The sequence below is a fragment of the Mugil cephalus genome, chromosome 15 (assembly GCF_022458985.1).
Source record: "Mugil cephalus isolate CIBA_MC_2020 chromosome 15, CIBA_Mcephalus_1.1, whole genome shotgun sequence".
Taxonomy (NCBI): Eukaryota; Metazoa; Chordata; class Actinopteri; order Mugiliformes; family Mugilidae; genus Mugil; species Mugil cephalus.
The window spans coordinates 24,402,279-24,469,313 of record NC_061784.1 but is presented as its reverse complement, the minus strand read 5'-3'; the positions used below and the strand labels follow the sequence as shown (position 1 = coordinate 24,469,313).

The window sequence follows — 67,035 nt, the reverse complement described above, 5'->3', positions numbered from 1 at the left end:
AGGAATTGTCTGATTTTACAAGAATTGCACTGGTCATCTAAAGCACTAACATTTCTAATTTAGTCTAATTTAGGGATAGGTACTAACAAAAAGGACCAGACACTGTTAAAGTATTGGGGAGGTCGTAGGCTTGGGAGAAGAGGTATGTTTTCAGACGGACTTGAATGTGGGGAGTGAGGGTGAGTCGCGTACAGGTTGGGGAAGAGAGCTCCAGAGTCGGGGTGCTGTTCGGGAAAAGGCTCTGTCACCGAAGGATTTGAGCTTGGATGTTGGTGCTGTCAGTGAGAGAGTGGAAGACGATCAGAGGGCACGGGTGGGGTGGTGGGCATAAGAAGGTCAGACAGGTAAGGGGGGGTATCTTGAAATTGATGCACTGTTTAATGGGGAGCCAGTGGAGAGAGTGGAGAGAGTGGAGAAAGTGATGTGTTGGCGGGTATGGGTAAGGAGGCGGGCAGCAGAGTTTCGGACCAGTTGGAGTCTGTGGAGGGAACGCGAAGTGATGCCAGTGAGGAGGGAGTTACAGTAGTCGAAGCGAGAGGAGATGAAGGCGTGGATGAGGGATTCGCCAACGGGGGAGAGAGGCAGTTTTTGATTTTGGTGATGTGGCGGAGGTGGAAGTAGGAGGTCTTGATGATGGAGTGGATATGAGGATCAAAGGAAAGGGTGGGGTCCAGGATAACACAGAGATTGCGTACCGGGGCAGGGAGTGACGATTGAGGTGTCGATGGTGAGTGAGATGGGTCCAGTATTGTTGAGAGTGGATTTGGTGCCTATGAGGAGGAGCTCAGTTTTATCACTGTTGAGCTTGAGGAAGTTGTGGTTCAGCCATGATTTTATTGTAGAGATGCAGGTTTCGATGTGGGTGAAGGGAGGGTTTTGGGTGGATTTGGTGCTGATGTAGATCTGAGTGTCATCGGCGTAACAGTGGAAGTCCAGGTTGAGTTTGTGGATGATGTGACCAAGGGGAAAGAGGTAGCAGATGAAGAGGAGGGTTCCGAGGACTGAGCCTTGAGGGACCCCCTGCTTGACTGGAGAGAGGGAGGAGGTGTGGCCAGAGAGGGAGACGAACTGTTGTCTGTTGGTGAGGTAGGAGGTGAGCCAGTCAGTCCTTTACATATTTATCCCACACATGCCGTAAATATTCTTTGTTACTTTTTTTTTTTTTTTTTTCTCCCAGGATGATGAGGACATAGTTGCTCACCCTTCTGTGAGTCTGATTGTTTGGTGCTCATTGCCTTTCTTGTTCAGGGTCGTCAGGTTTAAGACATGATGTTCATTTATCAGCTAAATCTCCATAAAGGAAGTAAAGGAGCTTCATTGTATGTTATTATTTAGGGCTGACCGAAGTCAGAGGTTAATATGTCTTGGTTTTTGACACTGACTATTTTGATGAATCTGTAACTGCTTGTTTAATTGTGGAGTCCCTCAGGGCTCTGTTATAGGTCCCCCATTCATGTTTCTTTTTATTTCGATGACACTGACTTGTTACTTTGCATCACTTTTTCTTACATTGATTCCTTTATTATTTTCTTGCTTTTTGTACTGACATAGACTTCAGTTGAAGCTTTTCGTTACTTTGTTAGTTTAAGTTAATTGTTTAAAAGTCAAGTGATGAAGCAAGGAGGTCTTTGAGTATTCAGGCCGACATCACAAACACAGGAGCTGAACGAAACATCTGCAAAATGAAAATGACGTTTACTATATTACCATATTTCCTCAAAAACAAAGAAAACCTGTTGTTTGAAGCACTCACCTCAAATCAGATGTGCAGGAAGAGGCAAGAGCTTACAACAGACAGGAAGAGACATGTTTCATTGTTTGCCATACTGTAGAAGCTTTATATAAATGTAATGCTTTAATATCCTGAAGATTATTTACGTTAAGAATTATTTTCAACAACATTCATAGACCCTCAGTTAGAACAGAGACATGGATTCAAGGATTAGAAACATGTGCCTGTAGAACTATTTTCATAGTCACACCCCTAAAACTATAAATGAAACACACCGCATGTTGCTGTACTCCACTGTCTTCTACACCAAATTTATGTGTAAATAAATCTTTATTTTGAGTCTTTTTAAAGTTGGACAATTTTGTCAATAGTATTAATGCATTGGTTTTATATAGTGCCTTATCACTGGCTTTTAAAGAGCTTTACAATTACAATTAATTGCATTATTCGTTTGCTCACACAGTCACACCCCGGTACCCTACCTCAGTGGTCACAGCTGCCCTATGGGGTGAACAAACGTAGCTGCCAATCTGTGTCTACGGCCTCTCCCACCGACATCACTCACTCACACACACTGGGAGCAAGGTGGTTAAGTGTCTTGCCCAAGGGTTCAAGGACTAGGGATAGGGAAGAATTGAACCAGCAACTTTTCGGTTATTGGACGACCAGTCTAACTCCTGAGCTACTACTGTTCCAAAGTCAACACAACAAGCTTAAAGAGGAATCAGTGGAGACATCTGGTGCTCTTAGAATTGTAACTGTGTTTTAAATTATACCTTGTTAAGCTAAATAAATCAATACTGAAACCTGAAAAAACCTTCAACTAACAAAAAACTTAACTGAAAACTCTGGAGACAACCCAAGTGCTTCAGGATTGAACACAGCACAACAGCATTTAGAGCATATTTCATATTAATCAGGACGATAAATATCAAACAATTTAGTCCAACCTACTTTTCAAAATTAGTGTCAACTCTTACGGTTTTATACACTAATATTATCAGGTCAGAACAGTGGCATGACTGGCTTTGATCGGAATAATTTGGACAAGGACTTGCAGATTTCTGCAGACTGAACTCCGTAGATTATGGGGTTCATGCTGCCAGGGATGATGTGGAACAGAATAGCAGAAAATTTCCTGTAGTCTGAGTACTGAGGGAAACGATGCAGAGTGATGACAATAAATCCAGTGATCAACATTATCAAATACACAACTAGATGAGTACTGCAGGTCTTCAAGGCTTTACTGTTCAGAGACTTGCTTTTGCTGGTCACACACACTACTGTGATCTTAGTGTAGGTGATAACCATGCTGCCGATAGAAGCTGTGAACAGAACCACAGTGAACGTGAGGCCGTAGATGTTGTTGATGACCACACTCTCACAGGAGAGTTTGAACAGAGAGGCGTTGTCACAGTAAGGATTAGTGATCAGAGTCCTGCATCGGTTCAGTCGGATGGTCAGACCGAGCAGAATCCCGACCAGAAGGAAGGCCACTCCCCAGGCAGACACCGTCAGCTTCATCACCATCTTGTTGCTCATTATGGCTCCGTAGCGCAGAGGATTGCAGATGGCCACATATCTGTCAAAAGCCATGATCATGAGGACGGTGTGGGAAGCAGTGCCGAACATGTGTGTGCTGAAAGCTTGGACCACACACTCATAATAACTGATGAAACGCTCAGACGGAGGCTGCAGGATGTCTACCAGCAGACGGGGAACCATGATAGAATTCCCAATAAGGTCATTAACAGGCAGGTTGCAGAAGAGAAGGTACATGGGCTGATGAAGGCTTTTGTCAATGAAAACCAGGACTACTATGCCAACATTCATAAACATTATAAAAATGTATGAGAAAAATAAGAAGAGAAAGACAGGGTACACAGAGTATTTGGAGAATTGTAATCCTTCCAGCTGCAGCATGACACTGTTGTATGTGTAGTTTTCCATTAGTCTGAAATGACAGAGATCAGAGAAACACCCAGTGACAGGAGTGAATGAAAAACCCCACAAACATCATGCATTTACTGCATAATGTAGTTTCACCACAGAATACAGCAACAGAACTGAAACCTTAATTAAGTAGCAACTGTCACACATCTTAGATAAAGACTGACCTGCTTCAGGCTTCTTCTTCATCAGTCTTCTCTGTCTCTTGTCCTGGCACTAAACCTTCATCTTCCTTGATTGCAGTTATATATACATATATATATAGTAGCATGAGGTCTTTCCTGAAGGGAATCAGGGTTCCTGGTGGATTCAGATATCTGTGGTGCAACATTACGTAATCAACTGTGATGGTTAATGGTTCAGTTCAGGGAGGTTTTGGAAGAGGACAATGTTTGACCTCATGGAGGATCTGGTAGGGGAACTGTAGACCAGGACTGTAGATCAAGAATCAAGAGTTTTTATGAGAATATAACTAAATGTGTGTGTCAGTGTGTGTACTCATATTTACTACATAATGGGGCTCTGTCGCAGTGAGCACACCAACAACGTGGGGCCCAACTACAGTGTGTGGTCAAAATCAACTCAGTGTTATGTGGTGCAAACAGGAGAACTTATTGCTATGAACAAAAGAGAAGTTAACATTTAATTTATTAAACTTTTGGGTTAATCTTCTTCATTTATAATATAATGTTTTATCTTTAGTCTGTTTAGTCTTCAGTCTCTTATGAGTCTAGTGCAATAGTTTTCCTGTGGGGATAAGTTTGTAATTTTATTGCTGGTGGCTATCTGTTAGCAGAGGTGGATACGGTTGTTCAGACTAACTATGTAGTGGACTCCACATGTATGTATGGACATACAGTAATTTACCATAATCTGTGTTTTGGTATATGTGTAACACAAATGACATTAATTTACATCAATATTCTGCTCTATGTGGGAGGAAGTAACCCCGGCTGAGATTAGTATCACAGAATGAAGATTTTTTTTTCTTTCCATGTTGTTCCATGCTGTCTATTGTTTTAGCTCTTACATAGACATGCAGATTAATGTTGTATGAAGTATGAATGGTGACTCTCTGCTGCAGAGGAGTCACCGGCACGTTGGTCCTCTCAATGGGACATTTGAAGACCAAAAACAAAACAAAAAAAAAACCTTCAAATAGCACATTATCACCAGGCATATGTTAGTTAAGGCTTCTATTAGCACTTGGGCTAATGTGTCGCCCAGGCTGAGACAAATCAAGACAAACTAAGACAAATACAAGCTGGCAATGCTGGCTTGTATATATTCCCTCTTTCTGGAGTCTGTTTTCTCATGCAAAATGAAATGCCATTAACATAGATTAAAAATGAATGATATTTTATTGTAATCAATCAAAATTAATCTTGCTTTTTGGTTTGGCCCAAGTCCTGCCCACTAACATGGAGGGGGTGGAGCTTATGACCTATACTGCAGCCTCCAGCCACCAGGGGGAGCTCTACTTACTTTGGCTTGACTTTAGAGGAACTTTCATGGCATCAAACAAACATTAATCTGATACAAAATAAAAGAAACATTTTATTAAATATATGATAAAATATGTTTCTCGATGTCATTTCTATATTACTGATGTGTTATGATATAAAATTGTAAACTTGAGTCCATATATTCATAAAAATACAACAAAACTGATTTTGAGTGCCTATGATGAACTTACTAATCAATAAAAAGTCCATATTACTCAAAATCAAAGCTTGGTAAAGCACTCAGTATTTAAATTCTGAGTATATTTTGTATTAAATAAAGATCAAAAGTAAATAGATGAAATATATGAGGCCTTTGAAATAAGAAATTCAAACTTTGACAAAGTAGTTGTGCACTTGTCTGTATCCAGCTAAAACGTTTAGAATCACAGCAGGTCTCATTTTAACCTACTAATTTTTTCCATATTACTGCTTCCTCTTAATGTTGATGTGCAACTGTAAACTAGATTCCATTAATTGTTTGAAAATAAGATGCAAATGAGGCTGAAAGAAAACTTTCCTGTACTTGAAATCATCATTTTGAATATTTAATATCAAATAATAATAATAATAATAATAATAATAATATTACTCTAACATTCTGAATATATAAACTCTGGATATTTAATTTAAAAAAATGGACGATTGTCCTGATAGCCAGCAATACTCTACTGTACTATACTATATTCTATACTATGTTATTAGGACCTCTAAACTAATTTTGAGTTCACACTACTAATTTTAATAAATTTATTTCAGAATTAATGTTTAGGAAGATGAATGTAAAAGAACTACTAAAAATAATCACAATGGCATTTCTTCTTCTGGTCATGATATTTTATTTGATATTTTTTTCAAATGAGATCTGAGCAGAGTTCTCACTAGTTTGCTAAAGGGTTGACAGACAGAACAGTTTAGTCAATAACAATAGTTATGAGTTTACACTAAGTACTTTCATTGCTCTTATGATTATGTTTTAATAAGTTAAAAATGTTCTGTTTGTGTTGATCTACAACTTTTAGAATCGCAATAATTGTCATCTTAAACATTAACTTACTACAACTTGACTTTACTACTGTATTATAAGGTTAAAACAATAGAAATTATTTGAAACTGTAGAAGTTTAAGAACCTGTCCAGTAATTATTTTAAGCAGTACTTAAGCTCATATTACTCACAAGATTTTACGTGACTCATTATTATTCATTAATCTGAGCATTCAGATTTAGCAAGATGAATACAAAACTGTCAGGCCGAGACTCAAAGCAGGACTCAGAATGCAGAGATAAGAAATGACAAAAGGCTTTATTTGGATTCTTCAGAGATCCCTCACAGAGGGACAAACAAATGGCTACAAAAAAAACCTAGACGTTAATCTGACTACTGAAAACGAAAAATCTCTCCAGAAGGAGGAAAACTCAAATCAAAGAAACAAATCAAAAAAACACAAAACACTCCGAATGGAGGAAAACCTCAGGACTAAGGATCTAAACTAAGAAAAGACCTAATCAAACAAAAACTCTCTCTTCGAGAGGATTCACAGGCTTACTTGAAAACTTCTCTGGATGAAGACATGAAACAAGGCACGAGAACAGGTTGAGGACGATAACACCCTGGCACGAGACAAGGGGAACACAGACTACTTGAACACATGGAGGGAAATAGGGGACAGGTGGACACAATCAGGAATCAGGGAAGACAATCAGACTGGTGACACATGAGGAAGGGCAAGTGACCTGAAACGAGAGGAGAATTACTTTTCAAAATAAAACAGGAAATGACAGGACAAAACAACCCCAAGACAAGACACCCTCACCACGGCGTGACAAAAACAACTACTGAATGTGTCAAGTCAAAAATAATCACAAAGACAGTTCTGCTTGTGTATCATGATAAATGTAATTACAAACTTTATTTTTCAAATGAGATATTAGAACAATGCTGGCTAACTTTAACTTGGAAAAAGATGGTCAGTCTGATTAACAATAGTTGGTAACTTAGTTTATAGTAAGTAGAATCACAAATAACAAATAAACAGTTGTAATAGTAGTAATACGTGTCTACCTAATCTGATCAGACTAACAATGACTCATTGAATTACATTTCTTCGTTATGTGGTTTAATATGTTAAGAGAAGAAAAGGATACGATGCTTATTACTGTGTACCTGTAGCAGTGGACCAGAAACACTTCAGTGAGTCCAACCGTCTATCACACCGTGGTGAGGGTGTCTTGTCTTGGTTTTGTTTTGTCCTGTCATTTCCTGTTTTATTTTGAAAAGTAATTCTCCTCTTGTTTCGTTTCCACCTGTCCCCTATTTCCCTCCATGTGTCATGTTGCCTAGTGCGCCAGTTATTCCTCTCGAAGAGTGAATTTTTGTTTGTTAATTCTTTCCTTAGTTTAGATCCTTAGTCCTGCGGTTTTCCTCCATTCGGAGTGTTTTTGTGTTTCTCGATTTGTTTCTTTGATTTGAGTTTTTCCTCCTCCTGGAGAGTTTTTTTTTCTCAGTAGTTAGAGTTAACGTCTAGGTTTTTTGTAGCCATTTGTTTGTCTCTCTGTCTGAGACCTCCGGAGAATCCAATAAAAGCCTTTTGTCATTCGATATCTCTGCATTCTGAGTCCTGCTTCGAGTCACGGCTTGACACCGTCAAACACAAAAAATGTTTACTAAGTACAATAATTTTGAAAGACAAAAATGCCAGCATGTTATGCCTTTATTTCCATGTCATCTTACTTCAGTTATAATTTTTGCAGTGTTTTTACAGAACATTCTGATAAACAACATTTCGGTATTTTTTCCTTAGACTGACATACATTGACACAAACTTGTGTTCCAATGAATTCAAATGTAATTGCATTGACACCACAGATCAGAGAAATGCATAAAGAACATTCAGGTCACCTCTGGACGCTGACAGTTCTTAAAAAGAGGTAACAAAGTTACAAATGTTGATATCTTGTTGCTATCTGGAAAGTGTCCGAAAGCCAGCAATGTCCTTACTAATGCGCTTCTCTCTGATGTCTAGAAATAAACATGCAGCTTTATTTGTAAAACTGGTTCTTTGCCACAAAATAGTTCTGTTACAAGGGGCTTAACTCATCGTTTTAGGTTTATTAACTTTGTTTGCTTTATATTGAAATGAATAGTTGTACTTTATCCAGAGACTAAAATCTTCTGAGCAGTACTGGGGCAACACCGGCAAGAAAAAACCTGAAGCGCAACTCAGCTCATATGGGCACAAACATCTGATTGAGACTGGCCAGGCAGAGACAGAAAAAGAGACAGAGGTCTCTCTGATTATGGGGAAATTTTCTTGGACACACTAAACTTTGACAAGTACTTTCTTATCTCTTTGGACTGAACTCCATAAATTATGGGGTTGAGGCTGCAGGGGACAATGTGAAAGAAAATGGTGCAGAATTTTCTGTAGATTGCATACTGTGGATAACGATGCAGAGCAATAATTGACAGTCCACTAAATATCATTATCAGATATGCGACCAGATGAGTGCTACAGGTCTTCAAGGCTTTACTGTTCAGAGACTTGCTTTTACTGGTCAGACACACAACTGTGATCTTAGTGTAGGTGATAACCAGGGTGCCGATAGAAGCTGTGAGCAGAACCACAGTGAACGTGATGCCGTAGATGTTGTTGATGACCACACTCTCACAGGAGAGTTTGAACAGAGAGGGGTTGTCACAGTAAGGATTAGTGATCAGAGTCCTGCATGTGTTCAATCGAATGGTCAGACCAAGCAGAACCCCAACCAGAACGACGGCCACTCCCCAGGCAGACACCGTCAGCTTCACCACCATCTTGTTGGTCATTATGGCTCCATAGCGCAGAGGATTGCAGATGGCCACATATCTGTCAAAAGCCATGATCATGAGAACAGTGTGGGAAACAGTGCCAAACAACTGTGTGGCGAAAGCTTGGATTGCACACTCATAATAACTGATGAAACGCTCAGATGGAGGCTGCAGGAGGTCTACAAGCAGACGTGGAACCATGACTGAATTCCCCAGGATGTCATTAAATGGCAGGTTGCAGAAAAGCAGATACATGGGCTGATGAAGGATCTTGTCATAGAAAATCAGGACCACAATTCCGGCGTTAGTGACTATGATAAAAATGTAGGAAAAAAATAAGAGGAGAAAAACTGGGTACACATATTCTTTGGAGAGTTGTAAACCCTCCAGCTGCAGCCAGACACTGTTGTACGTGTAGTTTTCCATCAACCTGCAATGAAAGAGATCAGAGAAACACTCAATGACAGGAGTGACTAACCAAAAAACACATTAACATGCATTTACCACATAATGTAGTTTCACAACAGAATACAGCAACAAAACTAAACTGAAACCTTAATTAAATGGCAGCTGTCATACATCTTAGATAAAGACTGACCTGCTTCAGGCTTCTCGTTCATCTGTCTTCTCTGTATCTTGTCCTAGTAGTTAACCTCTATCAAATAGGACGTCTACCTTCGTTGCAGTTATAGTTAGCACCGGGTCATTCCTGGAGGGAATCATGATTCCTGGTTGACTAATATATGGTATCTGTGGTGCATCATTACGTAATCAGTTGTGATAGCTAATGGTTGAGTTCAGGGAGGAGGACTGTGTTTGACCTCATGGATGATCTGGTAAACTGTATGGAAACTCAGAAAGTGAAAGCAGAATCAAGGAGGGGAACTGTAGATGAAGAATCAAGAGTCTTTATTGTCATCATGAGAACATGATATAATGTATGTGTCTATGTGAGAGAGAAGGTGAGTGTGTGAGACTTCTGTAGGTGGATGTGAGTGTTTCACTATAGGGCGGCGATTGTTTTAACAGCTCTGGGGAACAGCTCTGTAGAAGTTTGTGAGTAGCTGAGAGGAGAGTCCAGTCGGCCTCAACTTCCTGAAAAAGAAGAGCCGTTGCTGGGCCTTCTTCACCAGGTTTGAGGTGTTCTCAGTCCAGGAGAGGTCAGAGTAAATGCAGATGCCCAGGTGCTTTATGCTGTTCACACGCTCCACCGCATCCTCGTGTATCTAGAGGCGAGCGTGTGCAGTCTTTCTGGATCTCCATTATTTACCTCCTTGGTCTTGCTGATGTTTAGGAGAAGGTTAATCCTGGAGGTTACTCCTACCATGATGTGGCCCGAGCATGGCTTTCTCCCCTTCACAGTGGGGCGCTGTGTCCCCCTGTGGCATTGATTTATGGGCGGGGATCACAGCTCTATATATAGGAGCCAGGGTACACCTGGCGCTTTCTCTCTTCCAGTTCCGCTCATCCGTGGTGGTGGCTGTGGTCTGGGGGGGGCGTGGTGAGGCTGTGTGGCATGCGGGGATCAGAGTGTCTTCAGCGTGTTGCCAGAATGATCAGATATGTGATCTGATATACCAAAATGGGGAGCTGCTGCAGCCTTGTAAGTTGATGGAATGTTAGTTAATCTGGTCCAGTATGTTGTAGTCTCTAGTTGGAAAGTTTATGAACTTATGGAATTTAAGGAGACCAGCTTATACATGGTTGACAGACTGGAAGGCTAGGTGCTTGCCAATGCAAGTTGGGTGCAGAGACTTTGCGGGACAGTCTCTCTGCAAAGCTTACATGCACTCGACATCACAGGTGAGAAGAGGAGGAGGGCCATTTATAACGGCACAGGACTGGACTAGGGACCATTGCACCTCCCCTTTTTGACAAAGCACAGGGGAAGGAACAGAGGCAGCTAGTCCAGAAAGAGGTGAGGACAACTGTAAATACCCCTTTCACATATGAAATACCGGGCTGTCACAGGATTTTGGTGCGCTTTCATGTCACCAGCAGTCTCAGGTTTGACCTCACGCTGTAAGAGCTGTGTGCCTTTTTTTTTGCCCTCTCTTACACTGAATCTCCTCTTTTACTTGGATGCAGAGCAGCTTGGGGATGTCACAGGGCTAATTCACCTATGCTCTTCTATTAACAATCGTGTCACAACACATTTGATTTGTTTTGACAAAAATCTCTGATGGGAGTAGATCAAAATTTTTCTCTGTTTTTGAGGTACTCGACACCTTGGAACTTCTACAATGACAGAGTCTGACAGACAGTCCAGTGACAAAATTTCGAATGTGACAGGCAGATACATCAACATCATCATGTAAATTAGCGGCTCGTCACGGCATTCCCGTTCACATCGAAGCTGAGCCGAGCCAGTAAAGCCCTGGGTTGATTGCTGGGTGACAGCAGATCACAAGGGCTGATCTGGCGGGCAGAGCCACAGTACATGATGTACCTAGTTCAAGCTCCCTCTGCCAAAAGAAAGGGACACTTGAGAATATCTTGAGTTGCTGCTCAAAAGCTCTGGAGGAAGGCCGCTACTGTTGACGGCATGGTCAGGTGCTCAAGACCATTGCAGAGAGCATCTGTAGTGCAATCACTTGCTGCTGCTGCAGGTCCAAACCCATGAAGCAAGCCACCTACTTCTTCAGAGCTGGGAGAAGCCAAGGACAACACCTAAAGCTACATCAGACCTTCTTCACACTGCACATGGCTGTCAGCCGGTTTAGGGTTTAAGGTCCAGCAGCATGTTGCTGAGACCACTTGGAGGAGGAAATATGATAGCCATGTCAGCAACTGCCACAGGAAGGGCTAGAAGCTAAGGTGCTTGCCAGTGGAGGTTGGGTACAGAGGCTTTGTGTGTCAGTCTCTGCAAAGCTTACACTTCAGCCGGCATCACAGGTCAGAGGAGGAGGAGGGCCATTTATAACAGCAAAGAAGTGACAGAGAAAGCTTCTAGGTGGCTCAGGATAAAGAGGGCAGATCTGTGGTCGAGTGCTACTAGGGCACAAACTGAGACCTGATCAATCTCAGACTCAAAACACCCAAGGATCTTGGGTAACATCACAGATGATGTGCACTAGCTTTGCATCAGAAGATGTATCACAACAACTGGTACACTGCAATTCAGGAGGAATAAAGTCCATGATTTGGGGTGCATAAAGTCTGGGTTTTTTCCACAATTCCCACAGTTCAGCCCTTCTGTGCTGGATTAAGTTTTCGAGTCTCTGAAATTAACAAAACCACAAATACGGACATAAAAAGCCTTAAGGCCTGTAAAGCCACTATGTGCCCCCTCACTGCCGTCTTCGAATAAAAGTTGTTGTTAGGACTAGGAAAGAACCCTTTTAGTTTATTGGCGATAGGGTGAAGAGCTTGGACATCTTTGTTGTCAAAGGCCCCAGTTGAATTGATTTATGCATCAGATTAGGATATCTCCTGGATGCCTCTCTTTGGAGTTTTACCAGCCATCTGCAGCATGGATGAGACACAGAATTCACTTACTTGTACAATTACATAGTTCATCTGGCTTTAGAGAGCCTTTGGATTCCTTATGGGGACCTAAACTGTGTTTGTAGACAGATGAACATCTGGAATACCTTGCCTAGCCTGTTGGCATCATTACATGACCACAGATAAGTGGATTATGGATGGAAAATATTTTTATTGGCCTTAAAGATAGTGTGAAGAGGTCAGACTAAACCTGCTGCTGCTTCCCAGTTTGGGATGAATAAGGTATCTCTCTATGTATATATGGTTGTTGAGGTGGTTCATCTTTTTACCTCCCTTTGGTGGTTTTCCTTTCTCTTAAATGCCCTGGCGATGCCTTGGGATTCTTCATGAGGAACTAGAATTTATTGCCAGGGAGACAATCATTAATTTCTGATAAGGGGAGAGAAAGCCAAAGACGTTTATTGTATTGCAGAGTAAAAGAAAAGCGTAAAATTACTGAGAAGTGACCAGTAGTGGTTCATAACTGACGATAAACCAGGGCTAGAAAGTTAAATGTAAGATCTGAATGCTACTATTATTGCTAGCTTAACCAAAAATGATTTGACAAACTCATAAGACTCAGCTGAAATGTATTTTACACATTTCATACGTCTGCAAAGAATTTATTCTCTGTTAAAACATGTTTATTAAAATAGCTGTAAGCATTTTATTTGCTGGTATTCGCTTGCAAGCATTCGCATTAGCCTTGTACAAGTCAGTCTTGCAGTGAAAAAGGTTAATGAGATATTTTTACATGTGTGGAGGGGTTTATGGTGAGATAGAAGGTACAATTACAAGTCGGTCCAAGTTACCAAAAATGTTTGAAGGCTGAACAACCTATGAATTGTTTACAGTTTTTCTCGGTCACTTTGGTACGTTTCTCAGATCAGAATTGAAATTCTCAAAACTACCTGTTCGATCTTTACATAATTGTGTCACTTGTGCACATCAAAAAAGCAGTTTCTCATTTCTTTGAACAAGTTGCAAATGCTTTGGTACATCCATGCAAATGATTATGTACAATTATCTTCTGTTACATTACACTAGTACATTATTAATTGCTTATGTTAATGAGAAATGTACCAAAGCGACTGAGAAAAACTCAGAAATTTCTCCCTAGGGCACCGGGAGGTGAGGTTCATCTAAAAAGATAAAATAAATCAGGGAAAGCTCCAAAACTATCAGCTCTATATGAATGATCCGGTTCTGTATGGATAGGTAAAAACAGATGTGGAACACTTTGGGTTCTTTGGTTCTCCAAATGTCCAAATGGAGAGTGGTCCTGGTTCTGTCTTTAATAGAACCTTTGCAGAGCATGTGAGTTTGTGGTATTTCTAGAAACTCTTTGTCCAGTTCTAGTCAAGGATTTGATATAAATGAGTTCAGAATGACATCATTGCTATCATACTGTGTTCTACTAGCTACTTTCTGCTATCAATTTCTACATAAAATGTCTAGAAGACATTTTAGTTTACCACTAATTAATCAAATGTTAGTAACAGACACAATGTTACTGACATTGGGAACCACTGTTCTCCACTAGCATCTGTATGGCTGTTCTTTACGTGCATTATCACTAAGAAAATGAATCACCAAGACATGACACATGTCCTCAGTCCTCAGTACTTACTAATACACTAATTTCTGGATTACATTACATATCTTAGTTACATTTGTAGACATAAACATGTATGTTTTTTCTGCTTTCTAGCCAGTTGGGTTGAGGCAGAAAAAAAAATAGAGGGTGGGGACAGAAGAAACAGGGAAACAAGCAGATACAATAATACATGCATCTGAGTAAAGAATAAGGAAAGCAACATTAGCAGAACAAAGAGATCATCCAGGTTATTATCTTTCTTGAAATGGTGAAATTTTCTTGGACACACTAAACTTTGACAAGTACTTTCTTATCTCTTTGGACTGAACCCCATAAATTATGGGGTTGAGGCTGCAGGGGACAATGTGAAAGAAAATGCTGCAAAATTTTCTGTACTCTGCATACTGAGGAAAACGATGCAGAGCAATGAGCGACATTCCACTAAATATCATTATCAGATACACGACCAGATGAGTGCTGCAGGTCTTCAAGGCTTTACTGTTCAGAGACTTGTTCTTACTGGTCAGACACACTACTGTGATCTTAGTGTAGGTGATAACAATGGTACCGATAGAAGATACAAGCAGAAGTATGGTGAATGTAATGCCGTAGATGTTGTTGATGACCACACTCTCACAGGAGAGTTTGAACAGAGAGGCGTTGTCACAGTAAGGATTAGTGATCAGAGTCCTGCATGTGTTCAGTCGGATGGTCAGACCAATCAGAATCCCGACAAAAACAGCGGCCACTCCCCAGGCAGACACCGTCAGCTTCACCACCATCCTGTTGGTCATTATGACACCATAGCGCAGAGGATTGCAGATGGCCACGTATCTGTCAAAAGCCATGATCATGAGGATGGTGTGTGACGTGGTGCCGAACATGTGTGTGCTGAAAGCTTGGATTGCACACTCATAATAACTGATGAGACGCTCAGATGGAGGATACAGGATATCTACCAGCAGACGGGGAACTGTAGCTGTATTTCCAAGGATGTCATTAAATGGCAGGTTGCAGAAAAGCAGATACATGGGCTGATGAAGATTCTTGTCAATGAAAACTAGAACTACAATGCCGGCATTAGCAACCATGATAAAAATATAGGAAAAAAAGAAAAAGAAAAAGGCAGGGTACACAGAGTCTTTGGAGAGTTGTAATCCTTCCATCTGCAGTATGATGCTGTTGTATGTGTAGTTTTCCATCAGCCTGCAATGGCAAAGATCAGAGAAACACTACTTATCAAAAACACATAAACATCACGCATTTACCAGATAATTTAGTTTCAGAACAGAATACAGCAACAAAACTGAAACCTTAATTAAACAGTAACTGTCATAAAGACTGACCTGCTGGTGGTTAACCTCTGCCAAAGAGAATGTCTTCCTCGGCTGTAGTTACATCTATATATATACTATTTCTGCAGGGAGTCATGGTTGACTCTGTGGTGTATCATTACGTAATCTTTTGTGATGGTTCATGGTTGTTACGCTACTATAATGGATGGAAGAAATGTTTTAATAAAGTTATGTTAGTAAAGTTAAGTTAAAAGTTAAGTTAATAACAAGTTAATAATAAGAAAACGATAAAAACGAAACGTTGGCTTTACACTACACTTATTTTACTGTCAATCACAGCTGTCAGTCATCATGATGTCACTTTCACTTTTTTACCAATCTTTTCTTTCAATAATTGAAATTAAGATTCTCTGAGAAATTGGCACGAGGACATCACGTTATGTGAACTACTTGAGGGCATGACGGAAAGCATCTTTAATAAAATTAATCAAAATTAACGTGTTAACAAGGATTAATTCATCATCGTGATTAATGTGATAAATAATCTGAACCTAGTGAAGCATCTGCAGCAGAATGACTGTGAACATGTCTCAGTTTGTCCAAGTAGCGTTAGCGTTAGCACCAGCTGATCCGGTAGTGACAGGCAGCAGAACCAACCCATAAAGATGGAAGACGCTAAACAGCACGTTGGTCGTCTCCATGGGACATTTGAGGACAAAGAAACCAAGAGGGACCAGTGGAGACACATAAAGTATTATCACACTCTGCAGGAAGGAGTTTTCTTTCCAGCTTCAAACAGCATATTAACCAAGCCAAGCATACGTTAGTCTGGGATTCTGCGAGCACTTGGGCTAACGCGGCTAACAGCTGGAGACAAACCAAGACAAACCAAGACAAAGACAAGCTGCCAATCCTGGCTGCTAATATGTGTCCACTCCTGCAACCACTGTTCACTGGGAGAGAATATTGTCAGTTGCAGATTAATCCAAATTAATCCACAGTAACCCTCCAATAATCTGATCAAAAAATTTCAATCATTGCACAACACTGATAAAATATTTATGACATGTACATTAGTGTCTTGGTTTGGCCCAAATCCCACCCACTAACATGGAGGGGGTGGAGCTCATGACCTATACTGCAGCCTCCACCCACCAGGGGGAGCTCTACTTGCATTGGCTTCCCGTTTGAGTAGCTGTTTATTTTTTTTTTTACAGTCAACTTGCCTAACTTTGAAAGACACACTGAATTCCCAAACAAGTACGTATTCATTATTCTAGAGATTTTTTTTATATGTGATGAACTATTATTAATTCTCATTAATTTTTTTCAAATGAGATCTGAGCAAAGTGCTCACACTCTTTAATGTGCTAAAAGCTTGACAGACTGAAGAGTTTAGTCAATAAAAATACTTAGGAGTTTAAACTAAGTACTTTCATTGCGCTATACTGTAATTCATTTAAAGGCATAAGTAAGACTGACAATAAAGCAATGAATTATACATTGTGATTATCTGTTTAAATATGTCCAATATGTTCTTGTCTTGTCACCAACCTTTAGAATCGCAATAATTCTCATCTTAGTCATACTACAGCATTTCCACATCACTACTATATTGACAGAAATTATGTAGAAGCTGTAGAATTATAAGAACCAGTGAAGTAATTATTTTAAGCAGTACTTCTATTCATACAACTTAAAAGTTAAACTACTCATTATTATTCATTAATCTGAGCATTCAGATTTAGCAATATGAATACAAAACATCTACTGAATGTGTCAAGTGAAGAATAATCACAAAGACAGTTCTACTTGTGCATCATGATAAATGTAATTACAAAATTTATTTTTCAAATAAGATATTAGAACAATGCTGGCTAACTTTAACTTGGAAAAAGATGGTCAGTCTGATTAACAATAGTCGGTAATACTTAGTTCATAGTAAGTAGAGTCACAAATAACAAATAAACAGTTGTAATAGTAGTAATACGTGTCTACCTAATCTGATCATACTAACAATGACTCATTGAATTACATTTCTTCATTATCTGGTTTAATATGTTAAGAGAAGAAAAGGATACAATGCTTGAAATAAGAATTTTTACCTTTGACAGAGTAGTTGTTGCACTTTTCAGTTTATCTAAAACCTTTAGAGTGGTGGCACTTCTAAGTTTTTGTCTTCTATTTTTTATTTTTTTTTGTAATATTTTATTGATCCCGCATGTGGAAATTATTTCTTGCATTTGACCCATCCATTATTACTGTGTACCTGGAGCAGTGGACCAATGATATGTTCTCTAACTATTATTAAGGATTAAGTCAATAACAATGTATAATAGCTTATCAAGATAATTTAGAAACACTTAAGTGAGTCCAACCTTCAAACACAAAAAATAGTTTAGTAAGTACAATAATTTTGAAAGACAAAAATGCCAGCATGTTATGTTTTTATTTCCATGTCATCTTAGTGCATTTACAGTTGTTGCAGTGTTTTTTACAGAACATTCTGTTAAACAACATTTAGGTATTTTTTCCTTAGACTGACATACATTGACACGAACTTGTGTTCCAATGAATTCAATTGTAATTGCATTGAGACCACAGTTTAGAAAAATGCAGAAAGACAGTTCAAGTTGACGGTATTCTGGCTTTTTGGTTACCTTCGACCTCTCATCATCTAGCATTAGAATTGTTTCCAAGAATTCACTTAATTAAATTAAATTCACTGTATAAAACCTGCTCAACACGTCCAAATCAGTTATGGCACCTTATGAGCTGGTGAGATATCTTAACTTTTGGGTCACCTCTGGATGCTGACAGTTCTTAAAAAGAGGTAATAAAGTTTTTTATATTTTATAAACAAAACAAAATAGTTCCGTAGCTAACTCATTTTTTTTTTCAATTTCTTAACCTTGTTTAGTGCAGCTCAGCTCATATGGGCACAAACATCTGATTGAGGCTAGCTAGGTATAGACAGAAAAAGAGACAGAGGTATTTCAGATTATGGTGAAATTTTCTTGGACACACTAAATTTTGACAAGTACTTTCTTATCTCTTTGGACTGAACTCCATAAATTATGGGGTTCAGGCTGCAGGGAACAATGTGAAACAAAATGCTGCAGAATTTCCTGTAGATTGCATACTGTGGATAACGATGCAGAGCAATAATTGACATTCCACTAAATATCATAATAAGAAATAAGACCAGATGAGTGCTGCAGGTCTTCAAGGCTTTACTGTTCAGAGACTTGCTTTGGCTGGTTAGACACACTACTGTGATCTTAGTGTAGGTGATAACAATGGTACCGATAGAACCTGAGAACAAAACCACAGTGAATGTGAGGCCATAGATGTTGTTGATGACCACACTCTCACAGGAGAGTTTGAACAGAGAGGCGTTGTCACAGAATGGATTCGTGATCAGAGTCCTGCATCGGTTCAGTCGGATGGTCAGACCGAGCAGAATCCCGACCAGAATGAGGGCCACTCCCCAGGCAGACACCGTCAGCTTCACCACCATCTTGTTGGTCATTATGGCTCCATAGCGCAGAGGATTGCAGATGGCCACGTATCTGTCAAAAGCCATGATCATGAGGACAGTGTGGGACGTGGTGCCGAACATGTGTGTGGTGAAAGCTTGGACCACACACTCATAATAACTGATGAGACGCTTAGACGGAGGCTGCAGGATGTCTACCAGCAGACGGGGAACCATGATAGAATTCCCCAGGATGTCATTAAATGGCAGGTTGCAGAAAAGCAGATACATGGGCTGATGAAGATTCTTGTCAATGAAAATCAGAACTATAATGCCGGCATTAGCAACCATGATAAAAATGTAGGAAAAAAGTAGGAGGAGAAAGACCGGGTACACAGACTCTTCGGAGGTTTGTAATCCTTCCAGCTGCAGCATGATGCTGTTGTATGTGTAGTTTTCCATCAACGTGCAATGACAGAGATCAGAGAAACACTCAATGACAGGAGTGAATAACCAAAAAACACATAAACATCACGCATTTACCAGATAATGTAGTTTCACAACAGAATACAGCAACAAAACTGAAACCTTAATGAACTAGCAACTGTCACACATCTTAGATAAAGACTGAGCCGCTTCAGGCTTCTAGTTCATTTGTCTCCTCTGTCTCTTGTGCTGGTACTAAACCTTCATCACGAAGGATGTCTTCCTTGATTGCAGTTATATATGTATTTATAGTAGCTCCTGGTCTTTCCTTAAGGGAATCATGGTTCCTGGTTGACTCAGATATTGTATCTGTGGTGCAACATTATGTAATTAGTTGTGATGGTTAATGGTTTTCAGGCAACAATATAATGTAAGAAAAATGATAGGGTGGTGAAATAATAATAATAAAGTGTTAAAATTATTGTATCATGAGGAGTTTACACATCCCAGCCATCCCACATCTCTTCTGGTGTACCACAAGGTTCTGTCCTCAGTCCAGCTGTCTTTTTTATCTACCTCCTCCCACTTAGTCAAATATTCTGTAAATATAATATTAACATTTGTTGCTATGTCACCCAGCTCTACCTTTCCTCCAACAACCTCACCCCACCATATCTGAAAGAACTTTTCAGGATTCTTAGATCATCACTTTCCGTCAGTCTCATCATTTCTCCTGCCTGCATGGCCACCATGGGGTCCAGAGCCTTCAGCCTTTCCTTCTCCCACCTCTGGAATTCCTTTCCACCCAACATCCCTAACATTGACACACTGAACATTTTTAAATCCCATCTTAAAACCCATCTGTTCCGACAAACCTACTCAACCCAATCAATTTCTTCATTGCCTGGTTTAATATGTTAAGAGAAGAAAAGGATACAATGCTTGAAATAAGAATTTTTACCTTTGTCAGAGTAGTTGTTGCACTTTTCAGTTTATCTAAAACCTTTAGAGTGGTGGCAGTTCTAAGTTTTTGTCTTCTATTTTTTTTTTTTTTTTTGTAATGTTTTATTGATCCCACATATGGAAATTATTTCTTGCATTTGACCCATCCATTATTACTGTGTACCTGGAGCAGTGGACCAGTGATATGTTCTCTAACTATTATTAAGCATTAAGTCAATAACAATGTATAATAGCTTATCTAGATAATTTAGAAACACTTAAGTGAGTCCAACCTTCAAACACAAAAAATAGTTTAGTAAGTACAATAATTTTGAAAGACAAAAATGCCAGCGTGTTATGTTTTTATTTCCATGTCATCTTAGTGCATTTACAGTTGTTGCAGTGTTTTTACAGAACATTCTGTTAAACAACATTTAGGTATTTTTTCCTTAGACTGACATACATTGACACGAACTTGTGTTCCAATGAATTCAATTGTAATTGCATTGAGACCACAGTTTAGAAAAATGCAGAAAGACAGTTCAAGTTGACGGTATTCTGGCTTTTTGGTTACCTTCGACCTCTCATCATCTAGCATTAGAATTGTTTCCAAGAATTCACTTAATTAAATTAAATTCACTGTATAAACTGCTCAACACGTCCAAATCAGTTATGGCACCTTATGAGCTGGTGAGATATCTTAACTTTTGGGTCACCTCTGGATGCTGACAGTTCTTAAAAAGAGGTAATAAAGTTTTTTATATTTTATAAACAAAACAAAATAGTTCCGTAGTTAACTCATTTTTTTTTTTTTTTTTTCATTTCTTAACCTTGTTTACTTTTAATAGTTCTACCTTATCCAGAGACTTAAATCCTCAGAGCAGTGCTGGGGCAATGCCGGCAAAACAAAACAAACCTGAAGTGCAACTCAGCTCATATGGGCACAAACATCTGATTGAGGCTGGCTAGGTAGAGACAGAAAAAGAGACAGAGGTCTCTCTGATTATGGTGAAATTGTCTTGGACACACTAAACTTTGACAAGTACTTTCTTATCTCTTTGGACTGAACTCCATAAATTATGGGGTTCAGGCTGCAGGGGACAATGTGAAACAAAATGGTGCAGTATTTTCTGTAGTCAGAATACTGAGGAAAACGATGCAGAGCAATGAGCGACATTCCACTAAATATCATTATCAGATACAAGACCAGATGAGTGCTGCAGGTCTTCAAGGCTTTACTGTTCAGAGACTTGCTTTTGCTGGTTAGACACACTACTGTGATCTTAGTGTAGGTGATAACAATGGTACCGATAGAACCTGAGAACAAAACCACAGTGAATGTGAGGCCGTAGATGTTGTTGATGACCACACTCTCACAGGAGAGTTTGAACAGAGAGGCGTTGTCACAGTAAGGATTAGTGATCAGAGTCCTGCATCGGTTCAGTCGGATGGTCAGACCGAGCAGAATCCCGACCAGAATGAGGGCCACTCCCCAGGCAGACACCGTCAGCTTCATCACCATCTTATTGGTCATTATGGCTCCGTAGCGCAGAGGATTGCAGATGGCCACGTATCGATCAAAAGCCATGATCATGAGGACAGTGTGGGACGTGGTGCCGAACATGTGTGTGGTGAAAGCTTGGACCACACACTCATAATAACTGATGAGACGCTCAGACGGAGGCTGCAGGATATCTACCAGCAGACGGGGAACCATGATAGAATTCCCCAGGATGTCATTAAATGGCAGGTTGCAGAAAAGCAGATACATGGGCTGATGAAGATTCTTGTCAATGAAAATCAGAACTATAATGCCGGCATTAGCAACCATGATAAAAATGTAGGAAAAAAGTAGGAGGAGGAAGACCGGGTACACAGACTCTTCGGAGGTTTGTAATCCTTCCAGTTGCAGCATGATGCTGTTGTATGTGTAGTTTTCCATCAACGTGCAGTAACAGAGATCAGAGAAACACTCAATGACAGGAGTGAATAACCAAAAAACACATAAACATCACGCATTTACCAGATAATGTAGTTTCACAACAGAATACAGCAACAAAACTGAAACCTTAATGAACTAGCAACTGTCACACATCTTAGATAAAGACTGAGCCGCTTCAGGCTTCTAGTTCATTTGTCTCCTCTGTCTCTTGTGCTGGTACTAAACCTTCATCACGAAGGATGTCTTCCTTGATTGCAGTTATATATGTATTTATAGTAGCTCCTGGTCTTTCCTTAAGGGAATCATGGTTCCTGGTTGACTCAGATATTGTATCTGTGGTGCAACATTATGTAATTAGTTGTGATGGTTAATGGTTTTCAGGTAACGATATAATGTAAGAAAAATGATAGGGTGGTGAAATAATAATAATAATAAAGTGTTAAAATTATTGTATTATGAGGAGTTTACACATCCCAGCCATCCCACATCTCTTCAGTCAAATTTAGTCTTTAGTCAAATATTCTGTGAATATGATATTAACATTTGTTGCTATGTCACCCAGCTCTACCTTTCCTCCAACAACCTCGCCCCACCATATCTGAAAGAACTTTTCAGGATCCTTAGATCATCACTATCCGTCAGCCTCACCATTTCTCCTGCCTGCATGGCCACCATGGGGTCCAGAGCCTTCAGCCTTTCCTTCCCCCACCTCTGGAATTCCCTTCCACCCAACATCCCTAACATTGACACACTGAACATTTTTAAATCCCATTTTGAAACCCATCTGTTCCGACAAACCTACTCAACCCAATCAATTTCTTCATTGCCTGGTTTAATATGTTAAGAGAAGAAAAGGATACCATGCTTGAAATAAGAATTTTTACCTTTGACAGAGTAGTTGTTGCACTTTTCAGTTTATCTAAAACCTTTAGAGTGGTGGCAGTTCTAAGTATTTGTCTTCTATTTTTTTTTTTGTGATATTTTATTGATCCCACATGTGGAAATTATTTCTTGCATTTGACCCATCCATTATTACTGTGTACCTGGAGCAGTGGACCAGTGATATGTTCTCTAACTATTATTAAGCATTAAGTCAATAACAATGTATAATAGCTTGTCTAGATAATTTAGAAACACTTAAGTGAGTCCAACCTTCAAACACAAAAAATAGTTTAGTAAGTACAATAATTTTGAAAGACAAAAATGCCAGCATGTTATGTTTTTATTTCCATGTCATCTTAGTTCAGTTAATTGCAGTTGTAATTGCATTGAGACCACAGTTAAAAGAAATGCAGAAAGACAGTTCACAAGTTGATGGTATACTGGCTTTTTGGTTAGCTTCGACCTCTCCTGGTCTAGCATTAGAATTGTCCAAATCACGTCCAAATCATTTATAACACTTTATGAGCCTGCTGCTTCTATTTTAGTCTTCACAAAAATCTATTTGGGAGATTGTCCTAAGGCCGCAGTGCACTTGCAAATGCACTTCTCTCTGATCTAACATCCATCTTTATTTGTTAAACTGGTTCTTTTCCACAAAATAGTTCTGTAACAAGGGGTTTAACTCATTGTCTAAGGTTTATTAACCGTGCTTACCTTATATTCAAACAAAAAGTTGTACTTTATGCAGAGATGGAGCAGTACTGGGGCAACACTGCCAAGAAATGTGGGCACAAACATGTGATTAAGACTGGCCAGGTAGAGACAGAAAAAGAGACAGAGGTCTTTTAGATTATGGTGAAATTTTCTTGGATGCACTAAATTTTGACAAGTACTTTCTTATCTCTTTGGATTGAACCCCATAAATTATGGGGTTCAGGCTGCAGGGAACAGTGTGAAACAAAATGCTGCAGAATTTCCTGTAGTCTGAGTACTGAGGATAACGATGCAGAGCAATGAGCGACATTCCACTAAATATCATAATAAGAAATAAAACCAGATGAGTGCTACAGGTCTTCAAGGCTTTACTGTTCAGAGACTTGTTCTTACTGGTCAGACACACTACTGTGATCTTAGTGTAGGTGATAACCATGCTGCCGATAGAACCTGAGAACAAAACCACAGTGAACGTGAGGCCGTAGATGTTGTTGATGACCACACTCTCACAGGAGAGTTTGAACAGAGAGGCGTTGTCACAGTAAGGATTAGTAATCAGAGTCCTGCATCAGTTCAGTCGGATGGTCAGGCCGAGCAGAATCGTGACAAGAATGAGGGCCACTCCCCAGGCAGACACCGTCAGCTTCACCACCATATTGTTGGTCATTATGGCTCCATAGCGCAGAGGATTGCAGATGGCCACATATCTGTCAAAAGCCATGATCATGAGGACAGTATGGGAGACAGTGCCGAACATGTGTGTCACAAAAGCTTGAGCCACACACTCATAATAACTGATGAGACGCTCAGATGGAGGCAGCACGAGGTCCACCAGCAGACGGGGAACTGTGACCGAATTTCCAATAATGTCATTCACTGGCAAACTGCAGAAAAGCAGATACATGGGCTGATGAAGATTCTTGTCGATGATTATCAGAACTATAATGCCGGCATTAGCTACCATGATAAAAATAAAGGAGAAAAAGAAGAAGACAAAGACAAGGTACACAGAGTCATCTGAGAATTGTAATCCTTCCAGCTGCAGCATGACACTGTTGTATGTGTAGTTTTCCATCAATCCGCAATAACAGAGATCAGAGAAGCACTCAGTAACAGGAGTGACTAGTCAAAAACACATCAGATAATGTAGTTTCACAGCAGAATACAGCAACAAAACTAACAGTAACTGTAATACACCTTAGATAAAGATTGAGATGCTGGTAGTTAACCTCTGCCAAAGAGAACGTCCTCTGCAGCTGCAGTTATAGTAGTCCCAGGTCTTTTCTGGTGGGACTTATGGTTGACTCTGATACCTTTGGTACATTACGTAATCTGTTGCAATGGCTGTTCATTAATACACAGGATAAGATGTTACAATCCCTTGTGCCATGATCCGAGTCAAAACACATTTAGAAGCCTAGTCCAACTGAAAAACCGACCAACAAGCTCAACTACCAACTAGCAACCAAGAAGAAGACAACAGCTAACTAGCCTAGCCAACAGCAGCAGGTAAGAAGTGATGGGACATACAACAAGACTTCCCCCCACCCTGCCAAGATTGGAAGTAAAACACCAGAAGACACCAGCTAACTAGACCTAGCCAACAGCAGTAGGCAGTATGCGGCACATCATTGGGGTTTTCAAGTGGGCACCTCCCTTCCCTCAAGACTCAACTCAAGAAGGCTCAACAGTGAGCTTCAGCGTCCTGGAGTCACCTGCCTCAATGCAGCCACCATGCAACCATGTGACTTTTAACCAAGAGATTAGTTTAGCCCTACTACAACTACTAACTACTAAAACTACTCAGCTAGCCTTATCTTTAGCATGCTCCCCAGCTAGTGTGTTTCCTTCTCAGTCACAGCCACTCACTTTCTCACTCCGCTGTCAGGGACATGTTCTGAACTGTGACCCTCTGTTCTTTTCTGTGAATGCCCAGCTCACACAGGACGGCAATGGTGGATTTTGCAACAAATCCACGGCAGCCGACCTCCATTTGTTGGCCGCACGTGGGTACACCAGCCTCGCTGATCAGCTTTTGATGCCATCTCTGCATACCTAGATCCATACCCAACTCTGTTTCCAGGACGAAGCCCACAACTACTACCTTCTTCTGACCACAAGTCTGTGAGTACTCACTATTTGAGCTGGGACAGTCAGCTGAAAGTTTAATTCGGACCTCAAATCCCAAGCTCTGCCCACCCTTAGCTGCCCTGCGCTATGCCTGATCCTCGCTGGTCTGGCCTTTTCCCCCTCCCGAGCAAACACAGTATGCCATATTTTCCTTTCTATCAGATGAGGAATTTGCATCAACCCGTTTTTCCTCATTAGCAGCTGTTAAGCATTTGAGAACCTGGTTGTGACCCCAGGTATATCTCCCTTGGGAGAGTCCAATCTTGCAACCTGTAAGAATGTGTACATACACAAGAACTAATGGTTAGTAGCTCGACAGATCAATGATATTTATTGCCATTTGCAAAGTAGTAGCTTGCATGACTAAATTGACCATAGCTGGAGGAACCAATTATACACACTGGATAAAATCTTCAAGGCATTTAAACATAATTCAAGCCTTGAACCAGGACATGGTTCACATTGGTGTTAGGGGGATGCATGCTCAGTTTCTGGGTTAGCAGCTTGAAGGGTTCTGCAAACTTATGTAACATGATCTAATGCGAAGTACACCCAGCCACTGACTGCCTCTCTGCCCTGGTTTCCTTTGCTGCACCAGCCTTCTGAATTCTAGATAGGATAGGAAAGCATCATTTGCTGTGTAGGGGAACATTTTATTTCTTCCCTGACCCACCAGGAGAGGTCACTTCGCCGGACAGTCCATAATGGGCAGGACTGTTGTAATTTCCTTTGCAGATTTCTGAGACTATAAAACAAAGCCATAAAACAAGTTTTCAGGCACACACCTGTGACAACGAATGAGGATTTAAAACTTTTCTCCCATTTACATATAATCCACTAACGGGCACCACAGACTAGAACGACCAGACTTCTCGGCACCTGGACCACCTGTGGCAGGTAAAGATCGTAAATAAATTAAGAACTGCAAGATCTCTCTCTGACTAGAACTACAAACTATGAAATGTACACTTGTAACCAAAATTACAATGTTTAATCTACACTCATCTTGTGAATAGTGTCAATTTTCTGCTTTGCTCATTTATCCAGCTCCTACAAAGACGAAATTAGCCCTTCAGTATTTTAATCATGGGTCTCTACCATGGAGCCATACTCTCATCCAGAGGCTGGCTAAGGAAATGCCTTTGGAATGTAATCACCCAAGTAATACTGTTACAGCATTTTAATACGTCTGTATTCTACAAATCAAGACAGGTTATCTCACCTAGTGAGTGGCTACTGGATTGATGTCGCTGTTATGTCATCGCTCGGGTTGGGAGCTCTTTTGCAGTGGCTGGTGTGTATCCAGGGGGCTCTTTCGGCGAACTTTACAGCGGTGTACATTGTCAAAAGCACTTACAATGGTCCTTGCTTCTGGTGATGTTTCCACGTCTTTCTTCTGAGGTTCTTTATCAGCACAAAATCACCTGGTTGAGGGTCGTGCAGTGGTCCCTCACCGCACTGTGGGAGGGCTGTCTTCACTTGATGTCTGATCTCTGAAAGAGATTTTGTTAAAGGCAGACAATATTTCAACATTGCATCTTCACACAAAGTGGTTTCCATTGGAGTGTGGGGAGGTGATAGGTTAGCTCACGTGCACACTCTCATGTACATCAGAACCAGGGGCAGGCATCTTGGCCACGACAAACCCGTCCCTTGGCAACATTTGGTTAATAAGATAGGAACAGCCACTCTTGGACCAGAGTGATTGTTCAGCAGGGGTAAAAAGGGAAGAGAGATCAGAGAGGGAAGCAGGAGGAGAAGTGAGAGACAGAGCAGGAGGGAGGGTTGCAATGCATTTCTCATGCATTTCCACTAGAAACTGTGTCTTTGTTAAATATGTGAGCCACGCATTTGCATACTTGTGATGGTAGGGTAATAGCCTTCAACACATCTGCAACGAGAGTATGGTTAAGAATAGGCTTCCCATCTGATTTCAAGAACTTTCTGTGTTTCCAAAGTGCTCCAAAATCGTAAACTACGCCAAATGTGTACCTGGAGTTGATGTAAATCGTGACTGAATGTGATTCGCCCAGTGTACATGCTATGGCTAGTGCCACTAGCTCTGCTGCCTGGGCTGAGTAATGAGGAGGGAGAGGGGAAGATTCAACAATCCCATGATCATCAACAGCATAGCTGGCATGTCCGCAGCCAGTATCAGGTTCCCTGAAAGCAGAGACATCAACAAAAAACACAAAATCAGAGTTAGTCAGAGGCATGTCAGACAAATCAGCAAGTTGGGTACAAAGTTGTTGCAATTCTGATATAAAACAGTGCGGTTCTCCGTCCCCCAGGAGGGGAAGGAGAGTCGCAGGGTTCAAAGTGGTGCACTTTTGAACTGTCACATGTGGAAGTCCCAGTGTGAGAGAGGTGAGAGATGTGAAGATTTCTGCCTCTGCAAGATAGCAGCAATACAGTGGGGAACACAGAATGTTAGAGAAGCATAACCAACGATGTCACGTGAGGCAGAAACAGCCTGTTCACATGCTGCCACTGCCCTCAAACACAAAGGTAAACCGCATGCAACGGGGTTAAGCTGACGGGAGAAGTATGCCACTGGACGGAGTCTGTCACCATGTTTCTGTAAAAGAACAGAGGTCATGTTACCATTTCTTTCACTGACAAACTGAGTGAAAGCTTCGTTAGGATCTGGAATCCCCAAGGTGGCCGGGGAAAGTTTGTAAAGAAAGTTTAAGATCACAGAATGCTTGTTGTGCAGCAGGTGTCCATGTGACAGCAGAATGTGCAGTCAAGTCTTTTTTATGTGCGATATCTCTTAAAGGCCTCTCCATGTCTGAAAAGTTAGAAATGAAAGGTCGACAATAAGAACACATTTCCAAGAAGGAAAGAACTTGTTTCTTTGTGATGGGTTTAGTGGTAGTCTGCACACCTGCACACAGGAGATGCAATACAACACCACACTTATTATGAACTTTCTGTGAACTTTTTCTGAACTCATTTCAACTTGTCATGAACTCATGTAGCCTAAAAGGTCACTAAAGGAAATACAGACAGCGTATATGAGAGAAGTAAGAATAAAAATGTAATTTTCCATCACATTAGATTTAAATGTCTAATAGTTTGATTCCCCTACATCTGCCTTTGCATTATCCCTAGGAATGCCCAAAACCTAAATATCGCCATGAAAAAAATATCACTCAAATATTGCTAAAGCATGTTTATGCTCTCATAAGGAGGTTTTTCAGACATATCGATATAAAAGTTTATCGCAAAAGTGCAATAGAAACACTTTTCTGGCATTTCCCCATCACTGGTGTCACCGCAGATGATGCAGGGCGTTGTGTGACCAGTGCATTTGAAGTCCATCTTTGTCAAAGTGATGTCTCTCTGACGTTGACAACAACTTAGAAGAATTATGTGATATCACGAAACAAGAATTTATGAGAGTTACAGCTTATTTGCAAAACACCTTTCAATTTAAACACATATAAAATGCAACTTTATCGAAATTTCAGAAATATCACTTTAATTTTGCAAAAAACTGTGATGGAAACACAGCTACTTTCGTGTATACAGATGCCAAATATGTTTGGGCAACATCTGCAGGCGGTACATTAAGTGATATCAAATATGATGCAAGTAGCACCATTTTGTGTTTTCTTTGTTTCTGGAGATATATTCTCTTACAAGAATTCAAATTAATACCACAAAAACCAGATGAAAACCATCCTGACTGACACTTATCAGCTTTGTATCACGTATATTTTGTCCTGTAAGAGTGAAAAGGGGGAGCATTGTTGTGAGCAATAACTATTTTGTCTAACAATCCAGATCCAAGAACTCAAAGAATAACAAGGTAAACAAGCCTTTAGAAAAATCATCATTTTATGTTATATCTATTACCAATCAAATAAAAAATAATACTCGTGTTTATAGTAATATAATCATGAATAAAACTAAACAATGGCAGTGGCCTTTGATTTGGGAGTTTACTCTCTTAAAATGCTAAATTTTTCGCAAATAGTTATTGTCTCTGCCCTAACCCTAATAATAACACAACAAGTAAATACAACAATAAAATGATTTATTTTCTAATTTAAATTTATTTGGATTTGAGATCAGAACATGCCAAATAGATGACACTAGAAAATTGATATATTGTGTCATATTTTGCAGCAAATAAATAAATATCAATACCTTTACTGCTTTTGAAAAATGACCAAAGAAGTTATACTTTATTCTTTTAAGACACTGCCGCAAAGTAAAGGCTATTGAAAATGAGCATGCTCCTAAAAATGAGGAACAAACACAAATAATACAGGACGTTATCTTTTTAATGACGGTGAAACTTTTTTGGACAGAGAAAACTTTGACAAGTACTTTCTTATCTCTTTGGACTGTACTCCATAAATTATGGGGTTCAGGCTGCCAGGAACAATATGAAACAAAATGCTGCAGAATTTTCTGTAGTCAGAGTACTGAGGATAACGATGCAGAGCAATGAGCGACATCCCACTAAATATCATTATCAGATACAAGACCAGATGAGTGCTGCAAGTCTTCAAGGCTTTACTGTTCAGAGACTTGTTCTTACTGGTCAGACACACTACTGTGATCTTAGTGTAGGTGATAACAATGGTACCGATAGAAGCTGTGAACAGAACCACGGTGAACGTGAGGCCGTAGATGTTGTTGATGACCACACTCTCACAGGAGAGTTTGAACAGAGAGGCGTTGTCACAGTAAGGATTAGTGATCAGAGTCCTGCATCGATTCAGTCGGATGGTCAGACCGAGCAGAACCCCGACCAGAATGAGGGCCACTCCCCAGGCAGACACCGTCAGCTTCATCACCATCTTGTTGGTCATTATGGCTCCGTAGCGCAGAGGATTGCAGATGGCCACATATCTGTCAAAAGCCATGATCATGAGGACGGTGTGGGAGGCAGTGCCGAACATGTGTGAGACAAAAGCTTGGACCACACACTCATAATAACTGATGAGACGCTCAGACGGAGGCTGCAGGATGTCTACCAGCAGACGGGGAACCATGATAGAATTCCCCAGGATGTCATTAAATGGTAAATTGCAAAAAAGCAGATACATGGGCTGATGAAGATTCTTGTCAATGAAAATCAGAACTACAATGCCGGCATTAATGATCAGAATAAAAATGTAGGAAAACAAGAAGAAGAGAAAGACAGGGTAGAAGAACACTCCAGAAATGTTCAGCCCCTCCATCTTGAGGGTGAAGGCGTTGTAGGTGAAGTTTTCCATTAACCTGAAAGAACAAAACTGTTATTTTAAATTCACATGTGAAGATGATTTTTTTTTATCTTCTTACAGAAAAAGCTGAAAAAGGATCCAGTGTTTCTCCACAATGATCAAGAATGATAAGAATGAGTTAATAAAGCTGTTAAGAAACAGTTTGATAATACCTCCTTTAGTTGTGTCTTGCTTATGAGTCATTTATCATTAGTCGTAAAGCTTTATGGACCCTGGATTAGTCTCAGGAGGAATCTGTCGTCATGTGTAATGTTAGGGTGAAGTTTCACAGCAAATCTTTACAAGCTGCAAAGATTTTTTTTTCACATGTTCAGAATCAAGCTGAAGTTATGTTTGGAGCTGATGTTGTCATCCTCAGATTCTGGAGGACACCAGGAAAAGACATACATGTGAAATCTTCTCTAGAAACGATTGTAGGATGTTTTTGATGTGCCTTCACAGGTTTTTGTGTATATTGATGTGCTGAAGAAAGAAGTGATCACCGCTGACAAGTCTTCTCTTGCATTTAAAAAGGTTTATTACAAGAAAGAACAATGTCAAAAACTCTTGACGAATCTGAGAGAGCTTCCAACATATCGTTGAATCCTCTCTCTTTCAGCTCCAACAGTCACCTTATATATGGTTCTTATCCCCAAGAACCACCATTCACAAACAAAACTTATCTCCTTACGCCTGGTTAGTTTTACGAGCTAGCCTCTGGTAAATGACCTCTTGACCTTTAAATTTTGTACACACTTCGCAAACCCCAAAAACAGGAAAGGGACAGAAGAGAAAAACAAGAGGATAATATACTACAGGTTCATGGTGGTTCATGGTTGTCAGAATAACTTCCCCCAGTCACAAAAGTGTTCTCCAGTCTCTCTATGTTGAGAACTATTTTGCTTCAGCAAAGATCTGCTGAGCCAACCAGATTATTAGGACGGGGTTTCAAGGAGAAATGAAACGTACATGTGTTGGTCCTTGTACTGCAAACTATATTAGAAAAACACCATTTCTAAAGTCAAACATCAAAAAGTTCCAAAAATGAAACATCAGGAAGAAAGAAGAGAGAGAAGCATACAAGAAGTCATCTCTTTAAAATCTGTCTGAGGGATCACATGATTGGTCACCTGGTGGATGACCCGATCAGAGAAATTTTACATCGGAAATATAAAGGTACAGACAAATTTAGTTTGGAAATCATCGATAGTACAAATTCCCAGTGACTATTTACATACACTCAAAATAAGAAAAACACTCTACTAGTCACATGAATATATTAGGTTGTACAGCTGTCATCCTTTCAGTTCGCCAAATAGAGGCACTTCTACGGAAGTTTAAGCAGAATGGCTGTTTAGAACAATTATGTAAAGACTAAGGTCACAGTAGTTTATTTTAGTATTTAATAAAACTTGTTGCATGATATATTCGTTGCATGAATTCACGAATACTGTATATCCGGTGAAACGGTATAGCTAATATGGACCATTCCAGTGTGTTTGCTGTGGTCTGATCGTGATTCTGGGGAGATTAAAAAAAGTCAGGAATGTGGGGATTTCCTGGATGAACAGTTAGCACTCAGTTGCAATAGTGCAATGTCCTGCACATGTCGTAAATGGAGGAAAGAAGATGATGATATGTCTTTTTCTATCCATCTTTCAGCATCGCTGTAGGAAGCTATTGACATTGCCAAGTCAACCAACTCTCTCATGCCATGCAACATAGTACGGCAAGATGGAGGAGCCTTTGCCACAAAACATTGTAGCTGATGGTTTATTGTGTTTTTGTCTTTTTACTATGTTGTATACTGTTGATAAGAGCTGAACTCTATTTATCAAATGCTGTTAATTTGAATGAGCACTTAATTTCTCTGCGGTGAAATTAAGGTTGCAGTAGGCATACGGGTCATTTAAGTGCCGTGGAGTTGAATTAGTTGAAAACAAAATGGCCACTCACACCATGGTTGTTGAGTGGATTCATCAACATAAACATCAGGCAATGTGAGAGAGGCCTTTAGCTGCTTAGAAGTTCCCCTGGGTTCCTCTGGTTCCTCTCCCACTATGATGGAGTGATGTTTGTTGGTGGACCACTCCTGTGGAGGGGAACAGTCGTCTTCAATCTGTCTGACTCTCTGTGGATTATTTGTGGCTTCCAGACTCTTTACAGATGGTTGTGGAACCTTTTCCAGCCCGATGAGCAACAACAACTCTTTTTCTGAGCTCCTCACAAAGCTCCTTTGTCTGTTGTCATCACACACTTCAACACAAACATGAGACAAATCCCTGATTTATAGAAACTAAACCAGGAACTGAACCATGGAAACACTTCTGAACACATGGACTCTGATTTAATCTAGATGTGAACCCCTCTTTGTCTCATTTCCCGAATAAACTAATACACCAGTATAATATTTCTGTCCCATGTGTTTGATTGGGTTCTCTTCATCTACTTTCAGGATTTCTCCACTCATTTTGACTAAATTTTATGCATAAATGTAGAAAACCTAGTGAACATCACCAGATAAGTTCACAATAATCTTTACAATATCTGACTGAAGCCAGCCGTCCAACATCCATTGTTTCTTTGTGTGAAAAATGGAATAAAAAGGTAAAATGCAAAAATTTAAAAAGCTGTTATCAGTTTAGACAGTTATTAGTTCAGGACAGTACATTGTTAAATCATGGTTAATACAAATATTTACTGGTTACATTGTCTACTATACATGATCATAAACCGATCACTCTATTTACACTTAAACATGTTATTAAACTAAAACATATATTTTAGCACCGTTGGGGTAAGCGATGCACAGTGGGTTTCTAAGTGTTTCTGTTTGCTTCTTTTCCTCTGTTGAATTTGCATTTTCAATACATGTACAATGTTTATAATATTGTCTTTGTTTTTTGTGTGGGTATGTTTGAAGGTTTTGACTTGCTTCATGGGAAAGTCTGTCGAACGATTACAACAATTACAACAACAATTTTTGTTTTTAGTGGAATCCGGTTCTGCATAGACTTATTTATCCAATTTCAAGTAAATAAATGGACATTTATGCCAGAAAATGTTATGAAACAACCAGAAGAACTTGTTTCTGCTAAAAGTGCAATGTGCAGTTTAACAGCAACTAAACGACTGATGCATGGATTAATTTCTAGAGAGCTGCAACAGCCTAAAAAGAGCTCAAACCAGCCTCCACCTGTGCAGAAACAAAGTAATTCATGTAAACATAGCATAGAAAATAAGCAGTGTAAGGATCAACTTTTTTATGGTTTTAACGTTTAAATCCAAAAGTCTCCTTTGCCTGAACCACAAGAAAATAAGCATTTATTTTTTAACAGCTGAGAAACATTTTTTGGAAACAAATATTTGACTTAAGAACTTTTTCATCTCTTTGGACTGAACTCCATAGATGATGGGGTTGAGGCTGCCGGGGATGATAACAAACATAATGGTGGAGATTTTCCTGTAGTCTGTGTACTGAGGGAAGCGGTGCAGAGTGATTGTGATTGCTCCACTTATGATCATTATCAGATACACAATGAGATGAGTGCTGCAGGTCTTCAAGGCTTTACTGTTCAGAGACTTGTTCTTAGAGGTCAGACAGACAAGTGTGATCTTAGTGTAGGTGATAAACAGGGTGCTGAGGGAAGAAGCTAATAGAACCACGGTGTAAGTGATGCCATAGATGTTGTTGATGACCACGCTCTCACAGGAGAGTTTGAACAGAGAGGCGTTGTCACAGAACGGATTCGTGATCAGAGTCCTGCATGTGTTCAATCGGATGGTCAGACCGAGCAGAATCCCAACAAAAACAGCGGCCACTCCCCAGGCAGACACCGTCAGCCTCACCACCATCTTGTTGGTCATTATGGCTCCGTAGCGCAGAGGATTGCAGATGGCCACATATCGGTCAAAAGCCATGATCATGAGGATGGTGTGGGACGTGGTGCCAAAAAACTGTGTGGTGAAAGCTTGGACCACACACTCATAATAACTGATGAGACGCTCAGATGGAGGCAGCAGGATATCTGAAATCAGCCGAGGCAAAACATGAGTGCCTCCAATAATGTCACTGACAGGCAGGTTACAGAACAGTAGGTACATGGGCTGGTGGAGATTCTTGTCGATGAAAATCAGAACTAAGATACCGACATTCAAGACCATGATCACAATGTAGGACGCCAAGAGAGAGAAAAAGACAGGGTACACAGAGTCCTTGGTGACCTTCAGACCTTCCAACTGGAGAGTCATGCTGTTGTAGGTGTAGTTTTCCATCAACAAGCACAATCCTCTCTATCAAATCTATAAGCAAACATTAAATATTTACACACATACTAGCATCATCATGCCTAGCAATGCATTATTGTAAAGAGAAATACAGTAGCCACAGCTCTGTCCTTTAGTTGTCAGACCTCTTCCTCTTTATAGAAGCAACTTTTACATTGGGGGTGGGGTCTTTAAGACTTTATCCCACTGTCATGGGATCTCCTAGTGGTAAATATCGCTCTAATGGATCTCTACCTACCACTGGTCAGAACCACAAACAGCTATTTATTGTGTGTGCGTCGTGACTTGGGCAGAACATGTTTTATTTATTAATCTCTGCTTTAAGGTTAGTTATTTTAGAGACCTGCACTAAACTCAGATTATAACTCCAACCCTGGAACCCTCCATACCCACTGTAATTTCTGTAATTAAGGGAAATAAAGACACCGGTGATTATTGTGTACATACAGCGGTGTGAAAAAGTGTTGCCTTCTTACTGATTTCTTATTTTTTTATGTTTGTCAAAATTAAATGTTTCAGATCATCTCCAAAGTCTTCATTTAGTTTGTCTCCATCCATTCACAGGTGGACTTGCTGGTGTGTTCTGGATCATTGTCCTGCTGCAGAACTCAAGTTCTTTTCAGCTTGAGGTCACCAACAGAGGGACGGGCATTCTCCTTCAGGATTTTTTGGTAGACAGCAGACTTCATGGTTCCGTTAATCACATCAAGTCGTCTTGGTCCTGAAGCAGCAGAACAGCCCCAGACCATCACACTACCACCACCAGGTTTAACTGCGATGATGGTCTTTGTATCAAATGCACTGTTACTTTTACTAATAAGACACACACCTTCAAAAAAGTTCAGATTTTATCTCATCAGTGAGTATTTTCTTAAAAGTCTTGGGAAACATCAAGATGTTTTCTGCCAAACTGACATGATCCTTTCTGCTCTTGGTGCTCGGCAGTGGTTTTGGTCTTGGAACACTGCCATTAGGCCATTCAATCCCTTCAATCTGTGTTGTGCTGAAATCATCCCACAGAGGCAGCACTGACAAGGGGGGTTGACTGTTTATTGTTAAATGTGGATTCTGATCCAGCTTCAGTTTCATTGTTGTTGGACCTCAGTTCGGCCCTCAATACACTAGACCACAGCATTTTACTTGACAGACTTGAACATTTTCCCCCACCTCTCTGGCCAGGTGCTGTTGTGTCCTACTTGTCAGACAGATATTTCAGGCATTTTGTTTAATCAAAATGGATTTGACATGTCCAAACTTGAATTGATAGACCCCACAAACTGCATCAAATGTTTGATTATTTTGCTTTGTCTCTGGAAGACTGTGCTATCCACAGCAGAGACAGAGTGAAAAAAAACTTTGACATTATATTTGATCAGACCATTTGATTTGCACATCAACGGGGTGACAATGGTGTAACTTTTTTCATCTTAGAAAAAAAGGCGAAGATCTGATTGTTTCTGTCGTCGAAGGATGGTGAGATCCCTATTCATGCTTTTGTGACTTCTCAGCTCGATTACTGCAGTGTTTGAAAGGTTATTTGTCAGGATTGCCAAAGAAAAGTTTTTGAGGCCTGTAAATGGTGCAACCTTGTCAGGGTAGGGGTGATTGTAATGTGCACCTTCTTGTGCACTTCAATCCCAGGGAAATGGTCTGTTAAATGTTCCTCAGGTCAGAAATAAAGACAGTTAGTAGGTGTGCTTTTTCCTTCTGTGCACTAATGTTATGGAACCGTCTTGCTCAAGACATTAGGTAGGTATGTTCTGTTGAGGGATTCAAAGCAAAGTTAAAGACCCACTTGTTTATTGCTTCATATAAGTCTTGACATGTTTTAAATGATTTAAATTGTTTGAGTTCTGTTGTCTCTGTTGTTTTATTCTGTTTTTATTGCCTGTACAGCACTGTGATTGAAAGTGCTTCATAAAATAAAATGACTGTCATAAACTGAAGTGAATGAGGCCTGCAGTTCTTTGGATTCACCACTGTTCCATGTTTTCACTATTTGTGGATAATGGTCCTAACTCTGGTTCTCTGGATTCCCAGAGCTTTAGAAATGGCTTTAACCTTTTCCACACCAGAAACTGAATCCAGTTGTGATAAACCACAGTTATGTTTTAAAGGAGGAGGACCACACTTTTTCACACAGGACCATCTAGGTTTGGATTTTCTTTTTCGCTTTAATATGAAAATTTAAATATTAATTATATTATTCATTTAAAAACTGTATTTCGTGTTTACTAGTCTTACATTTAAGTTTGTTTGATGATCTGAAACATTTAAGTGTGACGAACATAGAAGAAAATAAGAAATCAGGAAGGGGGCCAACGCTTTTTGACACAACTCCAGGTGAACCTTTATACATCATGATCACATCAGTAATGAACCACATGGTGAATCACACACAACCAGCTCATATTGAATCATTTCCTGAACTGATTCTAGTTTAGAATGTGTATTAACATTTACAACATCTAAAGTGACATTCTCACTATTTATTGCCCTACATCAACAGCCTTTTCATCTAGAGAATCATACAAGTGTGTCAGTGTTTGTGATGGACTCGTGTTTTAAAGAGCTTCAGGATGCCGGCACGCAAGTCTTTACTGACCAGTCCATAGATAATGGGGTTGAGGGCCGGTGGAATGATGATGAGGAGAATGCTGAAGAACTTCTTGATGTTCTGCGATGCTGAGGGGAACCTGTGGCTCACGATTATGGTGAGAGAAGCTATTTCATACAGCACATACACAACAAGGTGAGATGCACAGGTCTGAAGGGCCTTGCTCCGGATGCTGCTATCGGTTCGCCCTTGTCTGAGAGAAGCACTCAGGATTCGGATGTAGGAAAAGGCGATGATGAGGAACATCCCTGTGCTCAGACACCAGGTCATACACAGACCTAGAATACATAGAAAAAGATCAGCCTTTTAGTCCAGCAGCACCTGTTTGCATAAAAGATGTAGTTTATCCAACACACCAACAAGTGCACATAAATGATAAGCTTTTCTAGACTTAAATATGATGAAGACATCACTTTAAATGATCCCAACAACAGATCAGAAACAAAAGGATTCAGTCATCTGAACTGGCTTAATATCTGCAGGATGCACTAACCATAGATATTATTGATGGGTGTGGGCCTGCAGGCCAGGTTCAAAATCACTCGGTTGCTGCAGTAGACGTGTTGGATGGTTTGGCCGCACAGTGCAACATTTGTATGGAAGCTGAAGAGGACGACAATGAGAATCAGAGCCACGAGCCAGGCCAGGGCACAGCAGGAGTGCAGCCGAGCTGAGGTCATGATGGCATGATACCTGAGTGGTTCACAGACGGCGATGTACCTGCATGGAAGTGAAAGAGATCTCAAGCTACAGATATATGTGTATATATATATATATATATATATCTATACTGACAGTATCTTAGTTAGAAAGTTTCCTTTCATTAACAACAGTTCAAATCTGAGTAAGCGGTGCCAAAATCAGTGATTCTTTAATCAGTGGCGACTTCTCCTGCAGACACCTTTCTTTCTTCTTTCTTTACCTGTCGTAGGCCATCGCGGCCAGGATTGTCTGCACAGCTGCACCATACGTGTGCACAGAGAAGGCCTGGGCGATGGCCGGGCCGTAGCCGATCCTCTTCTGCCCCGTTAGGAAGTGCATCATGAGGCGAGGCAGCACTGCTGTGGCCCCCAGGAGATCACAGACCACCAGGTGGCAGACCATCACAAACATGGGTCTGTGCAGGCTCTTGTCCATGATGATGACAAGCATAACAATGCCATTCCCCAACAGAACCACGACGTAGGTGAACAGAGCCAGGAAGAACAGGAAAGGTCCTTGGCCGGGTGGGATGTAGAAGCCCTCCAGCTCGAACACGATGGGCTGTCTGAGAGGAGACAGCACAGATATGTTCTCCATCCAAAGCTGTACAGTTCTGTAAAAGACAAGTACACGAAAGACTTCCAGACAGGAAACTTGTCAGTCGTCAGACAGAGAGATATTTAAAGATTTCAAACCACGCATCGTACGGTCAACTCCGTTTGAGAGAATTAAAGGTAAAGGCTGGCGTCTGTTCCCCTCGTCGTGTTGATGCTCCTCTGACTCATGGATTAAAATGTGTTGAGTTTTTAATGACTTTACTTCCCTTCCCACAAGTTTACCACAGTGACATCAACCCCTCCCTGAATGCCAGCTTTGGTCCCTCAAGACGGCACCAACATCAAACCAGACATTTGTAAAGAAAACCCAATCAAACACATGAAACAGAAATATTATACCCATGTTTCTGCTTAAAAAGTAAATCGAGTCAATCTTCCATCTGAGTGAAGTCTTATTTCCAGTGTGAGTCTGTGAGCTCCTTGTAACTAAATGTTTTTGGTAACAGCTGATCCGTATCTACCGCAGCTTGGAGGAATCTGATCCCATTCTTCAGAACAGAACCACTTCAGTTCTGAGATGTTGATGGTTTCCTCTCATGAACTGATGCTACATTTCTGTTGGATAAAATTCAGGACTTTGACTTGGCTGTTCGTAAACATTCATCTTGTAGCAGTAGCCAAGGCCAAGCCATTGACTACACCCTATGTACAGTAGCTACAGATTTTAATAATGATAAAATACCCCTAGCGTTGGAGAGAGCAGGGGCAGAAGATGCCTCATCATTGACTAACATGGTTTTTGACTCTGGAATGGACATGGCAATGAGTAGGTGAAACTTGTTGGTGGAAGCTAGTGGTTCAGATGGAGATGGGAAGAAGCAGCAGGTTTGTGTGTGTGGCTGGCAGAAGGTAACAACAGTAAAGGGTCTCAGAGGTTAGTTGAGGTTAGTTATTTTAGAGACCTGCACTAAAATCAGATTATAACTCCAACCCTGGAACCTTCCATACCCACTGTAATCTCTGTGGATTAAGGGAAATAAAGACACCGGTGATTATTACGTACATACAGCGGTGTGAAAAAGTGTTGCCTCCTTACTGATTTCTTATTTTTTTACATGTTTGTCAAAATTAAATGTTTCAGATCATCTCCAAAGTCTTCATTTAGTTTGTCTCCATCCATTCACAGGTGGACTTGCAGGTTTGTTCTGGATCATTGTCCTGCTGCAGAACCCAAGTTCTTTTCAGCTTGAGGTCACCAACAGAGGAACGGGCATTTTTTGGATTTTTTGGTAGACAGCAGACTTCATGGTTCCGTTTATCACATCAAGTCGTCCTGGTCCTGAAGCAGCAGAACAGCCCCAGACCATCACACTGCCACCACCAGGTTTTACATTTTGCAGTGTTTGAAAGGTAATTTGTCAGGATTGCCAAAGAAAAGTTTTTGAGGCCTGTAAGGTGCAACCTTGTCAGGTTAGGGGTGATTGTAATGTGCTACTGCTAACCTTTACAATTGTAAATGGTGTTGCATTCATCTTATTAGAATGAACTTATGGCCCTTTATGCACCTTCTTGCACACTTCAATCCCAGGGAAATGGTCTGTTAAATGTTCCTCAGGTCAGAAATAAAGACAGTTAGTTGGTGTGCTTTTCCTTCTGTGCACTAATGTTATGTAACCGTCTTGCTCAAGACATTAGGTAGGTATGTTCTGTTGAGGGATTCAAAGCAAAGTTAAAGACCCACTTGTTTATTGCTTCATATAAGTCTTGACGTGTTTTGAATGATTTAAATTGTTTGAGTTCTGTTGTCTCTGTTGTTTTATTCTGTTTTAATTGCCTGTACAGCACTGTGATTGAAAGTGCTTCATTATTGGATTCCCAGAGCTTTAGAAATGGCTTCATAACCTTTTCCTGACCAGACACTACATCACAGTTATGTTTTAAAGGAGGAGGACAACACTTTTTCACACAGGACCTTCTGAGTTTGGATTTTCTTTTTCTCTTAAATATAAAAAATCTTCATTTAAAAACAGTATTTCGTGTTTACTTGTGTTATATTTGTCTTATATTTAAGTTTGTATGATGATCTTTTGCATTTCCCCAATGCGGATTTATAAAGTACTATCTTATCTAATGATCTGAGACATTTAAGTGTGACAAACATGCGAAGAAAATAAGAAATTGGGGCAAACACTTTTTGACACAACTCCAGGTGAACCTTTATACATCAGTAATGAACCACATGGTGAATCACACACAACCAGCTCATATTGAATCATTTCCTGAACTGATTCTAGTTTAGAATTTGTATTAACATTTACAACATCTAAAGTGACATTCTCACTATTTATTGCCCTACATCAACAGCCTTTTCATCTAGAGAATCATACAAGTGTGTCAGTGTTTGTGATGGACTCGTGTTTTAAAGAGCTTCAGGATGCCGGCACGCAAGTCTTTACTGACCAGTCCATAGATAATGGGGTTGAGGGCCGGTGGAATGATGATGGCCAGAATGCTGAAGAACTTCTTGATGTTCTGCGATGCTGAGGGGATCCTGTGGCCCACGATTATAGCCATGGCAGCTATTTCATACAGCACATACACAACAAGGTGAGATGCACAGGTCTGGAAGGCCTTGCTCCAGACGCTGCTATCGGTTCGCCCTTGTCTGAGAGAAGCACTCAGGATTCGGATGTAGGAAAAGGCTATGATGAGGAACATCCCTGTGCTCAGACACCAGGTCATACACAGACCTAGAATACATAGAAAAAGATCAGCCTTTTAGTCCAGCAGCACCTGTTTGATAAAAGATGTAGTTTATCCAACACACCAACAAGTGCACATAAATGGTAAGCTTTTCTAGACTTAAATATGATGAAGACATCACTTTAAATGATCCCAACAACAGATCAGAAACAAAAGGATTCAGTCATCTGAACTGGCTTAACATCTGCAGGATGCACTAACCATAGATATTATTGATGGGTGTGGGTCTGCAGGCCAGGTTCAAAATCACTCGGTTGCTGCAGTAGACTGTTGGATGGTTTGGCCGCACAGTGCAACATTTGTATGGAAGCTGAAGAGGACGACAATGAGAATCAGAGCCACGAGCCAGGCCAGGGCACAGCAGGAGTGCAGCCGAGCTGAGGTCATGATGGCGTGATACCTGAGTGGTTCACAGACAGCGATGTACCTGCATGGAAGTGAAAGAGATCTCAAGCTACAGATATATATGTGTATATATATATATCTATACTGACAGTATCTTAGTTAGAAAGTTTCCTTTCATTAACAACAGTTCAAATCTGAGTAAGCGGTGCCAAAATCAGTGATTCTTTAATCAGTGACGACTTCTCCTGCAGACACCTTTCTTTTTTCTTTCTTTACCTGTCGTAGGCCATCGCGGCCAGGATTGTCTGCACAGCTGCACCATACGTGTGCACAGAGAAGGCCTGGGCGATGGCCGGGCCGTAGCCGATCCTCTTCTGCCCCGTTAGGAAGTGCATCATGAGGCGAGGCAGCACCGCCGTGGCCCCCAGGAGATCACAGACCACCAGGTGGCAGACCATCACAAACATGGGTCTGTGCAGGCTCTTATTCATAATGATGACAAGCATAACAATGCCATTCCCCAACAGAACCACGACGTAGGTGAACAGAGCCAGGAAGAACAGGAAAGGTCCTTGGCCTGGTGGGATGTAGAAGCCCTCCAGCTCGAACACGATGGGCTGTCTGAGAGGAGACACCACAGATACGTTCTCCATCCAAAGCTGTACAGTTCTGTAAAAGACAAGTACACGAAAGACTTCCAGACAGGAAACTTGTCAGTCGTCAGGCAGAGAGATATTTAAAGATTTCAAACCACACATCGTACGGTCAACTCCGTTTGAGAGAATTAAAGGCAAAGGCTGAAGTCTGTTCTCCTTGTCATGTTGATGCTCCTCTGACTCGTGGATTAAAATGTGTTGAGTTTTTAATGACTTTACTTCCCTTCCCACAGGTTTACCACAGTGACATCAACCCCTCCCTGAATGCCAGCTTTGGTCCCTCAAGATGGCAGAAACATTAAACTAGACATTTGTTTTTCTTTTTTTAGGTTTTTTTTGTGTGCCTTTCGAATTTTCTACGTCTTCATAAAAATCACTTATTGACACATGTTCTGAAAGTAGAAACTAAAGAAAACCCAATCAAACATATAAAACAGAAATATTAGAGTATTTTATTTCCAGTGTGCGCTGTGAGCTCCTTGTGAGCTAAATGTTCCTGGTAACAGCTGATCAGGGTCTAATCTGATCCCATTCAGAACAGAACCAGTTGAGTTGTGAGATGTTGGTGGTTTCCTCTCATCAACTGATGCTACAACATTTCTACTGGATGAAGGTCAGGACTTTGACTTGTTCCTAAGCATTCATCTGGTTCTTCTGGAGAACCACTGGTGTTCTTGGGCTCCTTGTCTTCCTCCATGACCCAGTTTCTCTTCACATTCAGCTCATTTACTCATGTCCTGACATTTTCTTTTAGAGTTCACTGGTAGAATTCACAGTTCATTGGTCCATCAATGATGAGCAGATGCAGCAGAACAGGCCCAAACCAGGACATTAGCGCCCCCATGTTTCATGGAGGGATGAGGTCCTGATGCTGGAGTGCAGTGTTGGTTCATCACAAAACATGACGATGCCCAAACATTTAAACCAAACTATTCTACTCTGGTCTCATCTGTCTACTAAACATTGTCCCAAATGTTCTTTGTGGACACAGAGCAGTGTCTTATTATTTAATTTTCATTACTTGCTCTATTGAAATACCACCCATAGACTCTGGCAATCTTTTTCCTGGTGCCAATAACCATGCACTTAGTCTTAGTGATGCTCAAAACTAATTTGATTTCTTCTACCCAATCAGACACAGTTTGCAATTCTTTGCATGATACATCAGTCAGTTCCTTGCATGTAACGTCTGGTTTGATGTTGGTGCCATCTTGAGGGACCAATTCAGGGAGGGGTTGATGTCACTGTGGTAAACTTGTGGGATGGGAAGTAAAGTCATTAAAAACTCAACACATTTTAATCCACGAGTCAGAGGAGCATCAACATGACAAGGAGAACAGACTTCAGCCTTTGCCTTTAATTCTCTCAAACGGAGTTGACCGTACGACGTGTAGTTTGAAATCTTTAAATATCTCTCTCCCTGACGACTGACAAGTTTCCTGTCTGGAAGTCTTTCGTATACTTGTCTTTTACAGAACTGTACAGCTTTGGATGGAGAACGTATCTGTGGTGTCTCCTCTCAGACAGCCCATCGTGTTCGAGCTGGAGGGCTTCTACATCCCACCCGGCCAAGGACCTTTCCTGTTCTTCCTGGCTCTGTTCACCTACGTCGTGGTTCTTTTGGGGAATGGCATTGTTCTGCTCGTCATCATCATGGACAAGAGCCTGCACAGACCCATGTTTGTGATGGTCTGCCACCTGGTGGTCTGTGATCTCCTGGGGGCCACGGCGGTGCTGCCTCGCCTCATGATGCACTTCCTAACGGGGCAGAAGAGGATCGGCTACGGCCCGGCCATCGCCCAGGCCTTCTCTGTGCATACATATGGTGTCGCCGTGCAGACGATACTGGCCGCGATGGCCTACGACAGGTAAAGAAAGAAACATCTCATGCATTCGTGAAATATTGCATTAAGAATCACTCTTGGGTCTTTAACGGCAATTTCTTTTAGTACAGGCACAGACGAAATTAAAACTTGATTGGTTCTATGAAAATACATAATAAACTTTGAGTATTGGGTAATTTTGGTTCCAGTGATCAACTAATGCTTCTTATTAAAACACACATCTGTAGCTTGAGATCTCTTTCACTTCCATGCAGGTACATCGCCGTCTGTCCTACGACAGGTAAAGAAAGAAAAAAGAAAGGTGTCTGCAGGAGAAGTCGTCACTGATTAAAGAATCACTGATTTTGGCACCGCTTACTCAGATTTGAACTGTTGTTAATGAAAGGAAACTTTCTAACTAAGATACTGTCAGTATAGATATATATATATACACATATATATCTGTAGCTTGAGATCTCTTTCACTTCCATGCAGGTACATCGCCGTCTGTGAACCACTCAGGTATCATGCCATCATGACCTCAGCTCGGCTGCACTCCTGCTGTGCCCTGGCCTGGCTCGTGGCTCTGATTCTCATTGTCGTCCTCTTCAGCTTCCATACAAATGTTGCACTGTGCGGCCAAACCATCCAACATGTCTACTGCAGCAACCGAGTGATTCTGAACCTGGCCTGCAGACCCACACCCATCAATAATATCTATGGTTAGTGCATCCTGCAGATGTTAAGCCAGTTCAGATGACTGAATCCTTTTGTTTCTGATCTGTTGTTGAGATCATTTAAAGTGATGTCTTCATCATATTTAAGTCTAGAAAAGCTTACCATTTATGTGCACTTGTTGGTGTGTTGGATAAACTACATCTTTTATCAAACAGGTGCTGCTGGACTAAAAGGCTGATCTTTTTCTATGTATTCTAGGTCTGTGTATGACCTGGTGTCTGAGCACAGGGATGTTCCTCATCATAGCCTTTTCCTACATCCGAATCCTGAGTGCTTCTCTCAGACAAGGGCGAACCGATAGCAGCGTTCGGAGCAAGGCCTTCCAGACCTGTGTATCTCACCTTGTTGTGTATGTGCTGTATGAAATAGCTGCCATGGCTATAATCGTGAGCCACAGGTTCCCCTCAGCATCGCAGAACATCAAGAAGTTCTCCAGCATTCTGTTTATCATCGTTCCACCGGCCCTCAACCCCATTATCTATGGACTGGTCAGTAAAGACTTGCGTGCCGGCATCCTGAAGCTCTTTAAAACACGAGTCCATCACAAACACTGACACACTTGTGTGATTCTCTAGATGAAAAGGCTGTCGATGTAGGGCAATAAATAGTGAGAATGTCACTTTGTATGTTGTAAATTTTAATAATTACACATTCTAGACTAGAGTCAGTTCAGGAAATGATTCAATATGAGTTGGTTTTGTGAAATTCATCATGTGGTTCATGCTGTAAATATTAGTAATCATAGTTGTCAGAACAGGGCTATAAATTACTGTGTATATGTGATCATAAGAACCTTTGGACTGTGTCGGACTAATGATGTTGGACTAATGGCAAAACAGCCCCATGCTCTGAAAATACACAACAGCACACTGTGCATCAAACCAACCCTGCTTGAGTTGAACTCATTCATTCAACCACTGGTAGAAATTAACCTGAATAAGTGATGTTAGTAATGTGCCTTTTAAAAGATTCAGGCCTTGGAGCTGTAAACCAAACTAAACAAGAAGCTAATCTGAACTAGAATCAATGCAGCGAATGCTTGAATATGAGGAGACTGTATTTTATTAATTTATTATTAAATAATTTACTCAATAATCACTGGTGTGTTTATTTCCTTATATGATTATGGTGCCTAAAGCAGCCTCAGGATTCCTCAGTTTTTTGCAGTTCTCAAAAATTGTTAACATCAGAGTCAGTGTTGGGGGTAATGAGTTACAAAGTAATGGATTACTGTAACGATATTACTTCTTTGGGGTAACGAAGTAAATTCAATTCAAGAGAGAGTGAGACACAGTGGTTAGTAATAGAAAATAAATTATAAGAGATAGAAAATAAAATGATAAGATATTAGAGGACAGGAGCCAGAGAAGACAGAGGAGAGGACATGTCCTCAGTGCATCGTCCCCCTGCAGCCTAGGCCTATAGCAGCATAACTAAGGGATGGTTAAGTCCAGCTCTAACTATAAGCTTTGTCAAAAAGGAAAGTCTTAGTCCTGACCTTAAACGTGGAGACTGTGTCTGCCTCCAGAACCCAAACTGGGAGCTGGTTCCACAGGAGAGGAGCCTGATAGCTGAAGGCTCTACCTCCCATTCTACTTTTAGAAACCTATCCAATATGATATCATAATTATTGATAATGAATATTAAGTACTATAAACACGACAATGCAGTAGATTTTCTGAATTTAGCAGTAAAAAATAACGACATTTGTCTGCGCCCCCTCCCGCTCTGAGATTTGGTTTTGCCCACCTCAGACCTGTGCATCCCGCCTCCAGTGTCTCCCCATGTTTGTATGAAGAATTCATGGTGATTTGAAGACAGCACAAGCGAAAAAGAAAGGCCAACCAACAATTTTAAGTTGTTGTTCGGGCAAAAGAATGAGAATATCTTCCAAACAGGAGGTACGCTGCTGCCAGTTTGTCATCAGGCAAAACGTGTTTTGCAACTTTGGGCTATACAAATAAACTTAACCATTTAATTAAGAAGTCGCCGGCATCTAACAACATAATTCTTTTTTTTTCAATGAAACCTGGACACTCAAGTGAGGTTTGCTCTTGAGGTCAAGGTGTCGTCTTTTTGTAGTCTTTTCCTTACTACATCTGTGGCTTCTCTGGTGGGAATGCAGGTGAACAGTGAGGTCACATCATAGGACATGATGGTGTCTTCTGGGCCCAGTGTGACGTTCTTGACTTTGTTCACAAAGTCCCTGGAGTTTTCGATGTGGTGTGGGGTGTTGCCTACTAACGGTGCCAGGATGGATGCCAAATGCTTGGTGATGTTGTATGTGACTGAGTTTATACTGCTGACAATGAGTCTGAGTGGGGCTCCCTCCTTGTGTATTTTGGGGAGTCCATAAATACCCGGTGTAGCTTCCCCTGGGTACAGACGGTAATAAAGGAGTCTGTCGATGGCCTTCTCCTTTTCCAGCTGTTGTAGATAGTTTATTATTCTGGTTTTGTAGATGTTGGCTGGGTCACGTCTCAGTGTCTCATATGTGTCCTTGTCATTGAGGAGGTTGCCCATTTTTGTGTGGTAGTCCACTGTGTTTAACACCACTGTGCATCTCTCTTTGTCAGCTGGAAGGATTGTGATGTCCTGGTCCTTCTGCAGTGACACTAGCACCTTCCTTTCCTGGGGGCGGATGTTAGAAGGTGGTGTTTTTGCACTGGCGAGGGCAGATGTTAATTCCAAGCTGAGTAGTTTAACTTCTCCGTTGGTCAGTTTGTTGTTCTTGATGGCAGATTCTGTGGCAGTGATGAGGTCTACCACTGGAATCTTTTCTGGTGTTACAGCGAAGTTCAGTCCTTTGGCCAGGATCTCTTTCTCTGGCTGAGTGAGTTCTCTGTGTGATAGGTTCTGGACCCACTTCTCCTGGATGCTGTGTGGTGTGGTCATCCTTCTTCCTCCATGTCAGTTCTTCAGACTTGTGTTATTGTTGTGTCTAGTTTGCAAACATAGGAATTTGCGTTTCTGTTGTTCCTTACCTTTTGTGTGTTGTGTGATTTGGGCCTTTTCCACAAATTTGGAGACTTTCTCCAGGATGTCCTCAGGTATCTGCAATGTTAGTTTGTAGAAGCAGTGTTCGGCCTCAGATGTGAGAGTGTCGATGGTGAAATGGACCTGAAATGGACCTGTCTCACTCTCTTGTTGCGCAGCTATTGACTATTTACAGTTCAGTTTCGACTTCTATCCCCAAGAAGTTTCAACAACATTCACACCTTGAGCCTCCAGGCTCCCACTGACAATAGCCTTGTTAAAGCTCTATCCATAGGGTAAGTAGCCTCGGCACACAGTTCTCCCCATTCAACATTAGGTAAGTACCAGCCATTATCGAAATAGTGACCCCAGTTTCTGGTCAGGCAAGTTTCTGGTGGGTGTACCCACAGAGTTTATTCCTATTTAAACCTCAATTTTCCACTAGTCTACCAGAACTGAAGAAGCTACTTGGATGAGTGACAAAACAACTTCAAGAAATTCTACAAGTCCAGCTGCCTTTATTCAATGCCTTTTTGGATGTGCATTAACTCCTCTTCAATACAAGATATAGAACTATGCTGGGGCACCTCTCCTGCGCCCAGAGCTGAATGCAGCTTGATTTGCACACCACCACCCTCCTGCCATGGGACGTCACAGCTGTCTGTCATTAAGTGCGGCTGATTTGACAGGTCAAGCTGCGGGATTTGTAGACGATCAGACAGAGATGCAAAATGGAGAAAGACAAATTAAATAATAAAGTGAAGTCACCTAAAACAATATCTTTTGAGAATAGAAACTCAGTGCGAAAGAGCTCAGAGAGCCGAACATCACAGTTGATCATCAGTCCAAAAACAGAGGGAGACAGTACACTCAGTCTTTTTCCAGGACCTGGTTTAGCAAACAAGGCTAGGCTAACTGCTAGTAGCGAGGCTAATGCTTTATTCTGCTTTCCCTGCCTCCTTTTTCAAATGTCATGACCTGAGCCAGCATGAATTAAAACAGGTATGACTGATTTAAAGCACTTTTAAGAAAAGTCAAAGAAGCATGAACAACCTGGGATCCACATGGAAAATGCACTGCGACTAACCATGTTTGGCTATGTTTGGCTACATGTTGCTTTTGCTGTTTTCATTAAGATGGTGGGCCACTTTTGGTCTGCGAGGGTCCTAGAGGAAAGAGTTTTTCTCCACTCTATGACCGGTCCCTGGTGTCCCAGTGGCCAGGAGGTTAATTAAATTATTGTAAACTTCAGTGACGTCCCATTCTTAATCCCTATGGTTTCATATGACGTCTCCACCCTTTGCAGCTCTAACGGCTTCAACTCTTCTGAGAAGGTCCCACAAATTCGGGAGCATGGAATTGTCCAAAATCTCATGGCATGTTGAAGCATTCAGAGTTCCTTTCACTGGAACTAAAGGGCCAAGTCCAGCTCCTGAACAACCAGCCCCCACCATAAACCCCCCCTCCACTAAGCTCCCCCCTTGGCCCAGTGCAGTCAAACCAGTAGGGTTCTACTGGGAACCTCCAGACCCAGACTGGTCCATCAGGTTTCCAGATGTCCCTCCAGAGAACGTCTCCACTGCTCTAGAGTCCAGTGGAGCTGCTTTCCACCACTGCATCCCACACTCCGCATCCCACGCTCTGCATGGACCTTGGTGATGTTTAGCTGGGATGCAGCTGCTGGGCCATGGAAGCCCATTCATGAAGCTCTGTCTACGTTCTGTTCTGGAGACAATCTGAAGTCTGGAGACTCTCTGTGACCTCACTATGATGAGGCCTGACACTTCAATGACTTCCACTTTGTTTTAAAACCACTGACAGATGACTGCGGAATATTTAGTAGAGACTGGACTTGTTGCTTAGGTGGCGTCCTATCACAGTACCACGCTTGAACCCACTGAGCTCCTGAGAGCCCCCATTGTTTGACTAATGTTTGTAGAAGCAGTCTGCAGCCTAGGGCCTGGATTTATAAACCCGTGGTCATGGAAGGGACTGGAACACCTGAATTTAATTATTTGGACGAATTATGAATACTATGAATACTTTGTTCACTGGAAACTTTGCTCTTGGACCCCATGAGACTCCAGGCTCATTTCTATCTGTGGGGCTTCAGACGATGGCACTAGCAGAAATGTAAAAGTTTTATTTTGGAATCTTGGATGTTGTCCGCAAAAGTTGTTGAGTTTTTTTTTTTTTTTCACTTTGTTGTCGAGTTTGTAGCCATGTGTTGACAGTAACATCCCTGTAGATCCTCTGATAAACACCTCTGACTGATCTCAGTCTGTCTCTGAGGACTAATTACCATCAGAAACTGTTGATAAGTGTTTAGTCCAGGAGCAGCTCACAGTGGACCTCATTAATGATTGTTTCAGAAACACTGACGCTCATTAGCGGCTGCTGTGGAAACTGGAACAAACAGTGATGAAACTGGAGGACCATCAGGGGGCAGTGTAGTCCCTGGAGCTCCCAGCATGCAACTCTTCATAGAATTTACAACAACAGAAAAGTTTAACCTGTGAAAAGTTTCAAGAGTGATAGTGTTATCAACTTCAGTCAAGTTTAGTGATCAAATATCAGATGATACAACTGAGGTTTTATTGTTCAGTAACATTGATCAGAAGCTGAAGTTAAAGGTTTGAGGTTTGATTTGTTTACAGAGTACAACCCGAATCATTGGCTGAAAGATCGAGAGAATAAACACAAAGCTGAAGCTTCTTCTCATTTTTCATCTGAACAATGAACAATCCACAAATATTCTAAAACAGCATGAAGGATCTATCTAAGACCAGCCGGGTAGAAACAGAGAAGATATAGAGAAAAGAAGAACAGGAGAAACAAGATAAACAAACTTCTATCATAGATACAAACATCAAGCTGAAGGAAACATGTAGGGTCTAGTAATATAACACATAGCTGATGATCTGTGACAGTTTGTGAGTATAACAGGAATCATGGGCAGGTTGGTGAATAGTTCATCTAGGTAGGAGTGGACACCTGGAGGAGGACATGAAGACTGGGACAGATGTAGTTTATGGAGCTCCACAGGTCTGATACACAGACTCCAGACCATGAAGACTGGGCTGGTTGATGAGGCCACGGCAGCAGATGTAGCTTAGAACTCCACAGGTCAGATATTCAGCCTCCAGACCAGAGACCCTCACAAGAAGATGGAGGGGAGAGAGGGAGACACAGTGGTTAGTACATTATAAGAGATAGAAAATAAAATGACCAGATGGATAATAGTACAGCTTTTTTATTTTTATTTTTTTTATTGTAATGTGTGCGCTACTTATGATGCAGATAGATGATGCTATCTAGTCAACGCTGTTTACTTTCTTCTTCTTCTGTGACCGCTTTCTTGGATGTTTTTGTTTTTCACACATGCCAGCACAGCGGTTGTGGAGCATGAACACACACATTGTCCAGTTAAAAATCCGATTAAGTGTATACATGAAGGAGCAATCACATTAACTGTTTTAGTCGGGTACGGAGAACTTAGGAAAATAAGTCATTAGCCCAAAAAAAAAAGAAACAATACAAAAAGGAACAATGTAACAAAAATATAAATATAACAATGTAAACAATAGCAACAATATAACAATAACTATAAAAACTGCTCAGAGAGAGAAATGTTGGCTCTTTCATTTTCCACCACAGAAGTGAGTCTGATTCCTGTTTAGTTTCTTCTCTTCCGAATTCCATACATTTCCGATACGGCATCAGTTCCTGCTGTGATACTTGGATTTGAGTGTCAAACTCTGTCCATATCCACCTTTTCTGTATCTATCTGATATCGATACCAGCTATAGTATCGATGCTATCGATATTTAGATCGATACGCCCAGCCTTAGTGAGAGGATGTAGATGGAGCGTGTTACATCAGTTGGGAAAATGATTCTTTTTTTACTAATGTTGATTCCACCACAGTGTATGTTGTATGATTAAAGTCTGTATGATTAATGGGGGCATTAATGGGATCCACTGTTTTCACATGTTTTGTTGTGTTCTACTGTTATTTTAAGTGTATTTCATTTCCCAAAAGAGAGAAAACATAACATATGTAAATCAAGTTAAATATGCCTTTTCTGGATTTTGCCGTTATTATTTACATTTTTGTCGATATTGTGATAATATGTTATCTTGACAGCCCTATTCTATACGATGGTTTGTTTCCTAGCCTCCCAGCTAACAGTGGCTCTTCCAGTTTACTAGCTTGGCAGAATTGCTTGTACTATCTTCAACTTTATTTTAGATTTAACTTATATTTTATATATTTTATATTTCTTTTTTTTTTACTAGTGATTGTTAAGAGTATTTCTTCTATGTGCAGCTAAGCTACTGTGACTAAATAATTTCTCTTGTGGATCATCAGTCTCTGAGTCTAAATCTTCATCGGTTTTGCACAAACTGTTTTTCTCTAATTGTGTAAATTTGTGAAACTTTATTTAGCTTCAACAACATGATTACAATATACAGTATTATACTGTATCAAAGATGTCCCTCAATAAAATACACATTTCAACACCCACATACATGTACACATATACATGTATAACCCAACCAGATATAAAATAAAAACTCATCCCATGCATTCATATTTCATAAGTGCAAAGGAGAAGTGAAAGGTTTAAAATACAGTTGAAAACAAACAACATTTACAGCATTGATTTCAGTGAATAATTGTGCTTCATATATCGGAGACCTGTTGGTCTTTGAATCCGTCATCTTCAAAATGTTCCTGTTGATCATCTTCTGTTCAATAAAAATATTCACTCTCTTGTTCCTGTTGATTCTAGTGGACTTCAAACTTAAAACCTCACTACAAGTTGAGTAAAGAAGTGCTCTTTTTCTTTTATGTTTTTTATTTAATTTACAGACAAACCAGACAATTTATAACTTCACATAAAATAAAGATGCGTTAGAATCAACATGACCTCAACAAAAGGCCCCATGAAGCTTTTTGTGTTAGGCTGCACTAGTGTTATGAGTCTGGATAGTTAAAAGAAGCTAAACTAAATATGCTTTAGCGTCATTGGGCCTATTTTATTTTTATATATAACATGAAATGGCCAGAAATATGAGTTTAAATCAATAATTATATATGATCACTTAAATATGTCCATGAATCTGTCCGTTTCCTTCATAGTGTCCGGTAGCTTGAGCCCCTTCAGTGCCTCTTTATCCACTCCACTCATTAATCTTAATTTAATCTAAGTAATTAAGTAATATTTTTCAGGCCTTGAAATTGAAACCATTTCAGTCACATGTAAACTGTGCGACTTTTGAGAGTAATTAATTATTGTGTTGTGAGTGAAAGTCGTGCCTCTTTGTTGGTCAGTCATTAATAGTTACTGTTGGAACTTGTGTTTGTTGTTGTAATGTGTTTAAAACAGACTGAAATAATAACAATAAATAAATTCTCAGTCTTTGTCAGCTCCTGGGGGCGAAGCCTCCCCTGTCCTTAAAACCTAGTGACGCCCCTGCTGTGAACCAACACATTTGTCACTTAATTCATGGCCTGGACGACTCAAATGTTAGGTGGTCATAATGTTATGGTTTGATGAGGTGTGGTTAAGTTAAAATGTTTTGTTGTGTCATTTGTGTCTGCAAAGACACAGCTCTTTGTCTCCACCTGCTGCTCATCTAGACGAATTGACTCAAACTTTAACTTGTTCCAGTTTTAATATTTTAATATTTTTCTACTTTTCTTCTTCAGAACAGAACCTCTTCAGTTCTGAGCTGTTGGTGGGTTTCCTCACATGAACTAATGCTTCAGGTACAACATTTCTATTGGATTAAGGTCAGGACTTTGACTTGGCTAAATGAGGAACTGAACAACACTTTGACTGGAAACACTTCTCGAAATAAACTCGTAATCCCGGAAGTCCATCTCACTGATATGTGATATACATATATACTTTTCAATCGTAGTAGTGTCTTATTTGCATCTGTCATTTTGTTCTCTCGACTCCTCGTTAGTATAGTGGACAGTATCTCCGCCTGTCACGCGGAAGACCGGGGTTCGATTCCCCGACGGGGAGGAATTTTTTTTTTTTTGTTTTCGTTGAAACACAAGTTGTTATTTTTTTTCCTCTCTATCTCTATCTCTATCTACATCCCCATATAAATATATATTTAAACACATTTAAAATGTTGAATGATGTAGAGTTCTCTATGGAAGAGTATTAGGGCCACCCATGAGAAAAAAAATGAGAGGAGGAAGATTCTTTCCATCATGCACTAGAGAAACATGTCAAAATACCATTTCCAGACTAAAGTGCATGATCGGTAGTTAACCATAATATTATTATTGCAAACTGAACACATCACTGATAGCTGAGACACAGATTTTGAACTGAGAAGGAGTCACTGCAGTAACAAAGCCAACTGAGAAGATGTCAATAGAAACAGGTCAAAGGTCGAAGTTACTGATTCATTTATTGATAGAGAACAGTTCATATATGAAGCAGTGGTAGCAAACGAGACTGTTTTATAACAATATATATAAATTATCTGCCATTAAAGACGCATTCAAGAACCAATACTGGACCAACGATAGGGAAAGCCATCGAAGTAAATGATCAGCATTGAAAAATCAGACTAGAGGGCTAAGATTAGCTTAGCACAAAGACTGGAAGCAGGACGGGATCATGACATATTAGCTTAGCTTAGTTTAGCACAAAGACTGGGATCAGGACATATTAGCTTAGCTTAGCATAAGGACAGGGATCAGGATGTATTAGCTTAGCTGTGGGATCAGGACGTATTAGCTTAGCTTAGCTTAATGCAAAGACTGGAAGAAAGGGATGTTAGCTTAGCTTAGCATAATCTGGAAGCGGGTGTTAGCATATCTGAGCACAAGGATGGGAAAGAGGCGGTGTTAGCTTGGCATAGCACAAATCATCAGCATCATCACTATACATTAGATCATTATATAAATTATTACTTCCTGTTAATGTTGAACACGACAAACAAAATACATCAAATTCTTCTAGGATCAATATTTAAAATCTATAAATGTTTTAGGTGTGTGTGTGTGAGGAGGAGGCGGGGCCACTTGACAGCCACAGTCATTACCTGAGGGGACTTCCTGTCAGGTGAGTGTTGGAAGGAGGGGGGCACATGAGGTAGCAGGTGTGTTAGTGCTGATTCATAGTCGACACTAACGCTAACGCAAACGTATCGTCATGCGTCGGCTGCCATGACGACGACACGTGCCTGCGACTCAAAATGTGTCGACAGATTTTTTGATACGCGACACAGTGAAACGTGTATCACCATTCGTCCCCATGGGAGGCGCTAGTGCACGTAATGCACCTAATATTAACCACATTATTATACAAGAGAAGAAGACTGTTTGAAACATGAAGAACTTTCCCTACACTGGAAAGTTAAATGACACGTTAAATGTCTCCTCGTCCAGGCTTCACAGAGACATAAACTCATCCTGGTCTCTACTATAGGTAAGAGGACGGTCACACCACCGTCTCTTATCGCGTAGCCATTTTGCGACATCACTGGTGACTCTGCTGCCCCCTGTCGTGTGACAGGTGTGTTGCGTTTTCTCTTTGCTTTTCAATGCAACTTGCTGGTTGTTGTTTTAAAATGGTAGTTTATAGCTTTCGCTGTTCCGGTTGCTAACCCAGCCCAGGTTCTTAGCTCCGGGCCCTTTAGCCCAGGTCCAAACTGGGACTGGTAACCTGTTTGGAACCAGTTTAGAACCAATTTTGAACCAGTGTGGAACCAGTTTGGAATCGGTCTGGAACTGGTTTGGCCGGTGCGTAGGTGGCGGAAAAATAAAGAACTCGTGATCAAAAAAGAACTGAGAACCTTCACAGACATAGAGAACTGGTGCTAAGTCGGGCTCTGGCTCCGAACCAGACCTGGAACCAGACCTGGAACCAGACCTGGAACCTGTTTGGTGTAAAAGGGGTAAATGAAAGGAAGTGCGTTTCTTGCGTCGACTACGAATCAGACTCTCAGACTAATCAGACTACTAGTCGCCGTCCTGCTCAGACGACTTCTCTGCTCCCGGAATCCTTAGCGAGTGGGGACGGGCTCAGTCGTCCCCTCGATGGCGTGCCGGGGAGGAGCTCCCGGTGTGGGCGCAGCCTGGAGGCGGCGCAGCGGGGGCTCGGTGTGATGGAGGACAGCGTCTGTTGGCTGGAGGTCAGGAAGGAGGAGGAGCTCTGGTGGTGGTTGTAGTTGTAGCACGCCTGCAAACCCTGACGCTTCCTCCTCCAGTGACAACGCAGGATCCTCAGAAACGCCTGGAGACACGGGACAAGACCTTACTGATGATGATCGGATTAGATTAAACTTTACTCTCATTACACAGGTACAGAGCAACTTAATGTAGTTCACCATCAACCAGAGGTTCAGTCAGAGCACGAATAGTGTGGAATATAAGAGGTGTTGTACAGGTTGGTTTATATATTTACAGATGGAACCTATGAACAAGTGAGTGAGCAGAATATACACAATGAGTGGCTGATACTATGAACATATTCTACAGACGGATTAAATGTAAGTCGACTATAAACAGGAACTAGAACATCATTAATACTAAAGGAAGTGGGCAGAAGATAAATAAGGAGATATTAATACAGATAAAGTGAGCATTAAATAAATAAAGCAGTAGCTACCTAATGTTACTAAACTAGTGCAATATGTAGTACACAGTAAATACAGTGAACATGCAAACAGATTGTTTAAAGCACAAGTATCAAAAATATGGTCTGTGCGCCCAAGAGGGTCTAATCTGGTCTGCAGCAGCATGAATTTGCAGAGCAAAAATTTCCATTTTAGTGGAAATAATTCTTCCTACTTCTTCCTTCTTCCTATAATTCTACCTACTAGTTTAGTCAGAGAAGTGGACTGAAGGATAGTTTATTAAATGTAAACATTCTTCCAATTTACTTTTTCTTCTTCTCACTAAAACAAATGGAAACAATCTGGAGTTGTCGTTACTTACAGGTTATTATTCGGTTCCTACTCCGGCCCCTATGACGTTTTATTGGTGCTGTATGTGGCCTGGGAACTAAAATGAGTGTGGCCCCCTGGTTTAGTTATTAGTTACTGAAGATCACCTGTTTGAACTCGCGGCTGTAGCAGGGGTAGATGATGGGGTTGAGGCAGCTGTTGAAGTAGCCCAGCCAGAAGATGACTTTGAAGAAGGTTTCAGGAGGACGAAGGCTGCTGTTGAATGAGCCTGAAGGACAATGACCCATCAATCAATCAATCAATCAATCAATCAATCAATCACGTAAATAGATAAACATATAAACAGATAAACATATATTATGGAGCCTGGTTTGTTCCGATTCATCTTTCAAGTTCCTCAAACTGGTTCATCCATAGACTGTATATAAATATTGACACCACGTCTCTACTTCCTGGTACTGGTCAAACTAACGCTGTCTGATCAGTACAGTCTGAGGGCGGAGCAACGATATCAATGCCCCTCCCACACTTCCTCCAGACTCACTAGTGTTTTCATTTAATTAATCATACGCTCTGCTCCACCTCCATCAGCAACAAGGAAATGTTGGATTATACACTGAACTTGTTTTTAAAAATAGTTTTTACAACTCTCACGGTCCCACGGGACCTCTTTATGGAGTGACTGACATGGCAACTGGAGGTCACCATTATGTCACATCCTGAACTAAAATTAAACTCATCCAAAAAACTGAAACTTGAACATTCATCAACATTATATTAACTACCTAAAGTAACAGAAAGCACCCTTGATGAAAATTATTTGGCGTGTATTTTAGTGTTTTACTTTGGCCCAAGTCCCACCCACTAACACGGAAGGGGTGGAGCAAGAAGTACAAATACAAGAAGTAGAATACTGATAAATACTGCTAAGTGTTTATTTTATGGAAGAGCAGCGTCTTTGTTTTCACACAGAGTCAGGAGTTCAGTTGAGCTCGAGTCTCAGAGGAGTTGACCTGCAGCTGATCTGCAGCATGTCGGAGGATTTCTGAGGATTTCAGAGGATTTCTTTCTGATGTTGTGCAGGTAGAGCCTCCTGATCAGGTGGATTATTTCTCCCTCAGCATGGACTTGTAAGGCCATCCTTTGCCCCAGGCTGCTGCCTCTGACTATATATGAAGACTGACGTGCACATGAGATCAACATGTGACACATGCCCACGATGCCTCACGGTCCCATTAAAAAACCTCGTATCTCCAAGTTTGGAGATCCTCGCTCCAAACACAGGAAGAAGCTATTTTGGTTGGAGTTTAATAGAGTTGTGTAAATCTGTTCCCAGACTCTGTCTTCAGCTCTGAGCCTGGACGTTTACATGCTGCTCTTCTTCTGTGGTGTTCCCGTCTGCACGTTCATCTATCACTAAAACATCACATATTTCTAACAGCTCTGCAGGATGCCAGTTCTCTATTACCACTAGCTTTTCAGAGTTTAATTGTTTGTTTGTTTTGTTTTTTCCATTTCATTACTTCATGTTTCTACTTTTATTGTCAACTCTTGACGCTTTTGAAACCAGTTCCAGATAAAAGTTTCCACGTTGTTTTAATTACTTTCTTTTAACACCACTAATTATTTTAACATGCTCTGTTTTTATGAGCTCGGCTCCTCTGGAGTTTGTTGAATCAGGAAGTGATCGCAAAAGCAGTAAGACGCTGGAAAGCGAGCAGAATCTAAAGTGTGATGGTAGTGAATAAATGTGTCCTGCAGAGGGCAGTAATACATCAAAGTAGATTAAAAATGGATATAATAAAAACTATAGAAGACAAAGAGAAAGAAAGGAGCAGCTGCTGTTTGTTTCTGGGTCTCAGTGTTGTGTTATGTCTGCAACACGTACAAAAACAGAACAACTCAGGAATAGGTGCCAGTCTTACTGAAAAATTGCAGTTAATCTCTTCTGTGTAATTTTTGCAAAATTTTGTATGTTTGACTCCCCTGGTGTAAGGTCAAGTTGATGATCAGCGGCCTGTTAGATTATTCTCTGCTAAACTGAACTACATTCTCTGCATTTAATGAGAACTGAGTTCTTTCTGAGCAACTGAGATGTTGAAAAATTGGATATATATATATATATATACATATGCACGTACATCACAAATTAGGGGTGTCAAACACATGGTATGTTGGCCAAAAGGTCCAGCCTGGTCCATGGCGGGATGAATTTGCAAACTGTGAAAATTAGAAGTCATTAAGTGGAAATTTTCAATAAACCTGGCACCTATTTGACATTTTGACACTAGGGCCCCGTCCATCTAGTCACAGTCATGGACACAACACAACACTGAGACACAGAACAGAACAGCAGATGGCAGCAATGAGCACAAATTGCACTTATTTTTCTTGAGAAATTTCAGGTTTTTTTTTTTTTTTTTTTTTTTTTTTTTTTTAAAAAAAGGATACTTCAATAAATGTAAACATTTCCATGATGTAATTCTCTGACCTAAAGCCAAGGCAAAAATCTGCGTTATTTATAAGTTATTATATTATGATGTTACTGGTCCGGTCTCTTGAGATCAAATTTGGATGAATGTGGCCCCTGAACTAAAATGAAACAGTTTCATTTAAAGCAGTTGTTCTGTTGCTGTCGTGTTGTCATCTCTTTCTTTTTTTTTTGTTTCTCTGAAGTGGCTGTGATGCTATGTCATGCTACAGCCAGATAGCATCTAGCTAGCATCTAGTTGCAACTGAAACTGTTGTCTCAGAACATTTCCCAGAAGATTTGACGACTTGGACTGATTGTGTAACTGAAATGGTTTCTGGGATACCTGGCCGTACCAAAGTTACCTCTGGACGTGTCCTCGATAAAAGGGACGGGGCCAGAACACATCCTGGGATTCTTTGAGCTGGAACATAACTTGGAAGGAAACTGATGATGATTATAAGAAGAGACGCATCGTCTGAACCGTGACTTTATTTACGTCTGTGTCCTGAGAGACGCTCTCATTTGTGGAGGAAACGTCCACTCAGGGACAAAGTCCTCAGAATTAATGGATGAAGAGCTCAGTAGAAATAAAAACTCAGATCAGCTCCATGAAGGTAAACAAGAGTCTGATCCGCCGGCTCAGTTCAGGATCAGCCTGTTGTGGGAACTTCATCCCAGAAAATAAAGAGTTTAGCTTCCTGTCCTGGTCTGTGAGAAACCTCGGCTCACGTTCTCAGACATGAAGACGTCTCCGACGGCTTAATCAAAATACTCAACGAGGCCTTCACTGTCACTGGGACAAAGCAGCCTCTGGTATTAAGACTGAACCAGAACCAGAACTGGTTCTCTGTCTCTCATGTACAGTAACTGATCTGCTGATGGGGTTAGATTGAACCATGTCCACCACAAGATCATAAAACTGATCCTGAAGGAGAGAATCAAACGCTAAGCAGACGGATCAGGTCTCAGATCAGGTTTCAGATCAGGTCTAGATAGTCAGTTGTGCACTGTCATTGTGTTGTGGCATGTTGTTGTTTGTTGTGTCCTGTCACGCTGTTGTGAAATGTTGCTGTGTTGTGGCATGCTATTGTATCCTGTCATCATGTCATTGTGTGTTGTGTTGTGGTGACGAACCGATGGGCAGAGCCAGGAAGAAGGGCAGCCAGCAGAGGATGAACATGCCGACCACCACCCCCAGGGTCTTGGCCGCCTTCTTCTCTCTGGAGAACTTGAGCAGTTTGACGGCGAGTGCGCTGCGTGACGCTCCGCCCCCCGCGGCGTTGGAGACGGGGCTCAGCTCGTGGACCTGCTGGTTCCTGCAGTGGATCCTCAGCGTGAGCTCGTTGGAGTCCTGCTGCCGCTCCCTCATCACACCGGCCTCCAGGTTCCTGGTGGTGCGCTTGGCCACGACGTAGACTCGGCAATACATGGCCAGGATGACGGCCAGAGGGATGTAGAAGGAGCCCAGCGACGAGAAGAGGGCGTAGAAGGGCTCCTCGGTGATCAGACACACCGTATCGTCCTGCAGGACACATAAACAGCCATCAGGACGTCCCTCAAAGACTTAGAGGACGTTTGGAAACAGGTTGAACCAGTGAGTCCTTGATTTGATTTAATGACGTATAGAGGTGTCCCAATCAAACTTTTTTTGCTCGATAGACATTTTGTTGACGTTTTTTTTTTCTCATCAAACACTAGATTTGTCCATGTACTAGACCAGGACATTCAAACATACGGCCCAGTGTGGCCCGCAGGATGAATTTTCAAACCACAACAATCACATAGTTTGTCAAATAATCTGATACTCATAACTTGTTCACTGGAGTTCGCACTGTTTTAGTAAAAGCTGCCAAAGTAACTCAACATCGAGGCGCAGAAATAAAGTAGATGACAGCAAAGTTGTCAAATTATCAATTTTTAATCAGATTAATCTCAGGGTTGCTGTGAATTAATTGTAATTAATCACAATTAAATCGTCGTATCGTTTAATTTTAATCTATATTAATTAATTTTTTTCATGAGCAAACAGACTCCAGAAAGAAGGAGATATAGCTGCACTTAATGTGTTGATTAAACACCTTCATTAGTTTCAACTTGAAACAACTGTGTATTTTTTTTTTTTTTTTGTCCCTGTTGCTACGGAGACAAACTAACTTGTGGACATTGTCCAACCAGAGGAGAGCTGACGCTTCTTATTGAGAACAGTCTCTCCCAGTGAACAGTGGCTGCAGGAGTGGACACATATTAGCAGCAGCATTGGCAGCTTGTCTTTGTCTTGGTTTGTCTTGGTTTGTCTCCAGCTGTTAGCCGCGTTAGCCCAAGTGCTAGCAGAATCCCCGGCTAACGTATGCTTGGCTTGGTTCATGTGCTGTTTGAAGCTGGAAAGAAAACTGTGATGATACTTTATGTGTCTCCACTGGTCCCTCTTGGTTTCTTTGTCCTCAAATGTCCCATGGAGAGGACCAACGTGCTGTTTAGCGTCTTCCATCTTTATGGGTTGGTTCTGCTGCCTGTCACTACCGGATCAGCTGGTGCTAACGCTAACGCTACTTGGACAAACTTGGACTACCACCGCCACTTCTTACTCAGATTGAATCGTTTAACGCCTTTATCTTTGAAAGTGCTAAAGAACAAAAAACACACCAATATAAAGTCTGACGAGCTTAAATCCAATGCGTTATTTCCTAGTATCGATACAATCGACTGATTACCTTTTAAAGCGATATTAGATCGATGTATGTCGTCCGGAAGGACAACTTGCCGAGCACAGATCGATGTAGTTTGACCATTGGAAAATAAATCGATTCATCGATGTAGTGGATAAATAGTTACACCTCTAATGATGATGCATTAATCCATGTTAAAACTTTAATTTTGACAGCCTTAATGTGAATATGAGGTTATTATTCTATCGTGTTCCTGGTATGGCCTCCTTGAGATCAAACTGGGCTAAATTTGGCCTCTGAACCAAGATACCAAGAACCACTACACACATCTGGAGACCGGAGACCAGAGTCCGGGACATCCGCTAAAGACTAAGCGTCGGCTATAAAGATGTGGATGACCAGAGGTTTAAATGTTTCATGACGTATTTTACCTGAGAGGGCGCTTGCTTCCAGCCGAGCAGCGGCCCGATGGAGATGACGATGGAGAGGATCCAGACGGCCAGCATGGCGAGCAGCGCCCGCCGCTCGGTGACGATGGCGGGATACTGCAGCGGGTAGCGGACGCCGATGTAGCGGTCAATGGAGATGACGCACAGAGACATGATGGATGCCGTGCAGCACAGCACGTCCACCGCCGCCCAGATGTCACAGAAGATCCGACCAAACACCCAGTAGTCCAGGACCTGAGGAACACAGCATTCAGTTTACTTTCAGGTATGTCCTAAAAAATACTTTTGTTTTGTTTGTTTTTTGCCAAAAGGCTGGCAGAGGTGAAGTAAGTGACATGCAGATTGATCGGCTTCCACGCCTTAACCTTAAAAAATCCTGGGCTGCCTCTGCTTTATGTTTTGGGTCCTTGTCCTTCTCTGTTGTGAAGCACTGTCCAATAAACTTTGCTGCATTTGGCTGAATATGAGCATAAAGTATATGACTGTACACTTCAGAATTCATTTGGTTGATTCTGTCTTCTGTCACATCATCAATAAACACTAGTGACCCAGAGCGACCCATTGGAAGCCCTGCATGGCCATGTCTCACACTGTGTCCACCATGTCTCACAGAAGATGTGGCGTGTTTTGGATCATCAGCTGTTCCAAGTCTTCTGCATACTTTCTTCTTCCCATCATTCTGGTCCAGGTTGATCTTAGTCTCCAAAGAACGCTGTTCCAGGACTGTACTGGTGTCTTTTAATGTTTTTTGGCAAAGTCAATCTGGCCTTTCTGTTTATGAGGCTGATTAATGGTTTGCACATCATGCTGAACTTTCTGTATTTACTCACAAAGTCTTCTGTCTATTGTAGACTTAGATACTGATACACCTAATTCCTGGAGAGAGTTCTTCACTCGGGTGGATGTTGTGAAGGGTTTTTCTTCACCATGGAAAGGATCCTGATCATCCAGCCTAAGGATGGTCTGATATAGTCTCATTAAAATATCTCCTTTGACTACAACAGCAACAGCTTCTAAATGCAAATACCACAAATCAACTCCAGACATTTTACCTGCTTAAATGATGAAGGATTAATGAGGCGATAGCGCATGTAATGGCTTTTGAGTCAACTGTCCAATTACTTTGGTCCCTTGAAAAAGAGATGGCTACATATCAGAGAGCTTTAATTCCTAAACCTGTCCTCCAGTTTGGATGTATACACCCTCAAATTACAACTGAGTCTGAACTTTAAACCCATATTGATAATATAACTGTATATTAAACATGTGTTGGTAAACAGCTAGTATAACCAAACTGATAAAGTGTCAGTGTCCAAATATTTATGGACCTAACTGTATATGGCATCAGTAACAATACAAATTGTCTTAAAATACGATCTGAAACCTCCAGAGCAAACATGAAGGCCAGAGAGGGAAACAGGAGCGGAGTGCATTAATTAATTAATTAATTAATTAATCAATGATTCAGTCTATCAATAAATGATATTTCGTCTAATTTCAGTACATAATAAAATCTGATAGTCACAGGTGGTAGAAAAAACTGAGACACAAACCAAGACTGACTCCTGAAAACGACCAAAGGTAATTATGATTATTATGTTTTAGTCTGATTTATCTGCACTTTCTTTCTTTCTTTCTTTCTTTCTTTCTTTCTTTCTTTCTTTCTTTCTTTCTTTCTTTCTTTCTTTCGACTTATTTTATTTTCATTTCATTCATTTATTGACTTTCTTTTCCTTATGTTCCGTCAGTTTTATTCCATTTTCGTTTTGACTACATTTTAACTAACTCATGATAACCAGCTGATCGATCAGCTGGTCCGGACACCGACCTCCAGGGTGGCGGACACCGGCAGCACGGTGGTGCCCAGCAGCAGGTCGGCAATGGCCAGGTTGATGATGAAGTAGTTGGTCGGGACCCGCAGGTGTCGGTTACAAACCACCGCCAGGATCACCAGGATGTTGCCCACGATTGCGAACAAGATGAAGGAGGCGAGGACCAGACCCACCGGAACCGCCCGGGCCAGATCCAGCGGGGCGGAGCGGGCGGAGGAGGAGTTGGAGTCCGGCTGGAGGTCCACGGAGGAGCGATTAGTCCACATCAGAGTCATGGCTGGATCCATAGCAGCTCTCTGGATCTTCTGGTGAGGATGATGAAGCTGCTCGTCATCTAAACTGTGGACACCCGGAGCAGGTGGAGACTCGGGTCCCTCCGGCTCGGTTCGGGTCCACTCGGCTCGGTTCTCCGTCCACGGAGCCTGTGACGGGCTCTTGCCGGCCACTGGAGCTCCTCCTCGGGCTTAGGTCGCGTCTCTGTCCTTTTATGGTCCACGGGTTTAATGTGGGAAAGTTCCGACGGTGAAGTGCAGCTTCTTTCTCTCACGGTGGTCAAGAAACACCCACTCCTCTCTCCCCCTGTCTCTCCTCCTATATATCATCCCTCTCTCTCTCGGTGTGAACACACGAATAATGAAATATATATATAGTTATACATCCTGTCGATCAACACCACCTGTCACCATCCTCTGATAAATGAAAACCATTTGAAATGGTTGAAAAATGAAGATAAAATCCTCCTATTTACATTTAATTCTCACTCCATAGACTGAGACTTGTACTAAGCTGGACTTTATTTACATTTTATTACGTCTCTGCAAAAATTCAGTATGTTCTCAATTTATTTACATTTAATTATAATGTTTGGAAACTGCACCCACCATCAACCCCGACCGCCTCACTGACTCTGACTGAGGTCATAACGACACTGAACGTGATAAAATGTTGCACTTGAATACTCCGCAAAGGCTACAGCAATAACTTTTTACACCAGCAGGTGGCAGTGGTTGGTATTTGTCATTCAAAAGAGGAAACGGGAAGAGCTGCTATTAGCTGGAAGGCTAGGAGGAGCTACTCGTAACTCGGAAGCTAACAAGAGCTACTATTCACTGGGAAGCTGAGAAGAGCTACTATTAACAGGTAAGCTAGGAAGAGCTAGTTTTAGGTGGGAAGTTATGGGAGCTGCTATTAGCTGGAAGGCTAGCAAGAACTAGTATTAGCTGGAAGGCTAGCAAGAACTAGTATTAGCTGGAAGGCTAGAAAACATGTACAAAAATATAGGTTCTTTAAGTGGCGTAGCATTCAGAAGCTAAGAGGCTAACATGCTAACGAGCGTCCAGCTAAATATAGGAAACATAAAGTCACAATAAAAGGACGAGGATGTTGAATATCAACATTTTTCTGAGATATTAAATTATTAAATTAAAACGCCAAGACTTAATGAGGAGTCAAATGAGGTTTAAGGAGAACGTAGGATGAAGTTCTTCATTCAGTGAATCAGTGTGGAGCAGTGAAGCGGTTTGATCTGACGTTGGTTAAATTTAAATCTCCACAGAGTCAGAGAACGAATGAGCTTCAGAGAATCCGGACGGTGTGTGTGATGTGAGGTCGACCAGCTTCATGAGCTGTAACTGAGCCACGGTCTATTTCCAGGTCCTGGACAACGACAACAATGAGCTTGTGGACACAGCGGCGGCCAATCACAGCGCAGAGCCTCAGGTGGGGGGAGACACGTCAGCTGATTGTGTTCAGGAATAAATCAGGACCTTCAAATAAATCATCTCAGATCAGAGCCCAAAGAATTCACACAAGGATAAAAATAGTTCGCTCCAGGTTGTTGTTGACTCACCCACAGTTTATACTTTGCATTAAGTTGGCGTAGAGGCTACGACGTTAATGCTAGCATCATAGTCACACAGAGAACTAGAGCTGTGACTGGTCCGCCTGGTAGCAGTGTATTTCCTCTTTAGTGTTCCAGCTGATTTCATTACAACGAGCCAAAGTTATGTTCTAACTGTTCAACAAGTGTGTTTAGTAATTTTCAGAGAACATAACTACACCAGGATGAGTAATACAGGTTCAAAACAGAACTATCAATATT

At 41.1% G+C, this 67,035-nt stretch overlaps 10 protein-coding genes, 1 non-coding gene and 3 pseudogenes across 11 annotated transcripts; 2 read left to right on the top strand and 12 right to left on the bottom strand.

Moving 5' to 3' along the window:
* Window positions 1–1,942: 1,942 nt before the first annotated feature.
* Window positions 1,943–3,904, bottom strand: LOC125021516 (olfactory receptor 52N5-like). The gene is made up of 2 exons (XM_047607627.1): window positions 3,850–3,904; window positions 1,943–3,686 (listed from the first exon to the last, which is right to left on the bottom strand). The coding sequence occupies exon 2, from the start codon at window positions 3,680–3,682 to the stop codon at window positions 2,738–2,740; it is 945 nt and encodes a 314-aa protein (XP_047463583.1). The 5' UTR covers window positions 3,683–3,686; window positions 3,850–3,904; the 3' UTR covers window positions 1,943–2,737.
* Window positions 3,905–8,480: 4,576 nt separating this feature from the next.
* Window positions 8,481–9,422, bottom strand: LOC125021569 (olfactory receptor 146-like). Its single transcript, XM_047607683.1, has one exon. The coding sequence runs from the start codon at window positions 9,417–9,419 to the stop codon at window positions 8,481–8,483; it is 939 nt and encodes a 312-aa protein (XP_047463639.1). The 5' UTR covers window positions 9,420–9,422.
* A 4,676-nt stretch (window positions 9,423–14,098) lies between these two features.
* Window positions 14,099–15,281, bottom strand: LOC125021568 (olfactory receptor 4E1-like). Its single transcript, XM_047607682.1, has one exon. The coding sequence runs from the start codon at window positions 15,276–15,278 to the stop codon at window positions 14,328–14,330; it is 951 nt and encodes a 316-aa protein (XP_047463638.1). The 5' UTR covers window positions 15,279–15,281; the 3' UTR covers window positions 14,099–14,327.
* A 3,091-nt stretch (window positions 15,282–18,372) lies between these two features.
* Window positions 18,373–19,311, bottom strand: LOC125021521 (olfactory receptor 146-like). Its single transcript, XM_047607632.1, has one exon. The coding sequence runs from the start codon at window positions 19,309–19,311 to the stop codon at window positions 18,373–18,375; it is 939 nt and encodes a 312-aa protein (XP_047463588.1).
* Window positions 19,312–21,220: 1,909 nt separating this feature from the next.
* LOC125021645 (olfactory receptor 146-like) lies at window positions 21,221–22,165 on the bottom strand. Its single transcript, XM_047607768.1, has one exon. It carries the CDS (start codon window positions 22,157–22,159, stop codon window positions 21,221–21,223), a length of 939 nt encoding a protein of 312 aa, XP_047463724.1. The 5' UTR covers window positions 22,160–22,165.
* Window positions 22,166–23,891: 1,726 nt separating this feature from the next.
* Window positions 23,892–24,836, bottom strand: LOC125021644 (annotated as a pseudogene).
* A 5,332-nt stretch (window positions 24,837–30,168) lies between these two features.
* LOC125021643 (olfactory receptor 146-like) lies at window positions 30,169–31,122 on the bottom strand. The gene has a single exon (XM_047607766.1). The coding sequence runs from the start codon at window positions 31,117–31,119 to the stop codon at window positions 30,169–30,171; it is 951 nt and encodes a 316-aa protein (XP_047463722.1). The 5' UTR covers window positions 31,120–31,122.
* A 3,309-nt stretch (window positions 31,123–34,431) lies between these two features.
* Window positions 34,432–35,382, bottom strand: LOC125021642 (olfactory receptor 146-like). Its single transcript, XM_047607765.1, has one exon. The coding sequence runs from the start codon at window positions 35,380–35,382 to the stop codon at window positions 34,432–34,434; it is 951 nt and encodes a 316-aa protein (XP_047463721.1).
* Window positions 35,383–37,781: 2,399 nt separating this feature from the next.
* LOC125021512 (olfactory receptor 2K2-like) lies at window positions 37,782–39,402 on the bottom strand. Its single transcript, XM_047607620.1, has 3 exons — window positions 38,934–39,402; window positions 38,505–38,731; window positions 37,782–38,289 (listed from the first exon to the last, which is right to left on the bottom strand). Exons 1-3 carry the CDS (start codon window positions 39,308–39,310, stop codon window positions 37,934–37,936), a joined length of 960 nt encoding a protein of 319 aa, XP_047463576.1. The 5' UTR covers window positions 39,311–39,402; the 3' UTR covers window positions 37,782–37,933.
* Window positions 39,403–41,621: 2,219 nt separating this feature from the next.
* Window positions 41,622–43,052, bottom strand: LOC125021567 (annotated as a pseudogene).
* Window positions 43,053–44,504: 1,452 nt separating this feature from the next.
* Window positions 44,505–46,149, top strand: LOC125021570 (olfactory receptor 2K2-like). Its single transcript, XM_047607684.1, has 3 exons — window positions 44,505–44,902; window positions 45,353–45,579; window positions 45,794–46,149. Exons 1-3 carry the CDS (start codon window positions 44,526–44,528, stop codon window positions 46,147–46,149), a joined length of 960 nt encoding a protein of 319 aa, XP_047463640.1. The 5' UTR covers window positions 44,505–44,525.
* A 1,483-nt stretch (window positions 46,150–47,632) lies between these two features.
* Window positions 47,633–48,923, bottom strand: LOC125021639 (annotated as a pseudogene).
* A 5,617-nt stretch (window positions 48,924–54,540) lies between these two features.
* Window positions 54,541–54,612, top strand: trnad-guc. The gene has a single exon. It is a non-coding gene; the product is annotated as a tRNA-Asp (tRNA).
* A 292-nt stretch (window positions 54,613–54,904) lies between these two features.
* LOC125021496 (alpha-1A adrenergic receptor-like) lies at window positions 54,905–65,573 on the bottom strand. The gene is made up of 5 exons (XM_047607599.1): window positions 64,931–65,573; window positions 63,085–63,336; window positions 61,122–61,509; window positions 57,661–57,782; window positions 54,905–56,841 (listed from the first exon to the last, which is right to left on the bottom strand). Exons 1-5 carry the CDS (start codon window positions 65,219–65,221, stop codon window positions 56,584–56,586), a joined length of 1,311 nt encoding a protein of 436 aa, XP_047463555.1. The 5' UTR covers window positions 65,222–65,573; the 3' UTR covers window positions 54,905–56,583.
* Between the last annotated feature and the right edge of the window lie 1,462 nt (window positions 65,574–67,035).

What these genes read in the sequence shown, in the direction of transcription:
- LOC125021516 (XM_047607627.1), bottom strand. Translation starts at nt 3,682, where the DNA reads ATGGAAAACTACACATACAACAGTGTCATGCTGCAGCTGGAAGGATTA.
- LOC125021569 (XM_047607683.1), bottom strand. Translation starts at nt 9,419, where the DNA reads ATGGAAAACTACACGTACAACAGTGTCTGGCTGCAGCTGGAGGGTTTA.
- LOC125021568 (XM_047607682.1), bottom strand. Translation starts at nt 15,278, where the DNA reads ATGGAAAACTACACATACAACAGCATCATACTGCAGATGGAAGGATTA.
- LOC125021521 (XM_047607632.1), bottom strand. Translation starts at nt 19,311, where the DNA reads ATGGAAAACTACACATACAACAGCATCATGCTGCAGCTGGAAGGATTA.
- LOC125021645 (XM_047607768.1), bottom strand. Translation starts at nt 22,159, where the DNA reads ATGGAAAACTACACATACAACAGCATCATGCTGCAACTGGAAGGATTA.
- LOC125021643 (XM_047607766.1), bottom strand. Translation starts at nt 31,119, where the DNA reads ATGGAAAACTTCACCTACAACGCCTTCACCCTCAAGATGGAGGGGCTG.
- LOC125021642 (XM_047607765.1), bottom strand. Translation starts at nt 35,382, where the DNA reads ATGGAAAACTACACCTACAACAGCATGACTCTCCAGTTGGAAGGTCTG.
- LOC125021512 (XM_047607620.1), bottom strand. Translation starts at nt 39,310, where the DNA reads ATGGAGAACATATCTGTGCTGTCTCCTCTCAGACAGCCCATCGTGTTC. An exon ending in GCCGCGATGGCCTACGACAG is followed by an intron (nt 38,732 to 38,933) that starts GTAAAGAAAGAA and finishes ACTTCCATGCAG; the next exon opens with GTACATCGCCGTCTGTGAAC. An exon ending in ACCCATCAATAATATCTATG is followed by an intron (nt 38,290 to 38,504) that starts GTTAGTGCATCC and finishes TATGTATTCTAG; the next exon opens with GTCTGTGTATGACCTGGTGT.
- LOC125021570 (XM_047607684.1), top strand. Translation starts at nt 44,526, where the DNA reads ATGGAGAACGTATCTGTGGTGTCTCCTCTCAGACAGCCCATCGTGTTC. An exon ending in GCCGCGATGGCCTACGACAG is followed by an intron (nt 44,903 to 45,352) that starts GTAAAGAAAGAA and finishes ACTTCCATGCAG; the next exon opens with GTACATCGCCGTCTGTGAAC. An exon ending in ACCCATCAATAATATCTATG is followed by an intron (nt 45,580 to 45,793) that starts GTTAGTGCATCC and finishes TATGTATTCTAG; the next exon opens with GTCTGTGTATGACCTGGTGT.
- LOC125021496 (XM_047607599.1), bottom strand. Translation starts at nt 65,221, where the DNA reads ATGGATCCAGCCATGACTCTGATGTGGACTAATCGCTCCTCCGTGGAC. An exon ending in GGAAGCAAGCGCCCTCTCAG is followed by an intron (nt 61,510 to 63,084) that starts GTAAAATACGTC and finishes TGTGTCCTGCAG; the next exon opens with GACGATACGGTGTGTCTGAT. An exon ending in ACAGCCGCGAGTTCAAACAG is followed by an intron (nt 56,842 to 57,660) that starts GTGATCTTCAGT and finishes CCGTGTCTCCAG; the next exon opens with GCGTTTCTGAGGATCCTGCG.